Source organism: Mytilus edulis, chromosome 10 (genome assembly GCF_963676685.1).
Source record: "Mytilus edulis chromosome 10, xbMytEdul2.2, whole genome shotgun sequence".
Lineage (NCBI taxonomy): Eukaryota > Metazoa > Mollusca > Bivalvia > Mytilida > Mytilidae > Mytilus > Mytilus edulis.
This window is the reverse complement of record NC_092353.1, coordinates 3,884,947-3,957,035: the sequence shown is the minus strand read 5'-3', so window position 1 is coordinate 3,957,035 and position 72,089 is coordinate 3,884,947. Positions and strand designations below refer to the sequence as shown.

At 33.1% G+C, this 72,089-nt stretch overlaps 2 protein-coding genes and 2 long non-coding RNA genes across 5 annotated transcripts in view; 2 read left to right on the top strand and 2 right to left on the bottom strand.

Moving 5' to 3' along the window:
• The window catches only part of LOC139493167 (uncharacterized), a 7,640-nt gene extending 3,881 nt beyond the window's left edge, over nt 1–3,759 (top strand). Inside the window, exons 3-6 of the mRNA XM_071281349.1 lie at nt 620–1,000; nt 2,011–2,103; nt 2,457–2,547; nt 3,155–3,759. Coding sequence (XP_071137450.1) covers nt 620–1,000; nt 2,011–2,103; nt 2,457–2,547; nt 3,155–3,704 — 1,115 coding nt within the window. The 3' untranslated portion in view covers nt 3,705–3,759. The remainder of the gene's footprint in view (nt 1–619; nt 1,001–2,010; nt 2,104–2,456; nt 2,548–3,154) is intronic.
• Nucleotides 3,760–13,199: 9,440 nt separating this feature from the next.
• On the bottom strand, nt 13,200–14,358 carry LOC139492318 (uncharacterized). Its single transcript, XR_011656790.1, has 2 exons — nt 14,057–14,358; nt 13,200–13,688 (listed from the first exon to the last, which is right to left on the bottom strand). It is a non-coding gene; the product is annotated as an uncharacterized lncRNA (long non-coding RNA).
• An 11,933-nt stretch (nt 14,359–26,291) lies between these two features.
• Nucleotides 26,292–29,975, top strand: LOC139492317 (uncharacterized). Its single transcript, XR_011656789.1, has 3 exons — nt 26,292–26,523; nt 28,394–28,481; nt 28,907–29,975. It is a non-coding gene; the product is annotated as an uncharacterized lncRNA (long non-coding RNA).
• Nucleotides 29,976–33,189: 3,214 nt separating this feature from the next.
• LOC139493166 (calponin homology domain-containing protein DDB_G0272472-like) lies at nt 33,190–60,934 on the bottom strand. Of its 2 annotated transcripts, XM_071281347.1 has the most exons (14): nt 58,402–60,934; nt 46,706–47,156; nt 45,807–46,002; nt 44,393–44,533; nt 43,742–43,924; nt 42,936–43,215; nt 42,370–42,505; nt 41,513–42,059; nt 40,497–40,554; nt 38,231–38,430; nt 36,097–36,205; nt 35,456–35,701; nt 35,040–35,073; nt 33,190–33,948 (listed from the first exon to the last, which is right to left on the bottom strand). In XM_071281347.1, the coding sequence occupies exons 1-14, from the start codon at nt 60,917–60,919 to the stop codon at nt 33,939–33,941; spliced, it is 5,109 nt and encodes a 1,702-aa protein (XP_071137448.1). In that variant the 5' UTR covers nt 60,920–60,934; the 3' UTR covers nt 33,190–33,938. The 2 variants fall into 2 exon arrangements, with proteins under 2 accessions (XP_071137448.1, XP_071137449.1); XM_071281348.1 differs by lacking the exon at nt 35,040–35,073.
• Between the last annotated feature and the right edge of the window lie 11,155 nt (nt 60,935–72,089).

The window sequence follows — 72,089 nt, the reverse complement described above, 5'->3', positions numbered from 1 at the left end:
TTGGCTATTTTACCTATTATGTCTGTTTTGTTCACGCATCATTGTAAATATAACGGAATTTGATGCGACTGTCATAAAAGTGAGGGGTTTAACGCTATAATCCAACATTTTCTACATTTGAAAATGCCTGTACCAAGTCAGGAATATGACAGCCCATTCGTTTGATTTGTTTTATCATTTAATTTTGGCATTTGGTTAGAGACTTTCCGTTTTGAATTTTCCTCGGGAATTCAGTATTTTTGTGATTTTACTTTTTAGCAATTAACAGCTTTCAACAATGTGACAAACCCATACTGTACCATACAGAGATAAACATGACCATATTCAGTTTATATAAACATTTTAATCTTTGCTTGGCAAATAAATATTTACACCGTTTTGGTTTGTTTTTTTTTTGGTTTCTTTGGGGTCTTTTGTTGTTGTTGTTCATGTTGGTTTTTTTTTTGGGGGGGGGGGAATTTGGGGGGGGGGGGGTCGTCAAAAATTATTGTATTTGAATATTTCAGTTATATATGGCATTTTCCTGCCTTAAAAATAGATTGTTCATTAGAAAATACAGTTTATTAATCTATATAAATAGTATGTTGTTTAACTAATGACTTATTATTGTCTGCAACAGCAAACATGTGTCAGAGTGGCGTAGGAGAGGAAGACTACAAGACCGGACATGTCGAAGTAGATAGTGTAGCATTACGTATCACAACTCCAGAAGATAACTGTTTGTGTCAGGTTTATCTACTTAACCAGACTGATCAATATAACGTATTTATGAAGTATTATACAAAGAGTATATCAGGACCGGATCATATTAATTGTTGGTTAGCAATAGATATTAGCATATCTGTCGAACTTAATAAAGATGAATCACTTGAAACAATTCAATGCACAAACAGAACTTCAGCTAGACCTATTTTCTTGAAACAAAATGAAATGCTTAACTTTAAATCAACCTTAATTGATGGGACACTCACCAGCGAATACTGCTTCCTTATCTTCAGACGTAAGAACTCATACATAATTATATACATTCAATTATCACCCAAAAAAAAAACAAAAACAAACAAACAGAGAACTGTTCCAGTTGAAAAAATTGACCAATACAAAAAAATTAACTTTATACATATACAATAAAGTAACAAAAATCCGAAGACACTAGTAACTAAAATACATTTTGACCATTTATTTGGCCGTTTCCTCTTTTTTTACAGTCACAGGAATGTAATCAATGTTTGGTACATTTGTACACTTTTTATATATAGAACATGTTTCAATTGTTTTGACAAGCGCGTTTTTGCATTAGTCTAAGAGTCTCGGATATAAAAGGAACTATTTGCAATGCTTAAAGATAAATAAACAAAGTATGATTCCACTTTTTCCAATATATTTATTCTGCATTATTATGTGAGACTCATCCAGTTAGGAATAGACATTTGAATCTGTCTGAATGAATTTATAATTTTATTGAAGAAAGACATAACTACTACAAATGTATTATGTAGTATATAGTTGTCAGAAAATTGCATCTGTTTTGGTGACGTCAATTTGATTATTTAAAGTTTTAAAATCTTCACTAAAGTGATATTTTTTTATGTTTACTGCATTGAAATTTAATACAAGGAAATTAAATTTATTGTTGGCTGCTAAACGGCCAGCGGCAAATATAACATGCATGTGTAACTCAATTGCATTTCAACGAGAAAACAAAAAGCGTTATCTATAACAATACAATTTACGAAAACTAAGTATCACAGACATGAAGTTTACCTTGTGAATAATTGCACAAGTTCTAGCCTTTTTACATAATTCGAAAATGACAGAAGTACATTGAGCCTTCTTCAGTATCACATGACTATTGGTGGGTGTTTTGTGTTCCGTTTTGTTGTTGTTCAATTGAAATACACATATTACATCTCCTTTATGTCACAGAAAAAAACACTGCATTTAGCGACGAATTTAATTTAGGAGATTCACCGACGCAGACACACATATAGATATATTTTACTGTTGTAGAAAGCAATGGTATGACAACGTATCCTTCACTTCATATAAAATGCAGTCAAGTGACGACAAACAAAACAAGTTACAGTCCAATTATAAAAGAAGGTAAGCCAATTGATCAGATTTAACATTTGCACGAAATAATGACTATATGCAGCTGCAATAGCTATCTGAATACATACCAAATCAATATTGCGAAGGCAAAAACATATCTTTTACTTAACTTATTATAAATGAAAGTCTAGCAAGCAATAAAGCAACACGCATGCAATACAATAAAATAATGATATTTAAAAGAAATGAGCATTTTTACCAATCACATTAATTATATATTTCCACTAAATTACTTCGTACCTACATGTACAACATGTACAATTAAGAAAATATTTTAAAGATGGCTTATTATTTAAATTTAAACCTATTAAAAATATACACACGTCATATTTCCTCTTTTCCAGATGCTAATTGGACTCTGTATGTTATCATTGGTGCTAGCGCTGGGGGATTTACTTCTGTTATAGCCATAGCAGTAGTTACTATATATACATGGTAAGAGTACTTTGTTCTAGTAGTTATCTTATGTGGGGTTTTGATATTGAGTTTTGTACCTTTGGAAATTTATTTAGGGCGCAAGTGGTACATCTTGAAAATAGAAATTAGCACAAATCATTCATCTTGAAAATAGTAAATGGCACAAATCATTCATCTTGAAAATAGTATTGCTCAAAAGAACTGCTGCCGGTCAAATAAAAGAGTGAACGCAATCCATACCTTCATTTCAATTCGCCTTTTAAAAAATGGAAATTTACACATTGGAACAAAAAAAAAAACGATTCTGATTCATTGAATGCTCTGGGTAATACTAATGTGTTTCAAATCAAACACCAAGGCTTACGGTCAAATGAATATGCGGCATTGCCATCGTCTTGCATACACGATGTATTGGTTATAATTGATAGTTTTATTTAACTTAAAGTTATCTAAATCTGTAAAATGCTTTATTTCGTAAAGTGTCAATGAAATAAAATAATAAGGTAGTATAAGAAATAGTATAAAGAAAAGAGATACAGTGGTCGTTTTTGAACATTATTAATGTGATGTTAAAATGCCTTTACAATGTAAATAAAATGATAGTAACATACAAACTTTACTGTAGGAGAAAACGTAATAATTCCGGAAATGATTGCAATGATGAAGAACAGAGTCAAATGGAGTCTGTCAGGGATCCGGATTACGATTCTGAAGGACTGAAGCGTAACATTCTGTACCAATCAAGTGAACAATATGATATTACGGATGGTAATTATCACACAGTAGAATTAGAAGAGATACAGGAAGTAGATAATACGCAGAAAATTGATGGCGATTACATTTCAATTGATGAAAACTTTAGTTCTAATAGCAAATACAAATCGAAACCAGGATTTCAACTGAAATGTAAAACGCATGTAAAAAAGGAAGAATTAGAATACAAGGTAGAACACGTAACACCGGGTACAGGGAACGATGTAGAGTATACTGTGGTGAACAAGAGAGATAGACTTGGTGAAAATACAGAACCGACAACTTCCATGAATAACGAGTATGCAGTTGTAGACAAGAGTAGGAGACTAGATAAAAACATAAAACCTATAACTCCCGAAAACGGAAGCAATGTAGAATATGCTGTGGTAGAAAAAATACACAAATCTAGCAATACACACTAAGATTGTTTAGAAGCTTTAAAAAATAATATCGTAATGAATATATATATATATACTTTTGCTATATATATATATATATAGCAAAAGTATATATATATATATAAGTACGTCTGAGTCAGTGACAACTCTACAACAGATGTATCCATCGGATCGCCATCAATGATAGTGATACATGGCTGTGTACATAATGTATACACAACTCGTCTAAACATCAACCCAACAATGTTAGATCTGTAAATTTGCTTTCGCAATAACATCTTCTTGCCTTATATATCATGTACTGTAGTACACCGCTAGATTAAAACTGACGGGGAAAGGTAACACACGGCCAGCGAAAGCTCTATTATTGTAGAGCCCAGGTGGTCGTGTGGTCTAGCGGGACGGATGCAGTGCAGGCGATTTGGTGTCACGATATCACAGCAGCATGGGTTTGAATCCCGGCGAGGGAAGAACCAAAAATTTGCGAAAGCAAATTTACAGATCTTACATTGTTGGGTTGATGTTTAGCGGAGTTGTTTATAGCTCTTGTCGAAACAATAACGTTTACAAAAACACTATAACAAGAAGACATCTGAAATTTTTTTATGTGTTTCGTCATCATAAGAAAGTAAGATCATTGGATAACACCTTCTGTATATCTATAAGATGAACAGTTTCAAAGCACAACATATCTATCTTTAGATCATTGGAACTATCAAAAGGGCTTTGATGTATTATCACCCGAGCCTTACTTGTATTGCTGTCATGCAACATCCAAGCTTTTCAGACAACTTGCATGGAAACACTCTTAGTAAACAAAATTAATGTGAATGTTGTTTTGTTTTTAAATACGTATCATGTCTGATGTGCCTTGGATGGGGAATTTTCTCATTGTCACTCATATAAAATCTTCTTATTGTATTATCAATTAAATGTTGCTCAACTATAACTCATTACAACATAAACCCGTTTCATTTTAAATTCGATAATTTTCTATGGTATTCGTTTGCATGAACCCCACCATAAACCATTGGTATTTTACCTAATTGAATTAAAAGATTATCGACACACACTTTCATTATACATGTTTTATAATCATGAGGTGAAAATTGCTATTGAACTTATTGATGGTTTAAAGAATGAAAATAATAAATTTGTTCGTTTGAAAACTATCTCGAAGAAACAAAATCATTGTTCCTAGTTTTCTCGTTTGAATTGTTTACATCTGTGATTTCGGAGCCTTTTAGAGCTGACTTGTGGTATGGGCTTTGCTTAATAATAAAGGCCACACGGTAACCTATAGCTGTACATTTCTCTGACATTTGGTCCCTTTGGAAGGGTTGACTCATTGACAATCATACCACATCTTCTTTTTATGTAAACATATTTTTGGGAACAAGATAATATGATTTTCTACATTTTGCCTACTGAAGGTATACTACCAAGGTACACATCATGTACCACTGTATGCGTTAAATTAACAAACTATCATTCAAAGCTTGTGTTTAATTAAACAAAAGCCAACCAGACAACGCCTGTATTAAGTGTATGTATGACAAATCCACTTGTACATTCCCCTTCTCCTACTGATTGAGAATTGGTCCAAACTAAACCATGGACCATGGTATTAATCACTCATTCTATTCCTATGGAAATATCGTTACCATTAGCGCATGTTGTCTACTAGGTGAATGCGTATGTTCCAGATATAGGAGCAGTATTTATTCCCGTTAAAATGCTGTAGGAATTTCCGACGTTTCACTCGGTTTTATCATAAACCAGTTCCCGTTGTTCTCCAAAAGTTCTCACGTTAAATGAAGAAGATTTGTATGCTGAAAATGCAACACCAGCGTCTGGATTGGTGGTTGGGAGGAAGAGTCTTTTATCAGGATTCTGTGTTTCTTAAATTCAATACAAGATAACATTATGCTTGAGAATTGGATTTAACATTCTTGTATATTTAACGTAAAAAATGCTTATTTTTACAGTGGTGTTGTTTATCGAGCCCCTTTATTTAGATATCAATCTTTGAATATTGTTTTACGGTATAGATATTGATTTGATAATGAAGAAATTGAAGCATAACTAAATAACAATATTAAATAACTAATTTTCAGCTTTGAAAATTAACCGTCCTACATTCTGTCGATACAAATACTTTGCATAGCACAAAATTATGTTTTTTTCTGAATGTTCATGACATCTTTTCAATAAATCATTATGTGGTGAGCCGATCGATAATTTTGCCCTGGATACATTAGTTGTTATTTGAATTGAACTAGTTTTCAGAACCTGCAAGGACTCTCAAATTCGTACATTGTGTCTTAAGTGCAAAAACCTATAGTCGTGTTTGTGCATTGTATCGATCTGATGAGATTAGTTTTTTTTTTCATCTGATTTTTATAATTAAGACTGTGTTTATGCTATGCTGTTAATAAATAAACTCATCATAGATTCCAGGACTAAATTTTATACATACACCAGACGCGCGTTTCGTCTACAAAAGACTCATCAGTGACGCTCGAATCCAAAAAGTTGAAAAATGCAAAAACTACTGTTCCGGGTAAATAACCCATCCTCATCCTTTGTGTACCTGTCCCAAGAAATTGACCAGTAATTCAGTGGTCGTCGTATTTTTTTCATTTATTGCGTTAACGTTTTACATAAAATATGCCTTTTTTGTCGTTTGAATTGTTTAACATTTATTATGTCGGGGCCACACTGGAAGACTTTATTCATTATATTTTATATCAATTGATAAAGCCATTAGTTTGTCAAACTGTGCTAAATCATTGTTAAATTAAACCCATTGGCAGCTGGTTTAAAAGGCTGTTTTGAGAAAAAATAAATTGTTTGTCGTTGAATTAGGATGAAATCATCATTATCATCTTCTAAACACAATGAAATGAGGCCTTGATAATTAGGACATTTATTCTAAACCCTTAACATTATAAGTACAGCCATTTTTAATGTGTAATTGTAATTAAATAAACTTTTAAAATAAATGTTAGACTGTGGGTTTTTTTTCTAATAAAACAAGGCAGTTTTATTTTCTCACTGCGTAAAATGAATAATTGGAATTATATTTACCGTTCAGAGCTAAAACCGTTCCTTTCCATAATTTTAAATTGTTAATTTCTAATATTTTGAGCGTCACTGATGAGTCTTATGTAGACGAAACGCGCGTCTGGCGTACTAACTTATAATCCTGATACCTTTGATAACTATTCTAACATCTGACTTTTTTCATTCAATCGTATTTCAGTAATTTCCTTGTTCAGTCTAGTTATCTCGCTCATCATCACTTTTTGGTTCGCTTCATACGATTCTGTTTTAGCCCAAAGGTTTCGAATATCAGACCCATGCACACACACATTAATTAAGGTAAAACCTAAGAGAAGACTTGCACAAGAAAGCATTTTGTGATAATCAACAACGAATCTAGTGTATGTATGTATGTACTGGTAAATGCCTCCGATATCCGAAGAACCCCTCGAAAGCTGCGAGGGTACAGTGGCATCCATGTACACTCCCTAACGGGATTAATGGAGATGTGTCACTAACGTATGTTTATACGACAATTATTTTTACAAGGACAATCAATCCCCACCCAACACAAAGGGAGTTCTAGGACACCGGGCAGTCTGTTATTATGGTGGAGGAAGCCGAAGTACTCGGAGAGAACCACCGAGCCACTCGGTGGAAACAGACAAACCAGAGAGATATCAGAAGATTGATCTCCAGGTCAAAGTAAGGGACAAATTTGACCAACCGAGGCCCCCAAAGTACCCATTCTAGTTTAAACTCCGGTCTGGGTACCAGAGATGTGTGTGAGAGGGTGAAAATTACCCTTCTGATGTGCTGATATGTTTAGCACCCCGAGTGAGATTCAGGTCAGGTCACTTCTAGATATAAACATGATAAAAGTATGGTGTCTAAAATGACGAGCATGCGATCAAAACCTATATAGAGGTCAACGTACTACAACAGTAACAAATGAGGAAAACCAATACCGTAGATTTGATTTTGAATGGCTCCGCTATCCCAAAAAGTAAAACATATTCAAACAAAAAAACTAATAGACTTATTTATGAGAAAAAAATCTTAATTCAAGTTGTTTATAATGATAATAGGCTCAGCTTTAATGCTTACGTTTTTCGTATTCCAGTTTTCTCTTATCAGTCGGGGTTAGAAAGATTGGATAATTTCAAAGCTACCGCTTCGTCATGATACAACAAATCACGACTGATTTTATCTCGAGGTGTAATTCAAAGACAAATGTACGGATTTCGTCAAAAATTGTTCCTGATCAGTCTATAAAATTTACATTATAACCAGTAAACGTATACTAATTTTAGTATCTGCAGTTTAAGTTGTTAATTTCTACTTTTACAGTGATTAACCGATATGATATATCATTTGCAATAGATATCCTTTATCTGGTTTTGTCTTCTGCATAACAATCGGTACAATTGAACACTTGATAATGCTTTGTAAAGCAGTACACCCATGTTCATTGTTTTAACTTGAATATGCCCCATCCCCCACCCACAAAAGTTATATTCACATATTTACACAACGTCCGCGGAGGAAATTCTGGTATATTCATCACTTTCTACTTTAGAAGTATTAGGAGTAACTGCTAAATGCAGTAGTGTTTGATTACTAGTTCCTCTGGGATCAAAGTCAACCAGTCGGAACACAAGATTGAAGACCTTTTCACGTTGGATTGAATCTGCTTTGAGACATTATTTCACGTGAATACAGTGTCACGTTCCATTATACACTCGTTCTGTTCAAGGTCTACTAAGTTTATTGATAACACTATCAGAAACCGTGTTCCGCATGTAAAGTGGTCAACAATTGCAATCAAATCTTTAAAGTCTAGCTAAAGAAAAAAAAAACAAAAAATGTAATACAAACCTTTCCTTTGTGTAACATGTGTAAGACAATAGAAAGTTCTGCATTTGCAAATCGCACAATGAGATGTTGCGGGGTCAAACATGTGTATTACGTGTAACATCTCAATATATGAACATAATGTGATATAACGTTTGAGATTTAAAAAACCGAGTATCACTCTGTAATATTTTCCGGTTTCTGGTCAATGTTGTCTTAAGTCATCATATGTCTTATTCTTTGTGATTTGTTTTAGAATCTGGCATTAAATAACTTCTACTACTTATTCAAATCCCCTTTTGGGGAAGGGTAACTAGATTTTGGCATACTTGCTTACTTGCATACGTGTTGGCCTTCGGCTGTTTTCTGCTCTATGGACAGTTTGTTGTCTCTTGACACAATCCCCTATTTTCATTCTCAATTGTATTACTTGCATTAATTGGACACCTGTCTATAAGGTAAAACCTGTTTGTTGTTGACCTCTCAATGACTTAAGCTTCTGGTTTATTATGAAGGAGGAGATGTGGTATGATTGCAAATGAGACAACTATCCAGAGTTCCAAGTTTAAATTAAGTGTATGTATTTCTTTGGTTGCTTTTTTGGTGAGGTTTACAAATTATCCCATTTTATTCATATAATATACTCGTCCGATGTTATACTGTTTTCAAATGCACGCTGCATTTCACGAATAACATAATCATATTACAGAATAGATAAAAATTCTGCCTGCTTGATCTTCTTTTTTGAACCTTTACATTTAAACATATTTCCAAAGATTTATTCGGAAATAACCTGTTGGTGAATATAGTTCTCCATGGTGCATAACTTCGGCAGATGTATTTTCATCAAACAAAGAACGAAATCGAAGAACACTGAGGACCAAACATTCCACGACATAAGCATAAAAATGTACCCTAGAAATTTGAAATATTAATTCACCCACGAAATTCATCAAATTAAAGTGTAATTAAGAGATACATTTTTATGTTGGAAGGCATCTTGATACAAATATAATTTTAATCATCAAGTTTTTATAAATTAGTTGTCTGGACGAATCCTGTCTCGCTCTGTTTGTAATTTGTGTCGATCTGGTCGTACGTTTTAGTGGTTAAATGAATTCTACCTGGTACGCTTAGTTTGCATGCTGTCATTGTTTTGATGAAGATTCAGCCCATGCAACGTTACGATCTATATTCGTAAATTAAAAATGGGTCGAATTCAACCATCTTTTATTTGTCTTGTTCCAAATCTTACTAGTCTAGTGTAATTAGGAGATACATGTTTATGTTGGAATGCATCTTGATACAAATAGAATTTTAATCGTCAAGCGTTTATAAATTAGTTGTCTGGACGAATCCTGTCTCACTCTGTTTGTAATTTGTGTCGATCTGGTCGTACGTTTTAGTGATAAATAAAGTTAACAGTAGTATACCGCTGTTCAAACTCATAAATTCAAGGACAAAAAAACAAATCGGGGTAACAAACTAAAACTGAGGGAAACGCATTAAATATTAGAGGAGAACAACGACACAACACTACAATGTAACACACACAGAAACGGACCAAGCATCAGACAAAATCCCACGAGAATAACAAATATAACATCAAAACCAAATACATGAATTTAGGATAGACAAGTACCGTGACACGTCTTATCGCAATGTGAATTTACACTCAAGTACAAGAGAAAACAAACGACGCAACGTTAAAATGTAACACACACAGAAACGAACTATAATATAACAATGGCCATATTCCTGAATTGGATTCTACCTGGTACGCTTAGTTTGCATGCTGTCATTGTTTCGATGAAAGTTCAGCCGAAGTTACGATCTATATTCGTAAATTAAAAATGGGTCGAATTCATCTTTTTTGTCTTGTTCCAAATCTTACTAGTCTAACGTTACGTGTGGGAGGTTTAGCTAGCTATAAAACCATATTTAATTCAACATTTTCTGCATAAGAAAATGCCAGTACCAAATAAAGGCATCAATAGTATGCCGCTGTTCAAAATTCATAAATCGATTGTGAGAAAACAAATCTGGAAACAAACTGAAACACAACAACTATGAAAGGAAAACAAAAGAATAACTGAAACACTGAAGTGCAACAAAAACAAACGCCAATATATAAAGAAACGAACTATTTAATAATAACTAAGAAATAAGTCAGGAATATGACTGTTGTTATCCATTTGTTTGATGTGTTTGAGTTTTTGACTTTGCTATTTGCTTAGGGACTTTTCGTTTTGAATTTTCCTCAGAGTTCGGTATTTTTGTACCCTACTTTTTATGTATGAAACCTTTTTTTGCTTCTTAATAAAACATATCAACACCAATGATTGAAGCATTTCTCCTCTAACTTACAAGCTATTGTATTGCCTCATTTCATACTCCAAATTATAATATCATTACAGTCTTGTCGTAGATTTTATCTACGATACACATGTTATTTAAATCGCAATAAAGTGGGAGGCGGAAGATATCATGGAATAGTCAAAATTCAAAGGTCGAATACGAACTAACAATGACATTGCAAAACACGAAAAACGAGCAAAATACAAACTACAAACTACAAAAATAAATATAACATATGTCGACTGTTAGGAAAAATTATTTCGCGTCAATTATAATTTTCCCTAACAGTATAATAAAATGATTATTGGCTATTTCGAATGATACAGACGTTACGCACGGTATTCGGTCTATGTTTCATTTGATCATTTCTTGGTGTAACAGTAGGACAAAAACAAATCATTTCTGCGTATTATTCAATAGTAACTTGTCTAGATTCATCATTTGAATCGAAATTAGATAAAACCTGATTTTAATAACTTTAATGTTATGTATTATTACATAATTAAGCAATGATTACGCGTTCATACTGCAATTTTTGCCGTATAAGACGTACATTGTAACAACAATAACTGACCACCCAAATATAATCGAAGAAAAAACCCAAACTACTGAATGGATTCCTATGAAATTTGTACTTGTGGGATATAATATGATCATGTTCAAGGTGTGAAAGGTCACAGTAAATATCATGTTAGTTCGCAATATGGCGGCCATTTTCGACATTTCATAAAGCTGTAAGATTTGAAATTTCGAGTATACGAAAATGAAAGCAAGCACTTCGATATATCAATATGTTCACATAAATGATAGAAAGTGTTCGCCACCTCTACATGAAAATGTAATTTGATTGAATTTTACGAACACGTTTTTTTTTTTCTAACACACTTTCTCTCGCTTTATTTTTTTCAGTATTTTCCGTGTCTCCCTTAAAAGTTACCATAGAGCCATTGTTCAAGGTTTTTCAGTACCATGCTAATTTAGGCTATTTTAAATTTGTGACAGACAAATGAACTATGTTACTACTGAAATGTTATTTGTTTGAAGATTTTGTTTAAGCCTTCAATGTTAAGAAAACGCTAAATGTTCATCAATTTCCGTCAATTTGTCCGTGTTTGTAAATGTTACCACGTCCAAATTGAACGCTTTTTGCACGGAACATATGAAATGTAACGTAATTTATATATAATTCTATTTTCTATTAACTGAAAGTTTAGCATTTCAAATTTGTGTCATTTGCTATATGGCATTTATTATGTTCTGTGTAATAATAAAAATTATATTTTTTGGAGATATTTTTTAATAATTTCTCTGAAAAGGTAATAAATCACGAAGAAAATTTGACTTTAATCATATAGTTGTAAACTATGTGCTGATCTTAAAGGCGTAGAAGTTTTTGATAAATAATATCTTTTCGACTTTGGAACCTAGAAACATGTATGTACCTGCTTAAACGAATGTTTGTTGTATACACTAACAGTCATTTCCACGCATCCACAAACATTATAATTTTTTTGAAAGACACATATTTGGGATGTTGATAGTACGGATAAAAAGACCATAAAATTATTCGCTATTTATAGTTCGAAAACTACAGTTAAAGGCGGTTGATAACATATATACTTATAAAGTACTTGATACTGGCTGTTTCCACACGATGTACATGCCTAGACTAAGATACTTGTGATGACGGAATCCTAAGCATCATATAGGCTATATGCATTTTGCAACAATTGACATGCATGGGCAGTGACAAATACTTGAAATATATATTTTCAATAAGATTATGAGGAAATAAAGTTTATTAGTCAAAAATATATAATCAGTCATGTATACATATAAAAAAGAAGATGTGGTATGATTGCCAATGAGACAATTGTCCACAAGAGACCAAAATGACACAGACATTAACAACTATATGTCACCGTACGGCCTTCAACAATGAGCAAAGCCCATACCGCATAGTCAACTATAAAAGGCCCGATAAGACAATGTAAAACAATTCAAACGAGAAAAATAACGGCCTTATTTATATAAAAATATTTAATAAAAAAAATTCAAAATAAGAAGTTAAACATCTTAATGACAACTGTATTTGTGCAAAGCTTTGGCGTTTTGTACAGAAGTCGGATGAAATAATTAAAAACTACGTCGAGTAACGTTGTGCGTAACGTCACAAGGGAACGTTACCACATTTCGCCGTCTAGGCTACATATCGTGAGCCATTATATATGACTTAGTGTAAACACTAACTAAGCAAACTAATTGTTTCATTTAATATTTATTAGAACAAAAGCCAACCAGAGAATGTTGTTCTCATATACGGATCACTTCGAATCGTACCTAAATGAGCAGCAGTGCTATTTTGTGATCTGGTGAAGACAACATCGTCCGTATTGAGAGTACGTATGATAAATCCGGTTGAGCATTCCTCGTCTCCTGGTGTTTGGGAATCGGTCCACAATAGGCCATGAACCATATTGTTAATGACTAATTCTATTCCGATCGCACCATTATCACTACCAGCACAAGTTGTCCAAGTGAATGCATATGTTCCTGAGATGGAAGCAGTAAAAGTTCCCGTAAATGTACTATAGCCATTACCAACATTGCATTCCGTTTTATCATAAACAAGTTCCCTATGTTTTCCAAACGATGCGGCATTAAATGAAGAAGATTTGTAAGCTGAAAATGCTACACCAGCGTCTGGATGAGAGTTTGGAAGCAAAAGTCTTTCAAATCGATTCTGTGGTTCTGAAAAGTGAAACAAGATAGTACGATGCTAAACTATTTCTTTATTTTTTCTTATTGACAGCCTACATCTACGTGTTTGTTATTATTTATTTGATGTGTTTGAGATTTCGATTTTGCCAAAAGAATACGGACTCTCCGTTTTGAATTTTCCTCGGAGTTCGGTAATTTTATTATTTCACTTTTTTGTATGACGAGGTCCGTGTGAATCGTTTATTCATGAACTATATTAGTCGGTATCTTTTTTAAAACCAAATCTTCTATTGTTATACTTCTAACAGCCAATTTCGACAATTAGACATGGTTTTTTAAGGATCTGAGCCATACATGTATTTTAAGAATTACAAAATCATTATTTGGAATATACTTACCGCTAAGTTTTTCAATTGTTCCTTTCCATAACTTCAAATTATTAACTTCTGTTCTCAGATGAGATATTTCTACCATCTGTCTTTTTTCATTCGATCGCAATCTAGTAACTTCCTGATTTAGTCTAGAAATCTCGTTCGTAGTAATTTTTTCGTTCGCTTCCATTTTATCCCAAAGAGTTTGAAGGTCATAACACCTCACCGCCATTACTAAAGTAAAACTCAAAAGAAGACTTACAAAAGACTGCATTTTAAAATAATCTACGTATTCAACACAATGTTCAATGTAAGGGTCAGTTTAGTTCTAGAGAACTGAGAGCAGAATAAAAAAGGAAAAAACCAATTTTCCTCTTTTTTCACTCTAATTTCTGACAAGTGCAATTAGAGGCTAAATTTGGACCAGAACGTAATAAATTTATTCTATAACCCATGTATTTGAGAAAAAATCATGAAAAACAAAGACAATTCTGTTATATTAGTATTTATTTGATACATTTCAAAATAAATTTATACTGAATTCTACACTTAGCTGTCCATTTTTAGTCAACTCTCTGTAAAGGATGCAACATAGAATTAATTTATTCTAAATGCATGGTGCTTACTGTATATGATCATGTATAAAATAAATTTATTATATAGAGCCATAATATCTATTATTAGTTCGAGAAAATCATTAAATAAATTTATTTTTTATTCAATGTCATTTATGATTATGATAATATTTATCTGTATGGTGAGGCTGAGACACAGAATACATTTATTCTACATTCAATGCGATTTCGGATTATAATAATATATAAAATAAATTTATTTTGAAGTAAAGTTATCTGTATGGTGAGGCTGTGACACAGAATAAATTTATTCTAGTTTCAATGCGATTTCGGATTATAATAAAATATAAAATAAATTTATTTTGAAGTAAAGTTATCTGTATGGTGAGGCTGAGACACAGAATAAATTTATTCTACATTCAATACGATTTCGGATTATAATAATATATAAAATAAATTTATTTTGAAGTAAAGTTATCTGTATGGTGAGGCTGTGACACAGAATAAATTTATTCTACTTTCAATGCGATTTCGGATTATAATAAAATATAAAATAAATTTATTTTGAAGTAAAGTTATCTGTATGGTGAGGCTGAGACACAGAATAAATTTATTCTACATTCAATACGATTTCGGATTATAATAATATATAAAATATATTTATTTTGAAGTAAAGTTATCTGTATGGTGAAGCTGTGACACAGAATAAATTTATTCTAGTTTCAATGCGATTTCGGATTATGATAAAATATAAAATAAATTTATTTTGAAGTAAAGTTATATATGTATGGCTGAAACACAGAATTAATTTATTCTACATTCAATATGAACTTTGTTCTATATAAAAATAATCTTAAAAATATCTCATGATAAAAAATTAAAATAATTTAAAAGAAAATTCCATCGGTCTTATTTATTACAGACAAAGTGAAACTGCTACAATAAATTATTTCGCCAAGCGCAGCTGGATACGACCGCAGAGGTCAAATCCTAAACATTTGGGACAAAATGGACACAATGTTCGTGCATGATACAGGTCTGAATTTGGATTGTAATTAAATATAGGTTTCTGACACAGAATAACGGCAGCCAAAAAACTTAGAATTGGTTATATCATTTGAATTTATATTTAATTTTTGGCTTTTGTGCAATACGCTATGCTGTTGCGAATTGCCCCCCCCCCCCCCCCCACAAAAAAAAAATATAAATAAATAAATAAATAAATTTACCTCTTTTTATGCTTTTGTGCAATACACTATGCTGTTGCTATTTGAACCCTCATCCCCCAAAAAATATACCCTTGCCCCTCTTTTTTTTTTGGCAACATGATATTTGAAATTTTTTTTTTCAATTTCTGAAATCTGTAATGAGTGAAAATTATCCCCCCTCCCCCACCACCAAATTTCTGTCAAGTTTATCTTATCACAAATATTCTAGCGGAACAGTTCAGAATGCATGTAAAACAATAGAATTGCTATATGGCAAAAAATCAATTTCCTTATCGTTTCGATTTGTCATGACTTTTTTGTGATGGCATACAAACAGTTTAAAAATACATCTAAGTCTTTTTTGTTTGCTTATATAATCCTGAAGATTTTGTTCAATGTTTTGTCACTGGTCATCTGTTAGAATAATTTTGGGGGTTTTTTTCACACAAGAGACAAGCTTCGTTATAATGCAACTGGTACTAATCGTTAAGTAATCTGATCTTTTAGTGACATCCAGATCTGTAGTTGGAATTATTCATCTTCAAACTCTTCTTAACTTTTCGAACAATTATCTTTGTAAATGTCAACATTTTATCTTCTAATATTCCCAAATACATGTTTCCATTATTCCGTTCAACCAAAGCTATCTGAAAGATCAAATAAAAAATACAGTGCATATAAAAAAAAATTGGAAAATGTGTCTATGGGCTACAAATGCCCCCGCTCGTAAACATATACGTGTCAACTTCAACATTCAGATACATGTACAGGATTAAAGTAGTTAAGACTGATTTGTGATTTTAACATTCGGTTGAGGCAAACTAAAGTTAGTGAACGGAAACGAAAAATTCAGCATTTTTTATGTTTATAAATGGCCTTAACTCAAGAACGGTAGAATTGATGCCACTCAATTTAAACCTTGATCTGTGTTTTATGGTAATATGCATTGTGTATACGATTTATTACATTTGCTTGAGGCAAACTAAAGTTAGAGAACAGAAGCGAAAAATCCAGCAATTTTTATCTTTATAAATGGGCATAACTCAAGATGGTAAAAGTTGTGTCACCCATGCAACATCTTACACTAACCTTGTCAAAAACGAACTGTAACTTGTAAAGTAAGCAAATGTTTCAGAGAGATGTACAAGGACTAAAGGAGCAGCCGGATCTGATCGCCGTATAAATAAGATATGCAAATGATTGTACAACTGCACATCACATATCAGGCCCTTGCTCTAAAATTCATAATATATTCCTTTTCATAGAGTAACCGATACATTGCACGCATTTCTAAAAATAATGACTTTCAATTCACTAATAACAATTCCGGCCGAACTACAACTGTCAAAATATGAATTATATTAGCACTTTCAAAACCTTTTGCGATGAGATAAGAAAGAAAACTTTTTATAAAACAACAATTATGATTCCTAATTTCAGCATGTTAAGATATTTCTTGCAAGCCAGTTAAAAGTTTCATCTTTTAAATTACCTCTGTAGATTTTTCTCAAAATGTATCCTTCACTAATGTTCTCTGTGGTTGTAGTAACTTCTGTCATTTTGTCTGCCTTCTAAATTTTTGTGTTTCTTTATAAATTCCTTTTGATAGAAGTGTCTGGTGACCTATAAAGAACAGCGTATTATATTTTGGCTGAAATGGTCATGTTATCCATGAAGATGGAGACTTTTTGTCAATTATTCTGTGTGCCAAACAGATTGCATAAGAGTGTGAGTACAGTTCTTTAGGTACTCATGAAAATGTTCAAAACTAGTTTTTTACATAAAATAGTCTTTTGGTCGTTTATTTGTTTTTCGCAATGGTGTTTTATTGTTTCATAGACTTATGAGTATAAATATCCTTTGGATTCAGTGGCGGAGCCAGTTAGGGTTCCGTGCTTTGAACTCCCCCTTTTTTGACGATCAATGGTTTTAAATTGGAACAAATGTTTAGAACCCTTTTTTAAAAAATGGCTGGTCCCGCCCTTGGGTATCTTTCACTTTTTTCTTAAATAATAGATACATGTTCCATCTTTCTATGCAACAATTTCATAGCTAGTGTGTCCTAACAGCTGTTCTAAGACTAAGCGTAAAGAAAGTGAACATTTAATTTTTTAAATGTTTAAAGATTACTTCAACTTTCACCCGTAGTAAATAATAATGAGATTACCAATTAGAAACATTATCAATAGTCTTCAGAGTCGGATCCAGGGATGTTTAAAAGGGGGGGGGGCGTAATTAACAATAAAACTGAGTCTCATCTAGCCCCAAGCATCATGTCAGGCATTGTCATTACTAACGTCTTCTAATCTGTGTAAATTAATTACTAAAAACTATCAAATGTCTTCTTATCTGAGAAACAATTTCGACATTTAAACGAAATCTTTTACTTATGATAATTATAGATTATCGTTGATCATCTCAACGAGATTGATTTTCTCGCTTGAGCTGGTACAGCGAAAGTGAGAAAAGCAATCGAGTTGAGATGACCAATGATAATCTGTTTATCGCTATTTTACCTATGACGACGTTGTCAATTTCATGTCAGTTTCGTTAGCAACGCCACGTGGCCTCCTTAGTTTCTAGCGATAATTTTTCCATCTCAAGCGAGAAGCATGATATGAAAATTATCACAAAAAAAGATTAAAGGAAAAATGCACAAAAAAAGCGATAATGTTGATTCTCCACAAAGTAATATAATTAGAACCATACAAATAGTAAGCAAATACATGTTTTCAGATACCATCTTCAATATAAAAAAAAATCACACCATGAAAAATTAACTTGTTATGTGTTCCTCTTCTACTAGAAATATATCCAAAATAAAGAATTTGGAACATACTCTATCTGACATAATCATTTGGTAATTGATGCAATTAGTGTCTCGAGCTCTTGTATGCCCGTCTTGAACATAAAAAAAAACTAAATATAAAATATACAACTCTCCTAATGCTCAGGTTGGTTGTCATATTATGCAACATAGTTAATAATATAGAACCCTATTGGAAAAACATAGAACTTCTTTTGTCTTACAAAACACTGTCAAACATCCAAACATACTATCCACACTGATCTGTGTCCACACTTGTAGTATATAAATTTATCTTAGTGATATAACAAATTGTCAGAGTAGTATAGTCAAATTTAGTTATAGAATGAACATTTAATTTAATTTGCTTCATGATATACCTCTTTCCTTAATGATATGATTATCGTTATCATAGGCAGTTGTGGCGTTCCATAAATGTTATATTACAAATTGTTCTTGTTTGTTTATTATGAAATGATCGATATTCTGATGTATATTTACCAACGTTTTTTTCAACTGATCGGGCGGAGCTTATGTTTTAATTCGCATAAGGACAGTCTATTCAAACTTTCAAACTTTATTAATCAAACTCAGACGCAGTAACTGCGCTACAGGAGCATCACATATGTATAGTATATTATAATTACAGATGACAGAATGAGTATAGAAATGATCTTACATGTATATATTAAACTATATGATTTCAAGTTATTTGAACTTATACAAATGTATTACATATACAAAGTAAATATAGGTAGTAGCATTACCGTATATATATATTATAATTATTAACACATATTTCAAAGGTAATACACAAGTTCGTGCTTCATCTTTGTTTTGAGTGTACTCGATTCGGTTACAGTACGTCACGCCACCACGTGTAAATAGAGTGTTGTGTTATGGAATGTAAATAAATATGTCATCCGAGTACTAGATCGTGAAGTAATGTGACTTTTCAGTTTGACTCTATAAGAGTTTTACAATCTTTTGGAGGAACCATGATAGGTGAGTAAGAACTTGTGTATTACCTATATTCAACATTTTATTCATTTTTGACTCACTGGGTACATTAACAAAGTAACCCGTTAGATATTCTGATGTATATTTACCAACGTTTTTTTTCAACTGATCGGGCGGAGCTTATGTTTTAATTCGCATAAGGACAGTCTATTTGAAGATGTGTGTGATAAGGATAATTGTCGTTATAATTATTATTGAATTCTAATCACTAATCAGTGTCACCAAACGCATATACAAAAGAACTGAGTGTATGAAATGAGACGAATAACTGGACACTTCATTGATGGTCTTATCCCAAAACTCCTGTTTATAGATGGACTGGTCTTAAATAAGCGAACTTCGTAAACTCCGCCCAGTCAAGTGAAATAAATCTAGTAATAGTAATATCGTAGAAAAATATGCAAATTGATATTCGCAGATGCAGATCGATCGAGGATTTGAAAAGGGGCATACGCAGAGACTTGTAAAACGTCTAGTATGCATTGAGCATATATGAGGGGATCCCAGTATCCTTGACCCCACCCATAATCCCACCTCTAGTATACTGAGCAAAACTAACCTCCAATTTCTTCAACTGTGATGAATGTTTCATAAACGAAACTGGAAAACTATCCCGTCTATGTTCAACTTGTCTTCCCTCCTTTTAATTTCCACTTGTCTGTCATCTTCATTGCACGTACATAGAGAGAAATACCAAGTGATCATATCATACAAAATTACAGATCAGTGTCCTACGTCTTGTCATTAATTATCTTGTGTTTCCATTTGAAGTCTTCTCGGCATGTGGTAACACTAGGGGCCTACAATCAACGTACGCGTGCATTACATAAAATGATAAGGCTGTTAAAGGAGCACTAGCTACGATATATATAAAAAAAATAAAGTATGATTTTTTTTAGATCAATCATTAATCAAATTGGAATAATCAAATAATAATTTGCTTTTAGCAATCAATTTCCTTTAATTTTGTTGAAATAAGCGATTAAACATAATTTTCGACTGATTCACTTGCAAGTGAAAACGTCATCATCATTCTAACCGGTATTCATGTGAACTTCAAATTAACCCCTAGCTAGAGATTGACAACGCATGAAATTGTACGTGTACTAGTTATTTAAAGAAAAATAATGTCAACAATGAAAGTGAAACTACGGTAAATCATTTGATTACTAATTCGATGCACATAAAATCATTCGTATATGGTTAAAAACAATGAGAAACATCTATTTTTAATCTATAAAATAAAATCAAACAGACCTATAAAAATCCAATTGCACGTGTTGGTTTGATCTATTCGTATCTTTATTTTTGTTTACATCGCTTATATGGTCATCTGAGGTCAAATCGATAGTTAATTAGATGGCGTCTGGACTAAAATACACACGAAACGAACCTATATATTATCTACCCCATGCTCTGTAAACTGTTTATTTTAGACTTTTGATAGTTTGGATAAATGTTTTACCTTGTTATAAACCAAATATGAGAATTTGAGTCAAATCGGTAACAATGAATTTGACAGCTAGTGCCCCTTTAAGCCGCGTTTGTTATAATTAGCAATAATTATTTTAACAACTTCAGATAGATATGCGGCACTTGTTTGCTAACATGAATTAAACAAATCGAAGATTGTAAATTATTTGAATCTGTGTCATTTCATAGAGGTTATTAATGTGTGGTGATTTTATATCATTCTAATAAAATAATATGTTAATCAGAAATGGACAACTATCAAACTGTAATGGTGGAGAAAGCCGGAATGCCAAGAGAGAATCTAAGATTTTTTGTCGTGAAAACTGATAATTATATTCAATCAATATACCAAACCGCTAACGGGAAGAATTTCACGTGAGGCACCCGTCGTATTGGTCATGTTATTACAAACTCGGTAACAATTCGGTGGGTCACATTCCTGAAAAGGGAACGGAATATACGACATAAAGAATCAATACTAAATAAATGATACTAAACCACTAACGGGAATGATTGTGCCTGATATTCATATGATGAAGACATAATCTTTCAATCAGTTTAATTGAAGTCTGGAGCTTGCATGCATGTCAGTTAACTGCTAGTAGTCTGTTGTTATTTATATATTATTGTCATTTTGTTTATTTTCTTTGTTTACATCTTCTGACATCAGACTCGGACTTCTGTTGAACTGAATTTTAATGTGCCTGTTGTTATGCGTTTACTTTTCTACATTGGCTAGAGGTATAAGGAGAGGGTTGAGATTCCATAAACATGTTTAACCCCGCCGCATTTTTGCACCTGTCCCAAGTCAGGTCTGATGAGCCTCTGTCCTTTGCTAGTCTTGTATTATTTTTAATTTTAGTTTCTTGTGTACAAATTGGAGTTTAGTGAGTCGAAGCAGGAAACGACATCAGTGCAGACAAAGATACTACGGCGGGGGGGGGGGGGGGGGGGGGGGGGGGGTGGCCTTGATTAATTATACAACGAAACCCTCGACTAAATGAGCTTTCATCGTTTTCAGATTAAAAAAAATTAAGGAGACGATTTTTAAGTTTGCTGAACGTGATGTGGCTAAAATTACGTGCATATTCAGGACTTGAACAAAATAACAATAAATCCAGAAGATAGGTTCGTAATGAAATCTCTTCATTGACTTTGTCTTGTGTAAAAAGCTTTCTTGAAATCCCCGCGGGTTTAATCAGCTTTGAAGTAAGTGCTTCGTTCTTTCATAGTTTATATATTTTTTTAGTTAATTCGCCATTTATTATTTTAAAATTTACATATGAAACAATAACCCGGATAAATCATTCCAGAACCATGATAGTGCTTGTATTTTATTTAAGAATTGAATGCTTCTTTTTGTAAATTCATTTGGGTGTAAAAGCGTTGACCGAAGTACATTTTGTATGAAGCGCGGAAGCGCTTCATTCTAAAAATGTGCGCACGGTCAACGCTTTTACAACCCTATGAAGTTACAAAAAGAAGCATTCAATACTTATAATTACATTTTTTTAGCTATGATCAAGAAAACACGAATTTTATATTGTTTTTATTTAATTCACCTGTGCACTTTATTGTGGGACCACGTGTTATCATGAATGAAAAGTTTTATTGAGTGATGCAATTGCTTATGCCCGCGTCACATTGTCCCGATTTTTACGCCGATGGCAACACGATTATGGAAATTTTCAAAATCGGGACTGATCGTATCCAGATCGGGCTATTCGTAGTGCCATCTTTAACCATCGTAGAACCATCGGCCACTTTTTCTAGCCTTCGGGGACAACTTTGGGAAGGGTTTTAAATTTTTTAACATGTTAAAAAATCCCCGAAGGTGCGTCCGATGTTTAGAGTTCGTATTGAGTTCGTATCACCATCCTCACCATCGTAATGTCACCGGGAATGCATCTTTGAACATCGTATTGCATTCGTGTTTCCATCGTTTCCATTGGGCAGTTTTGACATTACGATGTCTACACGAATGAATCACGAAGCTAACCGAAGGTCTTACGATGGCAACACGACTTCGTTAAGACCTCGTAATCCCGTCGTGATGCCATCGAATAAAAGTACGAAGGTGACAAGATGGAACTACGACGGCAATAAATCCAGCTAAATGTAAGTTAATTTTCGCGCTTAAATACATTTAAAGTGCCATACGCGATATGCACTGGTCAGTCTAATACGACAGTTAAGAAAGACGTTCACAAAACATGGACCTCATATCATATGATTCTATGAGAACAAAAAAGGCGACAGCGTTGTTTCTATTAATTCAAATGGAACAAGAAGAGCAGGTATTACAGGCTCAGGATTTACTTTTACAAATAAAATATTATTTTTTGTCAATTTTGCATTTCAAATAACATAATAAAAATCATAAACGCGCCTCGTATACCAACACTGCAGGTACATATAGGGAAACCAACTTTTCTTCATTATTCTGATTTTTTTATGTAACGTCTGAGTTGTTAACTAAAGGAAGGATGTGGGGAAAGCAACTAATGCGGTAAAATATGACATATAGAAAGAAAACAAAATGTTTAAGTCTATATTATTATGATATTCTCCTGGAAAGAGCTCTTTTTGAATAAAAGGGATCAACGAACCCATTACCTTACCTTTAAGATAGATCAGTAAACATGGGCATAATTATGGGTGATATTCAGACTAGTGCACACATTTTACAGTTCAAACAAGGCAATGCCGAGCGTGGCATCCCCTCGTATGTAACATATTGGGGACAAATATGGACACTATATTTGTATATGACACATGCAGAAAATGGTAAATTGAATACGCATATTTGATACATGAACTATTTTTTAGAAATCAACCAAATTATTCAGTAACTGGAAATACCCATGATCTTCCGTCTTATGATTAAACAAAAAATTAAATGTACAATATAATATATATTCAATATTGATCAAACAATTTAAAACACGTGATTCCTTCGGCATATAATTTAAATGCATCGTAAGCTGTACACGGACGTCATTTAGACATCGTATGGCCATCGCGCCATCATCGTAATCCATCGTGTAGCCTTCGTGATCCATCTTGTAGGCTTCGGCTGAGATATGAAGCTTAAATACCGTCTTCGGTTAACCTTCGTATGTCCATCTTTTGTTATCGTATATACTTACGGCACCCTCGTATAGACTTCGTTATTCATCGTACTTGTTTCGGTCACTTTTGGGTATTTTGACGAGATCGGGACCAACTTCGTACGAACTTACAATTTTCGCATTCGGGTGTCCATCGTATATAAAAATCGGGACAGTGTGACGCGGGCATTACGGAATAACACTTGATGTGCAGTTAGCCATTCAGAATAAAGTATTGTAATGAAACATACATCTAATGTAATTATAAGAGGATAACGAAATTAGAGAATTATATTTATTTAGATTAATAACCATGATGGAGCAAAGTTTTAACCACTTTTTTATGTCCCTTTTTACCATAAGATACTCCGGTCATTATTTATATAAAGAATGATGAGGATGACGATAATAACGATGTCTGATGTCCAGTGGTAGCTTTTACATACATACACCCAGAATGACAACATGCTTTATGTTATTTACACGTTTTGTACTAGACAAACTGCGTCAGATTTTTTGACACGTTTTTTCAGAAGATACAAATAACTTTGTAAGAAGACATGCCACTCTGCCAAGACACATTATTCTAACTTCAATCGTACCAGTCTTCAAATGCTTTCATTACATATAAACGAATGTTTTCTTAACCTTCATTATTTGTTTGGTAGGAGCAATGTTACATATAATATCATGGAAAAGCCATTCTTTTTTTACGGAAAGCAGGAACAATAAGCTAATATAAAAAAGAAGATGTGGTATGATTGCCAATGAGACAATTATCCACAAAAGACCAAAATGACACAGACATCAACAACTATAGGTCACCGTACGGCCTTCAACAATGAGCAAAGCCCACACCGCACAGTCAGCTATAATAGGCCCCGATAAGACAATGTAAAACAATTCAAACGAGAAAACTAACGGCTTTATTTATGTAAAAAAAAATGAACGAAAAACAAATATGTAACACATAAACAAACGACAACCACTGATTTACAGGCTCCTGACTTGGGACAGGCACATACATAAATAATGTGGCGGGGTTAAACATGTTTCTCTCATAAGCAAAAAACCCCTAACTGTAAGTCTACAGTGCAGTATTTCGGACGTCAACACAAAAGAAACATCATGCAAATATATAAATGGGGGATAAGTATACCATTATTTACACATCAGACTGTACTAATTATATTATAACTTTGGATACACCAAACTAGGTACTACATATCTGAGTAACAGGCAATATACGCCCTCAATTTTATAGAATTAATTCATAACTATATTTGTATCATTTGTATTCATTTGTCAAATGGGTATGTTCTACAAGGATCAGCAGTCCTTACCCTTTCATTTGATATCAATATAACTTACAAAAAATTATTCTGCATATAATAAAGTTTGATTTAAATACGGAGAAACTACTTTGTTTGAAATACGTACTTCTTTCCTTTTTGAACGTGCCCAAAATGGTGGTGTAACATCTTACGAAGTCTATTCAAATTGTTTTTGCAAACTATTTCGCTCTGGCTGTTGCTAGTGGTCGTCTTACATTTACAGTGTGGTGAGATCCTTTTTGTTGCATGGTGAAGGTTTAATGTGACTTTGAGCAATTAAAGCGCGTTCCTTTGCTTATTTTGTGTACGTGTTTTATAATGTGCTTATATTCATTTTGTGTCACGGATCGATACCCAATATTCTTTTGTTTTTCTATGGAATAAATGTTCCTATACAAACAAAAATATTGGTATATTCAAAACTTCGATTTTTTTTAATAACGTAAATGATTTTTAATTTTAAGAACTAAACGAAAAAGATAATTGTAATATAAAATCTTACGATTCTTTCTTCGAACACGATTTGTTATCATATGCTAATTACCCATATCATATTTTAATGACCACATACTGTGGCCATCGTGATCATATAAACCTAATAAATTATAAACATCCGAATGTAAAATTTCGCACGATAGATAATGACAAACAAACGACGGAAATTACATAATAAATTCACAGCGTGTGCATTTGACTCTATCTTAAAATATTTGTCAGTACATAGATAACCCGAATAATCCAGTATCTATATTACGATCACTTCGATCACTCCATGAACCATTTCCTCGAGAAAAGTAGTGGATAGGGGGCGCTGAATTATTCGAGTTAGTACATGGAGGAAAGGCCGTCTGTTTCAAATGTTATTCAAAGATTAGGAGCGACGATTCAATGTCCGTTTGTGTATTGTATTTGTCGTGGTTGAAATTGAAACGGCACCAGGAACATATCAGGATAGACAACAGAAGTCTGTAAGTATCTATTTTATGTATTTATATATTAACATAGATATTATAAGCCTTTCATGCCTTCTGTTGACAAATTGTCATAACTATGCACTGTTTTAGTAGACCACAGATGTCCTTTTCGAACTAAAAGAACCTCCCTGAAAAAAACCACCTCAGTCGAATCTTCTTCTCAAATGAATGCCCGAATGGTCATCAAATTAATACTTGTTATGGGCAGGCATTTTTGAATAATTTAAAAAAAAAAATGAATTAATTCTGACTGCAAGGAATTTTAAATGGTAAATAATATACATTGTATCTCGAGGGAAATGTACACACTTTAACAACAGTAAATTTTTCATAAATATTATATGAAATAGTAAAAGTGTAGCATATATATCATGTGTATTAACGATTAAACTCTGGAAGAAATATAGTCCAGCATGAATACAAATTAAAGGGTCCTTTCAGGGTTTTTTTTTTTTTTATATGAAACGTTAATGTCTGTTGTGCAGTGATTTGGTTTTTTTTCTCGCCTGTATGCGAGACATGGCATGGTAGGTATTTCAACCAAGCAACGGCGGCGACGATGGTGTACACTATTTGTTTGAAGCATTATATTTTATAAGTTAGACAATCTAAATGCTTCATACCTTATGTTACGAAATTTCCGTCTGTCATATGTCATTGTCCCGGCAACCTCATTTTCATGGTTCAGTAACTGCTTGATACATTTTGTTTTGTTAAATGAAAAACTCACTTATTATGAGTAATGTGATAACTTTGTTTGGTATATGGGTTCCTAGCAACATTTACATGTTCGTCAGCTAGGTCAGGAACATATATATTAGATATACTGTTCCCAGGCTAGGTACATGTAGGGTCAACCTGACCTCGACCTTATTCCATGGATCAGTTATCAAAAATAAAGTAACTTAAGCAAGACCGTATCTAGATACTATAACTAGTAAGTCATCTATATTTGGTGTATGGATTGTTGAAATGATTGTAAGGTGTACATATCCACCCGACAGGTTCCGTCTGACCATGGCCTCAATGTCATGGTTCATTGGCCAATGTATAGTGTTTGTGGTTTGGTCTATTTCTCAGATACTTTAAGCAGTAGGACCACTATATAGGGTGTATCATGTATGGAATCATTGTCAGCTGGAAATGTCCGTCTGACAGGTCTCAATTGACTTCGACTTCATTTTTATGGTTCATTGGACAATTTTTAGTTGTGTCATACATTGTAGTTAGTTGTGCATTGATAAAGTTAAGTATACCTGATAATTGTACTAAAGACTTTCAATATGATTTCAATGATAAGTAAGACAAAGGCGAGACATTTGCACTCATATTTTGGTAATAAAATGTGTAAAGTGTTGACTAAAGTACATGTACCTAAATTTCAATATATTTTTGTATCATAGTGCTGAACGCGCATCTTTAACGTTTTGAGAGGAAAATGAATATTTTGTTGAAGGGAGAATGTGTTGGGTACATTACTCACATTTTTACCTGAGGAAGCTGCTGTTCCTTTTGGAACATGTCTTACTTGTTTTCTGGTATGTTAATTGGGATAGGTAAAAGTATTGTTAACACCAGTCCTGTGTTTTGTTTAAGACTTAATGAAACCTGATTTTAATTGTTATTTGTGTATTCAGTTCGCTGTCTCCTAGGCATGAACCACTCATCTGTTTTAAGACTCTATGATTGATTGATTGATTGATTGATCATGACTGGCTGAATGTCCAATGGCAAATATTACATGCATATTCAGGAAGTTGGGAATGATACATGCCAATCCTGATAAAAATAAAGAAATATGCCTGAAGAAAAACAATAACAGAGTGAGTGTTCCTGCATTTTAAACTTCAAATATTTCTTGTAGAGTGACAAGCTGTTATGAAACACCAGTAAAAAAGACTAGATTGTTATTCAGTCCTGACTTGTTCAGTGTCTCTGAAGATGAAGATTAGGTATGTTATAATGAGGTTTTAATTTGATAGATTGTTGACTTTTAAATTGTAAAAGTTTAATTAGTTACTGTAAATTAATCAATTTATTGTATAAATTACTGTTCAAGTGCACAGCATAGCCACCTTTATCTTGCTGTATCCAGAGGCAATAGATATAAGATGTGGTATAGGTGCCAATGATACAACTCTCCATCCAAGTCACAATTTAAAAAAGTAAATCATTATAGGTCAAAGTACGGACTTCAACACAGAGGAAGACTATTATTAATTACAATAAAGAGAGTGAATAATATTATATAAGCAAAATGGACATCATAAGTAAGATTAAAAGAAAGACAGACAATTTCTTTATCAAAGATTATAAATTTTGGTATGGTTACTAAAAATATTTGAAATTGTTTTGAATTTGTCGTTATTTCTTTCAGATCATGACTATCCAGAAGCAAGAAAAAAGACAATTTTTAGCACGTGCATCTACAGAGAGAGACATTTCAATTAAAAAAAAACTGTTGAACTTTTACTATTTCTTATCTGTTTATTTTACATTTATATATTGATATTTTGTTTTTTTAAAATTGCTGCACAGTATTTCTATTCAGTCCCATATAACAAAATCAGCTGAAGAAATTGATGTTTTCATATTTCAAGGGAGTGTCCTTTTGCATTGTTGATAGTGCTCAGATATATGCATTGTCTTAAGTTGGGTTTATAAACAGTCACATCGCAACTTCAAATAATATACATGTTTATGAATCTTACATGTAAATAGACATGAAAGATAGAAAATTATATAGGAACACATTTTTTTCTGACCTAAATGTATTTTCAAGGTAAAATTATGTGAACATATCAAATATTATCAAAAACACCGCTGGTTTAAAATAAAATTATTCTATGTAGCCTAAACAAATCATACAGATCAGTGTATTTTTTCCTAAACAAATTTTATATATTTTTATAACCAGAATAAATTTATTCTGTGTCTCAACCTTAACATAATTACTGTGCTATCAAAATAAATTTATTTTATATATCATAATACTTTTAATCCACATTGAATGTAGAATAAGTTTATTCTGTGTCTCCACCTTAATATAATAACTTTACTTTCAGAATAAATTTATTTTATATATTATTATACAAGACAAAAATCACATTGAACATAGAATAATTTTATTCTGTGTTTCAACCTCACCATACAGATTACTTTACTTTCAAAATAAATTTATTTTATATTTTATTATAATCATAAATCACATTAAATGTAGAATAAATTTATTCTATGATTTTCTCGAACTAATAACAGATATTAAGGCTCTATATAATAAATTTATTTTATAAATGATCATATACATATTTTTGCACCATGCATTTAGAATAAATTTATTCTATGTTGCATCCTTTACAGAGAGTTGACTAAAAATGGACAGCTAAGTGCAGAATTCAGTATAAATTTATTTTGAAATGTAACAAATAAATACTAATATAACAGAATTGTCTTTGTTTTTCATGATTTTTTCTCAAATACATGGGTTATAGAATAAATTTATTACGTTCTGGCCCAAATTTAGCCTCTAATTGCACTTGTCAGAAATTAGAGTGAAAAAAGAGGAAAATTGGTTTTTTCCTTTTTTATTCTGCTCTCAGTTAGAGATAACAGTTTTGTCGTCTAGTTTAATAGATAGTGGTTTTGCTATCTCACAAAGCGGACAGCAGTTGAATGAATTAGTAATAGTATGACTAGAATTTATCATTTTTATATCATTTAAAAATATTTTAGCAGTAACAATTAAATGGACGACTTTTACTCACGTTTGTAAGAACAAGTAAAATTACAAAAATACGGAACTCCCTAAGAAAATTAAAATCTTGAAGTCCCGTAACTAATGGCAAATTCAAAAGCTCAAACACATTATCATATCACCTTATCTTTTGTCATCTACGACACAACCAATATTCCGTTACGGTCAAACAAATCATGATGCTAAAATAAATAGACAAGTTCAGAAATGGTCAAAAGATAACAATTATTTGCGTACTTCGAATAATGTTGCATGTGCTGTATCGCGACGTTAAACCGCACCCAATTAATTATTTTATTAGCTCATCACTTAAAATCTATAGAGTCCTTAGATTCATATGCATATAAGTCTATATCTCGAAGTATTTATTTTTTGTCGGGTGTATTTTTGCCTCTTTTTAGACGTACATGTAATTAAATGATAATTATTAAGTTGGACCTTCTCTAACGCAGCGTTGAAGAATACGATGCGAACCTTTAATTTGATTATGTCACGTTAATTTTCATTCGAAAAATAAAAAATCCCACTCCGCTTCAAGTTACATATTAAAGTATCTACAATTCGGTCTCAATGGTTTTTCACATATCATCTTCCGCATAAAAATCGGCACAAAACTTGATAGTGCTTTGTAAAGCAGTGTACCAATGTTCGTCTTTTGAGCTTGATTTTGTCTTTTATCATGCAGTGAATACAAAATATAAAATAGTTTTCAAAAATTTATTTTGACCTGTATGTAAAATTATTTCATATTTTTCTACACCTGATTCATTCCTCAGTTTGGGAAAATATGTTCAGTTGATACTTTGTATTTTTTCCAATCACACTGTTCAAATACATTGACTACAGAAAGCAAATACTACCGTGCCACCTTTATTGCCTGACGGTAAAATAGCCAAGTTATTCCAATTACTCCCCTTTGCACGTAAAAATATGTTTAAACAGTTTATAAAAAGCAGTACATGCTTATATAGTGTCGAATCCTAGGGGGAGAGTTTTTTTTTAGCTTTGTTAAGGGTCGAGTTGTTTCCTTTAAGACTCGATATATTGTTATCTAAAACAATCTGTTCATTGACGACGCGATTTAGAGCTTGTCTTATCGTATTGACTTTTAGTATAAATCTTCATTATAGTATAAATAAAACTAAATATTGTATGTTGACCTAAAGATGATTTTTGATGTTGTCTTGTCGCCGTTGTCGGTTTGCTGTAAGATATATAATACATCATATACCCTTTTAATGTTAAATAAAAGGTGTTTTTGTTTTAAGTTGTGAAGCAAAGGCGTATTACAAAGAAACAATCGGATAACGAATGTGGCTAATAATAGGATTGCTAATATAGATTGTACCCATGTTGATTTGTGTACATGTACCCAAAGAATTCACATTAAGGTACTATGTTGTTTTTGTGTACCGTTAAATAAAGTTCTAAATAAAAAAAAAATGCCTGTACCGAGTCAGGAATATGACAGTTGTTATCCATTCGTTTGATGTGTTTGGACTTTTGATTTTGCCATTTGATTTGGGACTTTCCTTTTTGAATTTTCCTCGGAGTTCAGTATTTTTGTGTTTTTACTTTTTTCTTCTACATGTACATGCATCAGACATATATCTGTAGATAATTTTAAGCAAGGATATTTAGATTCATGTTCGGAGTAAAAGGATATTGTTATCCATATTTAAAGACGGGAAGATACGATATCAATAAGAATCTTATTTCATGCAAAATCAACAAATGTAGCTGGATTTTTTTTACGAATAAAAACTACTTTGACGTTTATGTATCACCGTAACCATCTCTGGGCATACAAGTCTCTGTATTTATTACGCGCCGGTACCGCGTAATATGTTGAAAAGCAACAAAACTAAAATCACTCAATAATACACAAAACACATTTATTATATGTTCAATGGGAGAAAGAAAATAATGTAAACGATGAGTAAACTAAAATCAAGATTTTAAATACCAAATGCAAAAGTGATGCTTTTATTCTAGAGACATTCTACATGACTGTGTCTAATGCGATGACACTTGTTATTATGTAAAACATGAAGGATTTTGTAAGAGACATTCTACATGACTGTGTCTAATGCGATGACACTTGTTATTTTGTAAGAGACATTCTATATTACTGTGTCTAATGCGATGACACTTGTTATTATGTAAGAGACATTATATATGACTGTGTCTAATGCGATGACACTTGTTATTTTGTAAGAGACATTCTACACGACTGTGTCTAATGCGATGACACTTTTTATTATGTAAGAGACATTCTACACGACTGTGTCTAATGCGATAACACTTGTTATTATGTAAGAGACATTCTATATGACTGTGTCTAATGCGATGACACTTTTTTATTTTGTAAGAGACATTCTACACGACTGTGTCTAATGCGATGACACTTGTTATTATGTAAGAGACATTCTACACGACTGTGTCTAATGCGATAACACTTGTTATTATGTAAGAGACATTCTACATGACTGTGTCTAATGCGATAACACTTGTTATTATGTAAGAGACATTCTATATGACTGTGTCTAATGCGATAACACTTGTTATTATGTAAGAGACATTCTACACGACTGTGTCTAATGCGATAACACTTGTTATTATGTAAGAGACATTCTACATGACTGTGTCTAATGCGATGACACTTGTTATTTTGTAAGAGACATTCTACACGACTGTGTCTAATGCGATGACACTTGTTATTATGTAAGAGACATTCTACACGACTGTGTCTAATGCGATAACACTTGTTATTATGTAAGAGACATTCTACATGACTGTGTCTAATGCGATAACACTTGTTATTATGTAAGAGACATTCCACATGACTGTGTCTAATGCGATAACACTTGTTATTATGAATTTTAGTATGAACTAAAACTATCACGAAGCTTATTGCAACATTTTATTTTTCAATATCACAGTACGGTGCTTTCATAAGAATAAAACTATATAAATTCATAAATATTGCATGTAATAAGCATGTAAATTATATAGAAAACTAATATAGGATATATAAACTTCTATAAATATAAGTATTATAAAGTAAAAAACATTCATAAGCTATCGAATAAATGCATACAAAATGGCAAGCATTTAATAATTGAAACAAAATGCCATAACATGTGTATCTATGTGACACTGAACCCTCAACCAACTTAGATTTCATGAATATTCATGAAACTTCAATGTATTCAAAGGATTATTCATTGTTCTATAGCAAATAGGTAATATGAGATATTAAGCATCGATTATACATAACAAAAGTATGCTTATTTCTAATAACCAATTTCATTGAAAGGAAGCCATCAATGTATACAAATTGCTATAAAATGCTATCATATTAATGATATATTTAATCATATACATTTTTTTGTACATATACGTGTAGGAGTTCCTACAAATGTTTAGATGCACTGTCTGCATAAGAGTATATACATGTATCTATAAGAGCAAAGTTCTGAAGAGACAGAAATGGTAAGACTAGTTCTGGTATCACAGATGAACAGCATATCTAACTGTATCACAGATGAACAGCATATCTAACTGTATCACAGATAATCAGCAAATGTATCTCGGTATCACAGAAAATTTGTTCATCTAACTCTATGGTTCATAACATCCTCAACTTAATGTCTCAATTTCTCCTGTAATAAAAATTAATATACGCTTATATATGTATAAAAGTTATTTTGACGATTGTATAGATTGTATAATAACACGTGTACCCTTAGTACCATACAGACTTTCTAACGATGAGTAAATACATGGGAAGCAAAATGCAACACTAGTAAAATAGCCCAGCCCTCTCATATATCAACTTTGACTAACGCATGTATTAAAACTTAAAATGTGAAAAAAACTGCGAAATTCACGAATTAAAATGGTCATGAAAGGCATGAAATGAATATGTATTAGTGATAAGGACGGACTACTGGATGTTTGGTGGTTAAACAACAAGTCATAACGACTCCATCAGCTTAACAACGTGTACTAGTTCAGTATCATCAAATTGTAGATATAAGTGAACAGTAATCTCCTGTGTCTTAGAACTCATCTAGATTAACTCGGAACTCTCACTCAGACACAACAGCTTAATGCTTTATAGCTACATGTACGGATACATTAAATATGTCAGCACTAGTATTGATCAAAATGATTAAGTAGTCTTGCGTTTTTAATTAGTTATTGCTACAAAAGGTCAGCAAAAGATACCAAAGGAATTTGTTACAAACAAACAAATGCACTAAATTCATGCAACCAAAATCAGGCATGGCACAAACTATGCGAACAATTAGTGTTTGAACATGATTGAAGATGGTAAAGAGGTAAAATTATGCATTCAAAATCATGTAAATCGTTTCTCACTGGTGCAGATAAATCAGTTGTAATCATTGACCTGTTAAAATTGACACATTTGACCTAACATTTTTGAATTTATGAATTTAAGGGACAAAAAAATGGACTAATCCTCTCATCTATTAATATACTATAATGTTATAACTCAGGACAAATGCCTGCACCTGAAGCGTATAATACAAACAATATGATACCCAGCAAGTTAGATTAGTTAGGTTTTTCACTTATGTTTTTGAGCACAATCAAAAGAACATATTCTCCGTTTAAAGCATCAATGTGTTAATAACAACAGAAAGCCAAAAAGGTAGCCAGTCACCAGAATAGGAAGGGAGATCACTCGGGTCCATTTGATTTCTAAGAGAAAGAATTGAATACATACTCATCTTCTGGACTGCAACTTTCTTCTACTGAAACTAATTGGCGTCATGATTGTAAGTATAAATATTCTTATCAAACTGAGATATTTTTGTAACGATTTTGTCAAAACTTGTGTTATTAGTAACCGAAAATCAATTAATTCATAATCAATAATTTAATAATAAATATAATATATTAGGCAATCATTAATTTGTATCACTTTTTTCGTCAGTACCTATATACTCACACCAATATCATATTTTGTTTATAGTCGAATAACAAAAGATCATTTTTGAAATTTTGAAAACCTGAAATTTTTCAATAAAAAAGAATAAAACTAAAAAAAATCATTGGCATAAGTTCCCTGAATATGTCATTGGAAATCTATGAGAACTGTACTTTATTTCATGACGCGCCAGAATTGATGGTTAAACTTACGTGCTAGCTGCCGATATCGACATTTTCTAAGGCGATCTGTCAATTGATGGACGGAAGCTTGTTCCCCTACCACAGATTGCCATATCTGTAAACTATTGAAGCACTTTTCCTGCACTGACGGTTTACTTTGATCTATGGTTCTTAATTGGTCCTCAGTCACTCCTAAACGTCTGGCAATTATCATCCAATTCTTGACAGCATCCGGGTTCTGTGCCACTTTCACAAATGCCCGTTTTAAAAGTGTATCTTTAATAATATAAATAATTTGTATGATTTCTTTACAATACGCTTTGAATATATAACTGTTTTCATCTCACTTATTTAGAAACCAAAATCAAATCATGTGATTGTAAAGTTAACAAACAACTGCACGTCTACATTATATTTTTTTTACAACATTTATTAACATATTGTAATAAAGCTTTTTTTACCACTACTCTTTATTTTTGTAATGTATCTAGACTAAATTGCCCTTTCAATTACGGCCCTCCCCTCTTCCTGAATATCTCTGTGACATATATCCTACATTTTTATACCATTCATGCCATGCTTCATTGTCTACTTGTTAAACCAAATCGAAATTTGTACAGTTATTGCTCTCAGCATATTTCTTATGCCAAATGTGTATAACTTTTACATACTTTTATTTGCTTTAGCCATATTTCGTTTGTATTCCAGGTCTTTGTCCCTCAGTTCACTGGCTATATCACTTCGTCCACAAGATGTCAATGCTGTAGCTAAAATGTCAAGCTAAAACAGAAAAAAAACGATGTTGTGTACTTATAGTTTGATTTTCCACAAAGTCATGCATTTCTCCGAGTGTTTACAATTTATTAACACTAAATACATTGGATGTGTCCTGACTGATAGATGAGTCTGGAAAAGATTATTTATAAGTATATACTTTAAGTGGCTTTGAACTAGGTTTCAGTAATTATCAGTGCTCATAGATTGGTACTCAGTGTGTCTTCGATGTATTGTTTGCTTCCTGCTTATCTAATGAACCAAAGCGTTTCCTTCTTTGTTGTGTTACATCTAAGGTAATGGCATAGTTCTGACTATACGATATCGGGTTTGCTCATATCTAAAGACGTACGTTGATAAATAGCTGCTTACGTCATTAGTTGTACTCTGGTGGATAATTGTCTCATTTGGTAGTTACAACACATCACCTTATCTTTTTAATAAAGAAATATCAGAATATCGGATAAGAATATATGCCATTAACAATAGAAAAACTTGCCCGTACTGAAAAAACAACATAAAACAAAGAAAATAAATGAAACAAACCATCAAAAACCAACATGATATTAGACTCAAACGAGATAAGGAATACATGAAAACGTGCAGGATAAACTGAAATTTTACACTTTCACGTCATATCGTTTTGCTGTCTTCAGTTAACAGATGTATTAATTAATTAAAAACCAATTCTTCAGAGAACAATTGAAGGTCTTTCCACCTCGATAATAAGATTGAAATTTGAAAAACGATGTTAGAAAATGTCACTCCTTGCTGATGTAATTTGGTTCTTCAAATTGATATAAAAAAATAAGATTAATAAGTATATGCAAAAGACTCAATTGTTTTATTATGAACAGAAAATAATTTTGCGCAAAGGTCAAAATTTACCTTTGACCTTGACCTCAATTTCAAGGTCATAGGTCAGTGATCTCAAATCAAAAGACCCCAGGTCAATCATTTGTATGGTTGTGGAGAAATACTGATTTCACATACATCAGGGGAGAAAACTCCTATAAGGGTTAACCAAAACACTTCGACTGAAATAGGTTGAAGTTGCTTCTTTTTGTAAACAGTTATTTGGCAAACAAATCATATCATTAACTGTAAAAGTTTCTTTTGAATAACGATAACAAGCAAAATTCAAAATTTATAACATGACCTTGACCTTCGACCTTGGTCTCAATTTCAAGGTCATAGGTCAGTGAACTCAAAACAGAAGGCCGGAGGTCAATCACTTGTATGGTTGTGGAGAAATACTGATTTGAAATACATAAGGGGAGAAAACTCCTATAAGGGTTAACCAAAACATTTTGACTGAAATAGGTTGAAGTTGCGCCTTATTGTAAACAGTTATTTGGCAAACACATCATATCATTTACTGTCACAGTTTCTGTGGAATAACGATAACAAGCAAAATTCAAAATTAAGAACATGACTTTGATCTTTGACCTTGACCTGAATTTCCTTCAAATGGACCAAGGACTTCATATCAAATGACTGTAGGCCTCTACGACTTATAACGTATGAATTTATCCAACAAATCGCCTATCTTAAATTTTCAAAGGGAAAGAACTCCCATAAGATGTCTTCCGATCACTCAAGTCAAATAAACCAAATCATTCTCAAGAGTAGACGAACAATTTGGTGAAAACAGTTTGCTAAAATTGTTTACGGTTTTAGAGATATAGCGATAACAAGTAAAAGGGGACGTGGGGAGATAACTCCTATAAGAATAAGTGTTCGGTCACACCGGGTGAGTTTTGAAACCCCCCATTACTGTACAACATCATTGGTCAAAAATTCTATTCGATATGTTGTTAGACAAAAAAGCATCTCAGACGGCAGAAGAAAAAAAAAAAACAAACAAATAATAATCAGAAGAAGAAAAACAAAAGGTCTTTCCACGAAAAGTGGAAAGACCTAATTAACATGTTATTGTAAAATTTCCTGCACATCATACATGTACTGTTTTGCTGGCTTCGGTTATCAAAAGTGTCAGTACAAAGGACTGCCTCTCATGCTAATTCTCACCTTGTTGGCACTTCTTGGAATTCTCTTTGCCCAGGATACTAACATATCATACCGGATCTTCTTTGGGTCCGGATTAGCTGTATTCTGTCGGAGTATAGCTTGAATCCGGACGCTTTTAAGGTTCAATACCTGTGCTAACATCTTCCATTCATCACCAAGCTCGTTAGCAACAAACTCTAGGACATCCTTCGTGTTTGGGGCTATAATAATGATAACAAATAATGGTTATATTCAAAAAGATTCACATACAGAAGACTAAGATTACGTCATTGTTTCTTCATGAAGAATATGACTGTTGGGATTCGAAATCTTGTGTTTTCTGAGTTTGAAGTACATGTAGTCTATCGTTGTTTGAAATACATAACCTCCATTTACATTTACTCATAAGTTAAACGATGTAAGGTACGAACGCTGAGGAAAATTCAAAACGAAAAGTTCGTAATCAAATGGCAAAACCAAAAGCTCAAACACATCACAAATATCCTACGTTTACATATGTATATTTTTTATAAAAAATAAATAAGTTGTTTGAAACAAAAGAAGAACTTTTCATTGTTTATTAGTACATTTTGCACAGAAGTTTTTTTTTCCAAGTTCTCAGTTAAAAGTTTAAAGTTCGTAAACTGTGTACTATTCTCGCTAAAAGCCTCTTTCTTGTGTTTAAACAGAAACATAATATACAAAAATATTGTTATTATTTGCATTTAAATAAAACAACAATTTGTATTTCTACTATTTCTTAAACACAGTTGTTCAAATATTGTGTAACTATTGTAATTTTGAGACCCCACGACCTTTTAAATTATCTATTTATCACGACTTTCTGTTTAAATGGCAAAAGTTCGTCTGCACCAGGAACCTCACTCATAACAACGCATAGCAATGAATTTTAAAAAATAGTTTTACGGTTTTCAGTAAAAAAAATATTTAAAGAATTACACAGTACTAAAGTTGTATTGTAAAATGAGTTTAAATGAGAGGGTAATTAAGAATTGCCTAAGTATATTAATCAAAGTACTGAAGTACTGAAATTGGATGACCATCACCGCAAGTTCTTGTGGATGGTCACAAGCGCTTGTCTTAAAAATAAAAATCACAGCTCCATACATTGTACCTAACAATCAGGTTAATGTAGAGATAACAACAAATATTCTGAGACAAGTTCGTGCGTGGATGGTAAATAAATGACAGGGAATTCAACCTCATCGTAATAACTATTATATTGTAGTGATACAAATCAGTATATTCTGGTTTATTGTTATATATTATATGAATATTTGTAAATTACAGTTATATGTATAGTATATAATAAAATCAACGGTACCAATTTTGTTGCACCAGATGCATTTGTATATCATTCTATTTTACTATATTAATAATGGTACAGTACAAGTGCATGGTGGACACTCTTCTGTAATTATTTGATTTTTCTAATAGATTGGATTTGAGTAGGCATTCATATTGTCAATAACTGTGCATGGGAGATTGCAAACGTTCTTAAGATATTCCTAATAACGGTTAACACACTTTTTCTGTACGTGTGCATAGATATTCAAGATTTTTTACTTAAATATTTATATATATATATATAACGACAACACATTTTTATATTATTAAAATAGAGAAAGGAAATGGGGAATGTGTCAAAGCGACAACAACCCGACCATAGAGCAGACAACAGCCGAAGGCAACCAATGGATCTTCAATGTAGCGAGAAACTCCCGCATCCGTAGGCGTCCTTCAGCTGGCCCCTTAAAAATATGTATACTAATACAGTGATAATGGACGTCATACTAAACTCCGAATTATACACAAGAAACTAAAATTTAAAATCATACAAGACTAACATAGGCCAGAGGCTCCTGACTTGGGACAGGCGCAAAAATGCGGCGGGGTTAAACATGTTTATGAGATCTCAACCCTCCCCCTATACCTCTAGTCAATGTAGAAAAGTAAACGCATAATAATACGCACATTAAAATTCACTTCAAGAGAAGTCCGAGTCAGATGTCAGAAGATGTAACAAAAGAAAATAAATAAAATGACAATAATACATAAATAACAACGGACTACTAGCAGTTAACTGAAATGCCAGCTCCAGACCTCAATTAAACTGATTGAAAGATTAATCTACATGTATGTTCTAAAAAAATATATAGATCGGTTACAGTCCAAACACGAAAGTTAAGTAATGGAAATCTAGGCGACAGCAATACACCGTAATGCCCTCATGGTCATCCAATGTAAAAATGTCCCATTTTCTCACCTTCAACGTGTATTTTCACAGGAGCTGTATTCAAAGGCTGGGGTGGTTCTGGATCAGGCTGCAATTAAAAACAATATTGTTACTATACATATATTTTTGGTTGCCTTCTGATCAAAGTCTTAACTCGTATACCAAGTAGGATAATCTAACGGTTTATTTAGCTTCAGTAGTTTGTAGGTTATTCCCTGGTTTTCAGTAATGATCCTAATTTAAGATTTATTGCCGTGTGATTTGTATTACGTAACGTTAAGTAGACTTTGAATTCAACTAATAAATGTGCAAAGTAATACATGCATCTTCAAATCTTATTCAATTTAAATTAAATCGATGTAAGTATACGAGGTATGTAAATATTATAATCAGGATGATTTAAAGTAAGAAAGTTTAAAACCATGAAATTATAAAACCCGGGATAATCAAAATCGTTACATAAACATAAAGTTATATGGGCTTATAATACGTAGATAAAACGTTGATAAATGGCCTGATTTAACTAACATGTCATAAAATGAAAATTTGTTTTTAAATTACCCCAATTATTGATTAATTTACAACACCAATGTCAATATTTAAAAAACAAAACTTCGCTTAACAACACTCTGTTTTTTTAGTATTCAATTCAACTTTAAACATTCTTATAACACGTACCTAAGATCATCGCGTTGTTGTTTACATCGTCAAATGCATGTGTAAATACGAATGGCAACTATAATTTATGCTATATGGTAACTTTCATATTTTGACACCAAGGGTTTTGATCTTATTAAAACTTTTAAAGAGGTAAATCATTAAAATCAAGTCTTTGGGCTGCTGTCTTTTAGCATAAATCTCATATCTTCCTTAATCCACTCTTTTCTTAAAAACAAACCAATATAATCATAAGCTAGAAAAAAAACTTGCGTACTCCCCAATATAACTCTCTGTAGATACCTCAGTACTAATAGCAAATGATAATGAATGATCGGGCTGCTTTCATTGTGCAATATTATACCAAAAGAGAACACATTTTATATTACCTTGGGTATATTTATCAGTAGTTCAGTCAGTAAAAGTCTTTCCTTTGTAACTTCTATGTGTGGGGGTTTCTTTGGAGCACCAGGGGTTTGGTGTTCCATTATATGTAGTTTTTTATGAACAACATCGGAAGAAACTTGTGCAAATCCTCTGTACGTGTGGAAACTTTTCTGAGCAAACTTTTCAATTTCTTCAACACTAAAATCCAACCTGCTTCTAAAATGCGTGTTGAATATAAGTCTTAGTTTGTCAGCTTCCTTTGTACATTGAATGTTTCCTCTAAAACTGATGTCTAAAATTTGTCCTTCTTTCACTATAATATCTTTACTAGGATTTGGTCCTTCTTCGTAGCCTAATTCTCCAAACTTGCGTATAGCGCGCTCAGCTCTGTTTGATTGCTCGCAAGATACAATCACTTCGTTTGGATCGTCGTTCTTTTGGCGTAAAAAGATTTGAATAGTTCTATACATTATTGATATTTCCAACATAAAAGCTAGTCTCTCGACTTGTGCAACTGTCATTCCTTCCTTTGTTCTTAGGATTAGGTATCTGTAACGTATTAAAAAGTCATTATATAGACAATGCATGTGTTACCATTACTTCATTTATTATATTTACATAGGCACACAAAAAATAAAGAAAACAAATGCAAGGATAAAACATAAAATTGTTTTTTGGCTTTACTCATTAGACGATAGATATAAGAAGATGTGGTATGAGTGCCAAGAGACAACTCTCCATCCAAGTCACAATTTGTAAAAGTTAACCATTACAGGTCCAATACGGTATTCAACACGGAGCCTAGGCTCACACCAAAATGCAAGCTCTAGAGCACTTATATTATATTTGTTTACTATACCTGTCACTGGGTTCTTTGATTTCAAAGGAGACAATGTCTTTATTCCTGGCCTGGAATAGAGGTACATCCTGTAGTTTGGTCCATGTATCTTCTCTATTACTCCTAACCAAAAGATGGATGTCCTCCTCGGATTCATCTAAACCAGAAACACAATCAAATTAAGTTTGACAAATATTTTGATCAATATTGATTTATTTACATCTTTTATAAATGTTTTAAGCGAAATTCCTAATTCTTCAATTTGAATGACGTTGTACTGGAACAACTTATACTTATAGAGTATTGTATCATACTATATGGCTTTCCGTAACTACGATCCGGCATGACTATTCAGTGGTTGATATCTAGGTTAAACGTTTCTATAAAATTATGAGTATTGAAAAAACTAAAAGTAAAGGAACAAATGATCTAGAAGGCTTCTGTCACATTCTCTGAAATATTGACAGGTTTTAAATTATTCTTTTCAATTTCAGTTTATCATAAGCGTTATAATCTTGATGCTTTGGTAAATAACTAAGTCTTAAGAGAACTTTAATGTTTATACACAACATAGAATACATGTTCACCTTCATTTCTGGAAGACTGGAATGCTGTAGACGGCCGAGCTGTCAGTGGTCGGGCATCTTGACCACTGTCTGAGTCACTTCTATTCGTGGCCATTGCTGTCTGTGGTCGTTTGGTTCGAGTGGTATTAGGAGGGAGCGGTAAAGTCATCAATAAAGGTTTGGCAAACTTCCGGTTTGGTATTGAGAATTTAAGGATCGGGCTTGCAGCCAATAAGCTGTTACATTCTACCGGGCTTCGCTGCTTTAATTCTGTTACTGCTGATAATTCAACCGGCTGAACCTAAAATATACAAAAATAGGTATATCTTATAAATATTTCAAGAATTGAAAGCTGCCTAGTTAAAAAGAAAGACAACCAGTTAACCTATATATAAGAAGATTTGGTATGATTGCCAATGAGACAACTCTCCACAAGAGACCAAAATGTTCATTTTATTTCAATTTGTTGTTAATCACAGAAACTCGTTGCAATATTTAACGTTATACCTTCAAATTTGAAGCACCTTGTTTTGATTTTAAATAATAAAGTTTTATACAAATAACTTACAATGTACATGTAGCTTACTTTTAAATATTACAGAAATTCTCATTTTCGTCTTATGGATTGCTCTCCAGCATGTCTAGTACACTTAACTATTTTTTATATAAAGAGGATTGCCAACAGCCAGAGGCTAGTATAGGTCTCTTTAACACAAATAAATATACTTAAAAGTAAGTTGAAATATCGTATTTGTATAACTACGACTTATCAAATCTTAAAACAGGATCACTAAAGCCTATGTTACCACTTACCACATTACACTTACCTCTATATTAATGTTGGTGTTCATCTTAAACATGGATGGTTTACATGTAAATGAGACTCTGGCATCAACTGATGAGAATACTTTGTTTCCTTTTTTAGTAAACGTTAGTGTGTCTCGCTTTAGTCTTAGAACCACAACGTATGTTCCGAATTTTCTTGTTCTCGTTTCGACAAACCTCAATTCCTGAAACGTTAATTCATTAGTTAATTTATTTGTAGTATTTTAGGAACATTTTGCTGTAGAGTATTTTGTGGATACAAGAGATATTAATGCCGATTGTGATATTCAATATGGTAGACGTTGAAACTTTCGGTTAAATATTTACTAATTTGCTAAATCTGTTTCTATACAACTTTATCAACATTACAAGAGCGCTTACATAAATTCGTCAAGGACCATTTTGTCAAATAGGTCCGTTCTCCTGGAAGAAAAGATACAACCTAGTTTTCAAGTTTCACGTTTGTTATTTCTCAAAGATACTCACAGGCGTATGTGAATAGTACAAAAACCACATGCATATATCTAACGTACTTTTAGAATTACTTTATCCGATAGTAAAGGGGACAAGAAAGTAAATAATTCGCTATTTTTACAAAATATAAAACCAGTTTAGGGACATATAATTTCTTAGTCAAGTATTAAACTTCTTACTTTGATATCATTTAAGACCAGTTCTGTAGACGGAAGCTCCGCCCACTTCCCATTGGACTGTAGACATTTAACGACGGCTTCCTTCCCTGGTATACCACGTGGTGCACAGTGAGGAATGGCAATGGACATTGCTTGTTCGAACTGTAATAGATATAATAGACTATGTATAGAAAAGTACTCAATAAATTTTAATAGACATGTAAATTGTATGAAAAATAGACAATTTTACAGTAAAATGTTCACCTTGCCTTTTTTCTAAATATTATGTATATATGCTCTGGCTTTTTGATAAGCTCTATATTAAACAACTGTTCCCAGTTCTCAATTCTGTTGTGAAACTTGCATCTCCAAATGGACTTCTGCAATATTTGTTTGTTTCTTTTATATTCAGGCGATATTTTGATAGTTATTTGTGTACAAAAAATATATATTCGAAAAATTATAAAATATCATTTTCCCAATGGAAAGATAATCTAAAAAACAAACATAATTAACAATTTTGGGTAACATGTAGTTAATTTTCCCTTTTTGAGGACTTAAATGGTATGAGAGATCATGTAGAACTATTTCCTGACTGTTGATAAAGTCTATACACTAAATTACATTTGACGTGTACTGATATTTTAGTATCCATTAGTTCATTTAGGAAAAAGTTGCTTTCAGCATCGAAATCCCGATTGCATTATATTTCCAATCAAATAAAATTAAAAGCTTTATTTAAAGTCGGCATTTTAAAAATAACCGACAAATCTATCTAAGGTCAACCTTAAACCGATGAATTAATTGACTTAGACAATAGAAAAATAAACATCAACAATTGATCGTTGACATAAACACTATCTATAAACAGCATTAACTTCGATTAATCTAATAGTAGCATTGGAATTGTTCATATTTATTTTCCATCTCAAAAATGAATTAATGAAGATCAAATCAAATTATATGCTGCGGAAGTGAAATTCAAATATGAATTTAATTAATAATGTAAATGAAATAAGTTTTTATAAAAATCTATATCAAAACTGACATTTTAAATGAAGTACATATATGTATGTTTGACCGGTAGATAAGCGCAACTTTATATTAGAAGAGACCGATTGGTTTCTGAATGACCACGCAGCATATGCATAATTTGTGAGCATTAATTTTGTTTTGTGTATTTATACTTTCTAAACTTTTACGGATGAATACAATTTATTTTCACTTATGACCTTTTGTTACTTTGTCTTGCTAAACTAAAAGCCAAGGATCGAGACTGAAGGTTAACTAAATAAATGACAACGGGCTCTTAATCCGAATTTATAAATATAAAACGAAATATTTCTTTCTGATGAACTTGTTATATCTTTTACACAAATCTTTTCGATGTCGGTAGTCTGGATTTATAAGACAACTTATTTGATAGCAAACTTACACTGAATTTCTTCTCGTTTTCTGTCGGTTTGATCTCTATGATATTGCTCACGAGCTCTTCCGTCTCGGTCAGCTCTAGTACACCGGTATCTTGGTCAAGTCTGGTCACTTCGACATCTTCTCGATTCAGAGACCCTTTAATGGATCTGATGATTACTCCTACCCCGGGGTCATAATCACCCGGATCTACGCTGTATCTGTTAACAAAATAAATATATAAAATTTCAGTATTTAAATACATCATATTTAAACTGTTCTATTAAAAAAAATAATAACATGTTGTGTATTAGCTTTTTTAAATTACAAGCTGTTGCTAAAGCATCATTTTAGGATTTATGTTTTACTTTCAGGAACCATTTGAGATGTTTTAACTTTTATTTTTATGATCCAACTTGGTTGCTTGATCTTGCATATCTTTAAAAGATTTGTCTAAGAGCTTTTTTCTGATAAGGATGTTATAAGTGTTTCGTCTTTATATCTTTGTATCAACCGTGAGCTCAATATTGAACACTTTAAAATATTGACATGAACTCATCATATAATTGTACCATGATATAGGCACGAATTTCATTATTGGTTGGACTCTGAGATAAATGCATAAAATAGTTAAAAGAAAAGACACAATGGTTAGAGGAATGGTCAAATGAGCATACTTACACTTACACTAGCTAAGGAAATGACAGACTAACATAGGAAGTTACAGCAATAGCTCAAAACGGAACATCATTGCAATAGAAAAACTGATGTTACAATGGGTGAGCTGTATTGAGGGACCACACAAGCAATGGTCAGAAAAGAGAACAGATAAATGTCGGTATTGTAATTTGAATATGTTCAGCTATATTCAGTGTTAGATAATATCAATTACCTTTCATATATTTGTCGAATAAATATACCTACATGTATCTCGGCCAATTATTTGGATTTATTCTTTCTGCTTCTTTTCTGGCCTTTTCTTCGTCAGCACGTTTCCGTTCATCTTGAAAAGTTGTTCCTTTCTTCTTTGCCTCTTCCATTAACCCTTTGTCTTCTATTTCTCTTATTTTTCTCTCCTCCTCCGCCTTCTTTTCTGCCCTTTCTTGTGCTCGTTTCCTAGCTTCATCATCAGCTTTACGTTTCTCTATAGCCGCTTTCCTTGCCTCCTCAGCGGCCTTCAGAGCCACTTCTGCCGATTCCCATGCCTTCTTTGCCAGACTCTCTGCCTCTGCAGCCTCGATCTCGGTCTCATTAGCTAACTGAGTGGATTCTGCTACTGCAATGGTTGCCTTGGCAATTGATGCCCTCGCTTCTGAAGCTTTCGCCAATGCAGATCGTTCCACGGCAATACGCTCTTCGCGAATTTTGTGTTTCTCTAAAAAAATACAATTATGCTTGGAATTATTATTTGGTGCCACCACTTTTTAAAGTTTTATCAATGAAGATGTCATTTATTATATGATTTATAGAGATTTGGGTAACTGGACATGCAACTTAACGGTTTGTTACACGACCAAGGTTTATTTCATTAACACTGACCGCATGGATGTGTGTTACTTCAAACTAAGGTGTTTGTTCGGAGTTGGTTGACGATTTTAATGTTTGTTTGATCATTCCGTATATATCTTATACGTTTAGTATTCCTGTGTAAGCTTTCACAACTTCTTTATAACTCATGGTGATTTTATATTATACACCTTTGTTTATGTTCGAGGCGATTCAGAACCTGCAAGAAGACAATTTAAAATTGTCCATACTTACATACGGTGACTAATTGGTGATTTCTACGGTGATGATTTTGGCTGGTATGCATAAAACCACTTTAGTCAAGATATCTAATCGTAGTACTTATTTATCGTAGAACATGTAGAAACATCCGTTCATTCGGAATTTTTTTTAACTTAAGTAGTTTTTGCATATCAGCCTTGGTGTTTAACGTCCAGTTACAAATATAATAGAAATATCAGGACACGAAAATGTTAATTTTATATGAACAAGAACCTAGTGTTGTATTAGACCGAAAATTTGGGTCGTCTTTTACACGTGCTAGTTTGAAAAGTTAACAGTCCGCAAGTTTGACCCGATTATGGATGAGGTCTATGACAAATCACAATCGAGGCGGACAGCCTACAACTCTTTCGATGGTCCGTAGATTGCATGTTGTTAATTTGAAGCAAAAGGTCTTTCCCATTCTCCCTTTTCAATGTCATTCAAAATAACCACTTAATTGGATTAATTGAGAATCGAAATATACCAAAGGAATATTCAAACTTTCAGGTCAAAACAAACTGATATCGTTAGGGGAAAAAGAAAAACATCAAATGACGACCAACAGCACACAAAACACATCACTAAAAACTAAACATCATTAACCCCGCCAAAAGCCGTGGATCAAACGTCAACTTTTCGACCAGATGTGACTGCATGTATGCACAGTGTAAAAGCCATACTTCAGCAAAGGTTTTGATACTGACGGGACAAGTCAGAAGATGATCATATCTCTATACCCTAGTTACTCCTGGAGATGGATATATGTGTAATTTCAAATTTCAAATATGTTATAATTGCCCCATGTCTTTCAGAAGTCATATTGAATTATGGTAATCAATTTCATTTAATATATTGGTTGTAACGCAGAAAATTGAATTCTGTTAAAATTGAAGGTAAAGATAAACATTTCATACAAGTGATCAATTAGCTTTCATGTCGGTTTTTAAGCAGTGATATAATTTTGTGTAAAGTGTTTATTTTTCTGTTTCTGCATGGGAAAATAACTAAGATTGCTGTTGATTAATATTTTCATTACTTGGTGAAGGTCCAATTTAATTTCCTGTCCCAAATTGATTTTATAAAATGTCAACATCAAATACAATTATAAATCTTTTTCAGAAAGGAGTGATTTTAGTAGAATATTTGACAAAACACCTAATAGATATTCCCTACAGAGATATCTATGGATTGAAAATGGATTTATTTAAATGTGAATGTCATTTCAACTGAAGGTTTTTGTATTTGTAAAAAGTTTAGTTAATTCACACATCTTTTAATGACTTCTCATATATTATGTTGAACCTTGACTGAATAGGTAAAAATAAAATTAATGTACACAAATGTCTCTTATTAAATACTATAAAGTCTACATAGAATATTTGAACAACGGCTTACTGCTTGAACAGAAAGGTATCTTAACCCTACACTTCTTGCCTAGTAATTTTCATGCCTAAATTAATAATTATAGACGAACTAACGTGTTATTTATAGGACCAGAAGATGTTTCATTGAATTCTTATCTATGTATATTATTATGTGAAATACAAATTACAGATTGATAATGTTAAAACTGAGTTTATAAAAGTAAATAAGAGGTAAAACTGTGCTTCATTTAGATAATATGTAACAGAAACCATCTACGGTTAGTTTAGGCTTCATTTCCTTTTTGGTATATCCATTAAACATGTTAAACATTTTAAAAGAGTTTTACTTTGATGTTACAAATTTTGGATTTTAACTTTCTCAAAAGAATGATTAGATATGAACCTGTCTGTATCCATAATGATAAACAAGACAGCTAAATTGGATCACGAACTGATCAATTGTTAATGGTTCATGTTCAGCGGAAGACATTGACGTTAAGCACGATATTGCGTCTCAAATGGTAACGTCAAATTTTTACGTTTTACGGCGATTTCCGATTATTTGGGATAAGTTTTGTATTTCGCTTGCAGTTTTTGTTTTGCACATCAATATGGATACTTCTTATAATGTTTTGTTGTACTGAATATGCATTGAATATTTCTCAATGAAGGTAACGTAAGCAACAAACAACAAAATATATCGTATTTGGGTAATGCATATCTTTATGAAATGAGAAGATATATACGATATGATGAGTGCCAATGAGACAACTCTCTACCAGAGATCAATTGACATAAAACGTATTAAAGTGCAATGTTTTCCCATTTAGATCAGAAACGGAGGAGGATATATATTTTGCTTTAATATAAAAAGTTTGTCGAGAATAACAAGTTAAACGGGTCTTGCTTATAAAATTCACTATACTTAATAGCGGTACAATATTAGATTATGAAATGAAACGATTGTCAGAAAAAAAGGTTAATTATAATTCATATCATATGTTTACAAGCTTTGTATGATGTGGAGAGGTATATAGCCACGCTTTAGACCCAATTTTATTTTCACTTTCAATTCTATACACATGAATCTTATTGCAGAGAAATAAAAAAAAAAATCGCAGTCAGTTTACGCTTCCCAAATTTGAAAATTTGATAAAGATGATTTGTTATCCTCTTGTGATACAAAACTTTTTCACAACTAAAGAACCTCATCTAAACGAACAAACCCAGTCATCGGATTTTTTTTATGATGCTTTGTGGTCTTGTTGATAGTATTAGAGTATCAAGAAAATTCTATCTGAGGAACTATATACAGATGATCCACCATAAATAGCGTACCCCGAATCGACAACGTCGAAAACGTACGAAAATCGTCCAGTGGACAAACTTGCAAGACATTTCATTTCTTTGAAAACGAAGTCGTTTTGACTACGCAAGTTATCAAAAAGTATGTTGCTGTTTTGTAAAGTTAAAGCACAAATACGGAAAAGGACTATTTAGCATGCAACTTATCTAAATTTTTAATAAGTAACGTCGCAAATGACAATTTATTTGTAAAAAACGGCGAAATCCGACATTGGACATCTTGCAAGACATTTGCCAGAAGTCGTTGCATTTTGATATGTAGTGTGAGTGCTCCAAAAATTCGATTTTGATATGGTCTATGTATGCACATAGGTGAGCCGAATTTACACAAACGAAATATCATATTATCTTATATATTATCTTTAAAACCTATAAATTTTGATAACTTAACATCTTCCAAAATCTGACCAATATGAACACTATTTGTTTTTGCCAAAAAATAGCGTTGGTCGTAACAGAAACACTTATCCAGTAATATTGTTATACTTTATATATGAAGCATATCATTCATTCGAATTTTCGTGGATATAACACTATTTTGAAGAACACAAACACCCCTGCTAAAGTGATTATGCGTATAGTCTGTTACGTCTGACACGCATATTTTGACGTTTTGTCAATATGTTGTCCTTATTTTAGACTAAAGTAAAATATGATAAAACAATTTGTACTTTTTTTCGGAATAGTATTTACCTGTCTAGTCTATGGGTCCGTGTAACACTTATCAATTCAAAGTTTTAAAAAGTTTTGAAATTTTAGATTTTTGGAATTTTGATCAAAGTTTTAAAATATCAAAATTTCAAATTGTGTTAAAGTTTTGAAATTTTAACCAAATTATTAAAATATCAAAATTCTAAATATCGTTTATAAATTTTAGATTTTAGAAACTTGATCAAACTTTTAAAATACTAAACCTAATGTGCAATTTTGATTATTTCACTTTTTGAAAGTTTAATTTTTTAAATGTTTGCTTAAAATATCAAAAATATATAGGGGCGGCAAGAGGGGTACCTGTAATCACTGATGTAAACACGACTCTGATAAGAACTATTCTTAGTTATAAATAAATAGCATGAAATATATCAAATCATTCTTAATAACAAGATAAATAATGAAAAGAAGAAGTCGGGTTTTTTTTATGAAACATATTAGACATCACATGGGATAACAGTATCCTGAAATTTTAAGGTTATGCATCTATCAAAAAAATATATAATTAAACCTATTTAAACCGGAATCAAGTATCTCTTATATAAGGTTAGCGTTTGAGATAAATAATTCAAAGCTATTTTGTGTTCCCAGTGCCCAACATTTAGAAGTATCAGAGAAAAATGACCAACTCGCAGTAAACCATAAAGTATTATTCGCCTTTTTGACGTTCCTGATGAAGGTAGATCCAGAAAAAGCGCCTCAGTGGGCTGGCATACAACTTAAAACGTTTTCCTTTCTTGTTTATCGATTGCATGATGATAATATATTGCCTTTTATGATGTATTTCAGTTCCAAGAAATGATACGGAAGGAATACTTAAATATAGCGTCGCAATAAAAGTTGTGCTAGGCGTATTTAAGCTGGCCCCTAGACAAAAAAGTGTACTGGTTCAGCGATTATAGACGTAATACTAAACTCCGAAACATATGAAACGTCGCACGATACTGGTGTCACCTAACGTTACACACTCAAAGACGTAAGCCAAAATAAAAACGTTGGAATGCATGTTGTTCAGATGGCTTTTTACAATAAATTTTAAAGGATTGATTTTTTTTCCTAAGAAAGGATTAATTGTTTTTTCTTAGATAACAGATGTTAAGCTTAATTTTATTAACAAATTAAAAATAAAAAGTAACTTGAATTGAAACCATTTGTTTTATATACATTTTAATTATAAAGGCAATCGATTACTTTTTTTTATGGATAAACTATGCACTGCAAATGCACTCATCTTTGCACTCCAGAATGTCAAGGCGAAAGGACTACGGCATATCTAGCATGTTAGTTCTGCACAAATACATGCAAGGGAATTAGTGGGAACAATTATTATTGCTGGTTTTTTTTATTAATTTGTATTATAGCGGATCCGACTATTATAGTCCGGAAAACACTTCAGTTCCGCGAGAAAATCTCTCCCAACCCCTTCTTTATGAATCGGTAGAGCTTCCACATAAAACATTAATTTTAAAGTTTTCTTATTAAGCAACAAAATAAAATAGCCGTATTCCAAATCGTCTGTGAAAACCGCAATAATGACAATTAGACGGAATGTTAGAAGTATATTTTATGAAATAACGTCAAAATCGTATGTTGGGACATTGTATCGGACATTTTAGTTTTATCTGATATATCGTATATTATATTTAATTTATGGGAATTTAATATCAAAATAGAGCTAATTTTTTGTACTTTTATCCATTATAATTTGTTTTATGTAGCGAATGGCACTGTATTAAATAAACATCATGAAAAAAACAGAAAACGTAACCATACGTTTAATTTAGTTTGAAGGGGACAAAATGTCGGACATTGCTATTCAACTCGAATAATAAGAATTTATTTTGAAAAATCCTGATTATTGCATGAGGCGAAAGTGTGATCTTTGTACAAAATACTAGTATAAGAATTATTTACTTTCGACATGGGGATTACTCTGAAATCCCCCTTTTTGAGACAATTTAACAAAAATTACGGCAACCTTTCAGGCATGGGACAAATAATTTGTATCATCTTGATCCCTTTTTTTTATATTTCCGTCTTTTCGAGAGAAAAAAATCGACATTACATCATCGCCCAATTATGAATTGCTTGTTCTAGACAAATTTTTATATCGTTTGGTAATAAAATTCATATGTTTTTTACGGGATTCAGAATTTCACAAAACTAAAAGTGTAACGCGGGACAAGGAAATCATTTTGCAAATTAAAGGTTTTATTGAGTTTTAATTAATGAAAATGGTCTGTTACATATACAAAATTGCAATAATCTGAAAGAAGAGTTTAAAAGCTTTAAAATGATATACAACACTTTATAATATCAATTTTTATGTTTAAAAATTAATAAGATGAATGTGTCTTGTCCGTGATTTTACCAAAGTAACACCAGTAGCGTGCGACGTTTCTAACAATGAACTAAAATCAAAATCATACAAGACTTAGAAGGACAGAGGCTCCTGGATTGGGACAGGCGCACAAATGCGGCTGGGTTTAACATGTTTCGTGAGATCACAACCCTCCCCTATACCTCTAGCCAATAAAGAATGAAAAACACACAGTAATACGAACAGTAAAACGCACTTCAATAGGAAATACAAGTCCTATGTCAGAATAGGAAACAAACTAAGAAACTAATTAACATGCATGACAATGATAATAAAATGACAAAGGACTACTATACATAAGGCTAGCAGTTACTGTCATACGCCAGCTCCAGACCTCAATTAAACTAATTGAAAGGTTTCATATGTCCTCATTATGCACACTCTCTCCTGTTGCATTTATTGCTAATTTGTTCCAGAACATTCATGAAATATTTGTCACTGGCAACAACAAAAAATCGATAATTTAAAATAGGTTGTTTACATACAAATTACGAAGAAACGTAAGATTCAACTTCCGAGGACAAAGTTGCCCTTATAAATGGATTTAAATATGTTTTAACTTCACTTTGGTCAAACAACTCTTTAATTGTTTCGTTCTTATTTTGCTTGAATTTCAAATTTCAGTTTCAGCGTTCCGTATGTGAATTCTTTACTTCAAATTCTGCGTTTAACATTGTACTGGTTTTTCGAGAGTGACATTGGTGAACGGCCAAAAATGGAAAAAATCCATCATGCAGCTGACAGTGTGTCTTCTCTTTGCACGCCCCATTCTGACTGGGTGTACATGTGAACTTTTAGTTTGCTAAAAGTCGATTGTCGTACGATTACTTCAAATATAAATACCCAAATAACAAAATGCAAATACGGGACAGTAATATCCTTTAATACAAAAAAATCTATTCCTTTTGTTTACTATAATAAAACAGTGGTTGATTTAGAACCTATAATGGAGCTATGTGTATGATAACCAGTCCAAACGTTGTCTTTAAGGTAGCAACCATGTAACTTTAAAAGTGGGGTGAGGTTGTTTTGTCGAAGCGCTAACAATTTTATTAAGTTTTTCATCGCCATTAATCAACTTGTCTGGTTCAAAATTTAACACTAAAAGGCATGGATAATTTTACTTTTGTCCTCTTCTGGCACAGAATATTATATCATCAAATTAGGGATCAGAATATTTTAATGTACCATTATCGAAGCCCCTAGTGGTAGTATCCAGTAAAAAACAGGGACTATCTAAATATTGGTTCCCCAGACGATTACCATTTATCGCTGATAAAAACTTTTGAACACAATTCAGTTCAACTTTCAAAATGCCGACACCTACAACTGGGTGCTTAATGTAGTACAGCGGCAACTATTACATAAACATGAATGCAAGTTAGGTGCTTAATGCAGTACAGCGGTAATTATTACATAAATATGAATGCTCGTGAAAATAATGATTATGGTATACGTTTATATATGATATGAAAGGTTTCAACTTTAATTTGGTTCGAGTGTCAATGATAAGTCTTTTGTAAACGAAACGCGCGTCTGGCGCAAAAACCGGCAAAATTTATATTCCGGTATCCATCTATGATGAGTTTTGGTAGATACCTTGTAACAGTATCTTGGCTCCAATTTGCTGATATTGGATCCTATTACCGTCTTAATTTCAGCGTAAAAAAGATTATATTAAAAACCTCCTTTACTGTGGACTAGCACAACCTTAAACCATGCATTCAGTATCATGAAGCGCTTTTCTTGATCGACCTCCTTACGGAACGCTTAAAGCTGAATATTTAGGGCAAACAACTTACAAAGAACAGATAAAAACGTTTGAGATGATCTTTCATTCTGTACATGAAATGATATATTCTTTAGCCAACATGATTGCAGAAAGTAAGAAGTCGTAAAGCAAAACAGGAAAAAAAATGAAATCAAAAGAGATAATACATCGTGTATTGGGCCTTTTTATGGCTTAGAGTTTAGTAGAAAATGTATATACATGCTCAACATAACCATACTATTTGACCTACTGAGAGTTGTTCAGTTTTTACTGTTACTCCTGTTTCTCCTAAAATATGGGTGCTAGAAAAACCAGCAGGTAAAATGGTCAATATCAGAGCCGTACGTCTGGTTTTTAAATGAATTATCTTCTTTTAAGAAATTTTAATTTTGTCATCCAATTTTTCACCGCTTTCAACTGTCCGTTTTATTTCATACATAAACTTTTAAGTATCAGTATGTTTTTAATTCATATTATTTCGTTTCGCTTTTTCAGGTATCCCTCTTGTTGCCCCTTTTCTATTTTGATATTTTAAGCAAACATTTAAAAAATCAAACTTTCAAAAAGTGAAATAATCAAAATTGCGCGTTAGGTTTAGTATTTTAAAAGTTTGGTCAAATTTCTAAACTATCAAATTTATAAACGATATTTAGAATTTTGACACAATATGAAATTTTGATATATTAAAACTTTGATCAAAATTCCAAAAATCTAAAATTTCAAAACTTTTTAAAACTTTGAATTGATAAGTGTTACACGGACCTCTATGGATATAAGTTTTTTATATAACTTAACTGTTATGATTTTATAGAAAAGCTGGTTTATTAGTGTGGTCTGGTTGATTACACGGTATTGACGCAATAACGTGCGTAACGTCATAATTACAATCAGAACGTAAAACAGTACGGAATGAGACACGGATAAGATTCGGAACCTTTTTCGCATTAAACTTTTTATAAGCAAAGTTTATATGCATAACAAATTTAATATTCAATGTTTTCTGTTACTTACACTGACTCAGAGATTAAAATTATTAATGAACTATTAATCTATTTAACCTTAACAATTATAATCCGCGAATTATATACTTTGGAGTGTTATTATGTCATCTTAATCAAATAAATTCTCATTCTAATACGCTTAAATTTCAACAATTAAAAATCATCGAAATAAACCATCTACAGTGAACTAATATAAAAAAATATTTTTAATATTGAAGTTTAGTAAATTCTTGAGGTGAGCCGAGATGACATATGATTTTTAAACTGTTATAATTACCCTTTTTGTAAAAATAAATAAACAAATAGACCTTTACTGGTGGGGGTTCCGACCCACGTAAACATTTACTATACAGAAGGTGAGATACCTTTAGTCGTTAAAATTGTTAAAGAACTGATTTAATCTAAATCGTAATGACTAATTGGAAATTTCATTCGACCTTCAACAGCCTGAGGTTCCTATTCCTGCACGATAGCTCTTTTTATGCCCCACATACGATAATAGAGGGGCATTATGTTTTCTGGTCTGTGGGTCCGTTCGTTCGTCTGTCTGTTCGTCCGTCCGTTCGTCCCGTTTCAGGTTAAAGTTTTTGGTCAAGGTAGTTTTTGATGAAGTTGAAGTCCAATCAACTTGAAACTTAGTACACATGTTCCCTATGATATGATTTTTCTAATTTCAATGCCAAATTAGAGTTTTTACTCCAATTTTACGGTCCACTGAACAAAGAAAATTATAGTGGGAGTGGGGCATCCGTGTACTTGGGACACGTTCTTGTTTAAATATCTGTTATGGCTCGATCTATCCCTCTTAGAACCTCCCATTACCCCCGGAAAAATGTATCTCTTTATTTTCATATCATCTTGTGCATATAATGTTCATTAATAAAATACAGTCACCGATTGTATAGACTAAGTGTAGAACAGAGTGATTGCTCAGATTTAGTACATTTCGCCTGCTTTCTGTTACTCTGATTGATTGATTGATTGCTGGTTACTTATCGTCCAGTGACCGATAGTTCATGCATGTCCCGTAATTCTAAGCAATCATTGTTACGGTATAATAGTTTATTACTGTTGTATAACCGGCATTGTTGTAATTACATGTGTAATGTTTACATCAGTTGTTTTTATTGTTGTGATGTTGATAGCAGAAACTGATAATATCTTATATTCCAAATATTTTCCAGTCTTAATTCAATTTAGAGATTTCAATATTGCATAGACATATGTCTTTTGCTGAGGATCGTTCATTGATCTCAATTTGTCTTTATTTGTTTGTGTCGTTAGGTTTCTGTTTCACTGACGTAGTATACCGACACCTCTATTTATTGACATACAATTTAACCCCGTCGACGAACCTCGCATTAAGATAGACTTTTCTTTTAATTACACACCGTGTTTTTAAAAGTCACGTTTTAAATAGGCTTAACGTTCTTTATTTTTCTCTATAACTAAAGAAAATATAATGTACCCGTGATACAAAAGAATGTTTAATATAAACTAAAGTTTGATGTATCGATCGTCATTTATATTATTGTCAAATGTTTTCATAGAACTTTTGAACTTTTAAAATTTAAAATTCAGAATTAACAAGTTATCAAGTTTTGTCACTTTGAGTTTAAAACGTCTGATATTGTTATGAAACAAAGCAATGTTTATAAGTGTCATAGAGGGGGGAAATAGCAACACTATCTCGGATTGATTTTTAAATCCGTTATTAAAAATTCTTTAAAAGTAAGACAGTATATTCTTGGTTGAATGTACTAAAGTTCAGTATACAATAGAAGACTTATTTTACCTTGCATACTCTTATCTCTGTATTTTTAAATTTAACAGAGAAGTTAAACTTATATAAATATATATATCTACATAGAGCTATCAATTATAACTATATGTAGCTTTTTGATCAAATATTTTTCTCCTTTGTAAGAAATATGTACATGTATATATTACCTGCTTCGAATTCGTGAAATGTAGAAAAACAAAACCCATCAAAGATACCATTTTTAGCAGTTTGTAGATTACCTCGAGTTTCGTCTACAAAAGACTCATCATTGCGATGGAATAAACAAATTAAAAGTCCTAATAAAATTCTTATTTTGAAAACATTGAGGACCCAACAATTCCGACAGGTTTTGACAAAAACAGCGAAAATTATTTCAAAACTCATATTTCTACATCTTTATGTTCTTTACATACTTATCCATACACCTCCGTTATAAGCACCTGAAGTAAAACCCGTTAACGTAAGGAACACTAACCTTCTTCAAACTTTTCTTGTGACTCCATCCATGTGGTCAAATCTTCTTCCCGGAAGCGCTTTGCTATCAAGTTGTTCACTTCATCACCAGAAGAGCGTAAATCTTTAAGACATTTATTTAAAAAGACAAATAAAGATTCATATTTCTTGTATGCATCTCTAAGTGATATAAAATCACCTTTAAATTTGTCTAAATCCATCACAAAATCTGACAATGGTTGATTATTTAACCGTGTCGTATACTCAGACATAAGATCCTTCATGTTTTCCATTAAATCTTGAACCTTAACCTCCAGTTCAGCCACAGTATCTACAGCATTGTCGATTTTTATATTCCGTCTGATTTGTTCAACAGATTCAACGCCAACGTCATCATTTTTATCGTTCTTGCTTGCGTCATCTATGTTTTGGTCAACCTCGCGTGCTTGTGTATGGTCTTGACCATTGTCCTGTATAGTATCATTTGTTGGAACTTCGGAATCAACTGGTTGATCCAGACTGTTATCCGTAGTTTTACTTTCATCCTTTTTGTTCTCAATTTTATCCTTATTATTTTCATCACCAGTTTCATGTTCCTTTTTAAAATCTTCATTTGTTCCCCAATCAGATACGTTTCTCTGTCGGGAATTAGATTCAGTTACATTAGTTAGTTCTTCATCGTCATCTCTATCAATATGTTCCTTCCCTTCAATGTCACTTTCTTCAGAAAATACCCCATCATCGCCGTTTGTAAGGTGCACTGGTTGTTCCTCTCTAGCCTTTGTGGTATTAGTGCCTTCCATTTTTTCAGTTTCAACGTCAGAATCAGAATTTTTAACAGCTTGTCTGACAAATTTCTGCCTTGCCATTGGCTTATTGTCTTTATTAATTGGTGTTTCACTATTTATTTTGTCAGTATCAATGGGCAATGGAGCATCTATATTTGAAATGGGTTCAATATCCTCTAAAGTGTCGTCAGGACTTGAATTTTTCCGTGTTTCTTTATTTTTCCTATTTTGTGACTCTTTTTGTGCGTTTGTTAGTGTATCTGATAATAACGTTTTTGCATCAATTGTAGGTTTTTGTTTAATTTCCTCACAGTTTTCAGATTTATGCAGCAAAGAAATGACAGAAACGTTATTTTTGGACTTATCAGACGCGGAATCCCCGATTGTACTGACCTTGATTTGCAATTCTTTATCTTCAGGAGTGTCACCACTGTTAATAACAACAGGATCTTCACTTCTATACGTTGGAAACGAGTTATCACTTAGTGTAGCATCATCGCTTTCTTCTTCCTGTTTCTTGTCAGAAATATCCTTATCTACACCAGCGCATTTATTTTTTGAATTTTCGGAAAATGAAACAGAAATTTGAGAATGATCTTTTACTGAGACTTCCTTTTGGTCTGATTTTTTATCAGAAAGACTATTGACACTATGATCACTAGATTTAATGTTTTGGTTTTTACTCTCCCCAACGTAAATATGCTCTTTAGAATCAGATCCTACCTCCTGTTTGTTTTTGTTTTCACAATATGACGGCCAACTTGACTCTGTTAATGTTGCGTCATCATCGTCATCTTTATCCTTGTTGATATCCGAGTTATCCTTTGTTTGCTTGTTGACATTTGTATTTTTCACGTTACCTGTTTTCCCAGCTCTGATGTTGCTCAATTCTGTTGCTGTTTTACTGTTCAATTTTGTTTCCTGGTTTTCAATGTCTTTGTTATCCTGACAATAAGATGGCCAGCTGGACTCACTCAACGTAGCGTCAGCGTTACCTTTTTGATTCCCGGGATCGCTTACTGTTTTTAACTTTTCCTTAGAGTTGGAATCATTTTCGAATGTGTTGGAATATGCATATGACTCACTATGATCTTGTTGATCTAAATCCTTTCTCGGAGTTGACGTTGAAGGTGGTTCTTCTTCACTTTTTTCTATTCCAGTTCTTTCGAACTTATTCTTATTTTCTTTATTTTCACTAGGAACTATTTTCTCGGACACTTGTTTCTTGTTTCCTTGTTGTACTGGTTTATTTTCTGGTGCACTCCACTTGTCCCCTTCACCATCAGAACTTTCGAATGAAGACGAGTACGAGTCGTGACTATATTCCTCCGACTGTTTCACACTGGTATCCACAACTTTGTTAACTATTGTATTATTGAACGAAATTTCTTGTTTATTAGTGACATTTAAAGTCTCGTCACCTTGAGTCAATACTTGGCGTTCTTTATTTGAATCTTTCCGATTTAAATCACTATTTTCATTACCACTATTATCAATACAATTTAAAACCTTCGATGGGGAAGCACTACTCCGTTGATTGGTCTGATCACTAACTGTATCATGATTTAAATTATTACCATTAAAGTTAAACGCCTGTTCTCCCTCTAATTCGATTTCATTAGTGGCTGTCATAAAATGAATGTCGTGATCTTTTGATTTTATCTTTCTTTTCTTTTTCCGAATTTCTTTTGAAGCCCGTCTTTGTTTAGTATTATTGTCCTTCACAAAAGATCCGTCATTTTCTTGAAGCATTTTAATTACAACTTTTGTTACAATGATTAAGTACTTTCTACAATTCAATGTGAATCTAATATTTATCCATTTTATTTACGCTGTATGTTATAGCCAATTTGGACACTTGGAACATGTCTTTACAATTAAAAAGACTTGGAAATAAAATTTACACATAAATCTGGTATCGATCAAATTAGCAAGTTTTAAATTTTAAGAGGCTTAAGAGTAGGAACAAAGAAACGGTTATATACCTTAAGTTTATAATAAAATCTGGTTCAACCACTTTGTTTCGAGAGAGTTGTTACGGCATACAAACAAACTCAAAGTACAAGTAATCATATATATTACAGTCATACTTATTTGTTGGTGTACGTTTGAAGTGCTGTCTCAAGATACGATTCGTAATAAATCCGTACAAGGCAATGGTATTAAAGGCTAGCATGTTAACTTGTTTGAAGAGAATTACAGACGAATCATGAGTGAATATTTCTTTTAAAAACGGTCATTGCGTTTTGCATGCTTAAATGTTTTTCAATTTTTGTTATTTTAAAAAGAGCCAGATTAAACCACGGGGATATTCAAAACTTGCTGCCGTTAAAATCTACGGATACAATATACAATTAGTATTGTTTACAATAGTCTCATATAACAAGGTAATTAGAATATGTTACCCCCGCAAGAAAAAGTGGTTTCACATAAAGTGTTTGTTTTGTAAATATTTCAATTTCTTTCAGTATCTTATTCAACTACCTTTAAAGAACATTTACAGATGAAATTCACGCATAAAGATAGCAACATGGGATATAAAAACAATGCATCTTGACTATGGAGCTTTGGCATTAAATGATCATTGTTAATGGTCCAAAAATCTCCATGCAATTTTAGCCTCATATTATGTCTGTCAAGTAATACCTGTCCTTTTTGTTTCTTTTGGGCACTTTTTGATTTGGTTCTTTTTATGTAAATCGCCGCTATTTTCTGTAGGTCGACGGACCCAATTAATGATTATATAAGTATATTTGTAAATAAAAAACAAGCCTCTTCATGTTTTGGAATAGCGACAGTTACATATGGATTATACACTTGCATCAAAGTGATCCATAGAGGATAAATAAAGAGCAGAAATACTCAACGTTAGTCAAGTTACATAAAGTGGGTCGTGTAATGAATTTCCTTATGTTTGTTTAAAGGTATACTGCTGGAAAACAGGAAAAACAAAATACATGTATAACTAAACGAGAAAAAAAATATTAGATTTTTTTTTTAAAGGAAGTCATAAATTTTTTTATTTTTTTTAAACATTTGAAATCAATTATGATTATTTACGTAGTTTTAGAAAAGTTAGACAACTAAATCAATGATGTCTGACGTATAATTAGGATATGTTATTATCATATCGAACTCAAGAGATAAGATCGTTTAAAATGTTTGAATTTCCACGTTACGTGATTGTTCACTTCAATATTATATTAAATCCAATGATAGCAACTGAATAAACATGTACAACAGCCGAGAATTATAACAGATCTTTAAATATTTGGTGTTTCATTTCTGTCATTGAGATTACCGTTTTTTAACTTCAATGATTGTTGTAGCGTTTTAAACTGTATTATTAAAATAGTTGGGATTGATTTCAATGATACAGTGACCCAACGATATAAAATCAAAAACAATATCAAGAGGTCAACTTAGGCCAACTTTCTTCCAAAACAAGACAAGTGTCGTATAAACACATCGCGCGCTTAATCGGCTTTGATCTAAAGAAATATTAGACGTAACATATATATATATGTCGTCTAACCCAAAGGTAGGAATTTGTCTACAGTCACAAATGACATGATTATAATGAATCAGATGTGTGTAACATAAAATTGAGAATGGAAATGGGGAATGTGTCAAAGAGCATGTATATGACTTCGCATGAGATATGGGCAGATTGTTTTCTATGTATGCGTGTGTTTTCATTATTTGTTCATCAAATGTACGCGAATATAAATGATATTTAAAACGTTAGTCACTGGGGTTCTGAATCACAAATTCATATAATACGAGGACAGTTAACAAAAAAGACACATACTTTACTGCTTAATTGTTGAATTGACAATATAAAAAAACCAGGAACTTAGCTACTTGCATGTAAGCAAGTCCGTAAGCCCCCCCCCCCCCCCCCCCCCCCCCCAAAAAAAATGAAGAAAGAAAGAACAGATATAATATATACCATGTTGTCGGGCAAAATGATACGGGTTTATTCTTGATTCTACACAACAATGCACATTCATCTCTAACAACGTTTTGATACGATCACTAGTTTTGTCTAAATGATTGATCATCATAGTTATGTAACGCTTTTTGTAGTCTTTTCACAATACTTCAATGTATGTTTTAAAACCTGTGTGAAAATAATAAATGGATAACTCATATTGCATAATATTGATAAGATTTGAAATATTAATGAAAACTGATGCACACACATACTGCCTTATTGCTCCTATCTCTATACATTAATAGAATATTGATAAATTGGAGGGTATAAAGAGACATCCCTTTTATAGACGTAGTACAAAAACAAACAAAAGTGAATTGTTTTAGTACACGTTGTAAGTAGTTAATGAAACTTGACTTGATTAAGTTTACATAGTCATTGTAAATGTAAAATAAAAGTAATCCACAATGGTTTATACCTCGGATACCATGTGATAAGGAAATCCAAGGGTTAAACTTTCTAACCTTATGTGTCAGGAAGATTTTGGGGACTTTTAGTACAGGTTTTATCTTGTGGTATTGATCTATTGGTTGAACAATAGGGTTACAGCGTCTTCAGTCCAGAAAAGAGCTAGATTCATACTCATATGAAATAGTTTAACTTACAAAATCAATATATAAATGTCATTATAAAATACAGTATAAAATACTTATTGGCACTCATATCACATCTTCCTATATATATATTTACACATAGCGTTTACATATTATATATACAGTTTTGGTTTTGGTTTGGAATACATACAGTATGCTTGTAGTACATTTTTTATGAATACTCAAATTGCCCCACACTGTCCAAATTTGGACTTTCTGCTATCTGTGATTAGACACAAACAAAAGTCATTAATGACACATACCATACACGGAGCTGTGATGCTGCTTATTTTGCTAAGGAATGAAATAAATTTTGAAAATTTGGTGCGAAATAAATTTGAAGAAAGAGTCTTTATTTTATCTTGAAGATTGTAGACTTGCGACACCCTTCATTTAATATTACTATAGTAACTTTTTTTGATGATTTGAAAACATTGATCGCTGGTGTAGTATGCAGTTTTCATGAAACACGTTATTTCTTTACGGTAGCATATCGTAACTAAGATTACAACATCGATTGAACTGTCAAATGGAATTTTAGAATCTAAGAGTGTTTTTTCTTCTCCCCCCCCCCTATTCATTTGTACTTATTTGAAAACTAATTCTCTACAAGCAGCCTCCATAGTGTTAGCACAATCGAAGCAAAGGTAGAGTCTTGTGTTTCAATTAAATGTATGCAGAACGATTTGTTTAATGTTTACCTAGTACCTAGCTCGATTATAACGCTTGAAAGGTCACCGTCATAAAAAAATCAAAATTCAGCAAAGGTCAATCTTTACTGGGTAAATTTTATTATTTGAATTTTTAAACAAATGAGTTCAGTAATTAATGCATGGGCCGAAAATGCTTACAATGGATGCATGATACCCAAGCTGCGTTGACTATACACGAGAAATAGTATTATTCGGCGGTGGGAGTGAGCTTTGATAATATTGTCTACAGCTATACCACTGTTTCAGTTTTTCAATGGATTTATTCCAATACATTGTTGGAAGAAAATATTGAAATCTTTTAATTTTATATTAAAGCTGTGAACTTTTTAAGAGGCGGGTTGTTTAGTTCAAAATTTGACATTATTGTTTATGTCATTTTGAGATCGATTTTAAGTTGAAATGTAGATATATATACATGTAAAGAGAGTAAAACAATAACTGTATATCAGCACCCTCCCTACTATGCGTCACCTTTTGATATACACGTAGTGAGCATGGTGAGGGCCCAGAAAGTTGATGAGGGAGTATGTCATTATATCGACCTAAATACATTCGTGTAGTCTAGTCAGCTGCTCTTTTAGTTTTAGCATAATAAAACATTCCTTACTCACACGAGACCACTTTTACTGAGTTGTGTTTGTTTAATGTACCATCATTACTCGAAGAAAAAGTATATCTGTTAATGTAGACAGCTCCTTGAAAAAACACTAATACACAGCCCCATTGGTTCTTATGTTAAATTCTGCAATTTAAAGCATTAATGGCTACTTTGTCTTAAGTTCAAATAAAGTGGCATGTCAAAACTATGTACCTTATCCTGACGTGTGCAGAAAAAAATCAACATACATTTAATTGCACAATAGAGCGTCCTTGTTCCTGGTTTATAACTGGAAAAGACTTTGCCTGACTTTTATCTAAATATCAATGAACGTATCTCAAATAAAGCATTCCTGGCATTCTGCATTTTTTTTAATTTAAAAAAGAAGTACAGTATTCAAGCAAATATGTACCAACAATTATAAGATATAGAAAAAGCTGATATCTGATAGATTTCAAAGGATGCTAGATCTATCGGATTGACATATGCTACACTTTGTTTTTCGAGGAATTCATTGCTAGACAAATCGTCTTATACCCTTTTCTTCGATTTTTTGCAAATAAAGAAAACCCAAACAAAACTATTGAGCAACTAACCTAAATGTTGTTCAATAAACAATCAGTATTCCCATCGAACTCAATTGAAATAAGGATACCACAAATACATAGTTAATTCTGCTAGATAATTTTACAACGAACTCTTGATGAGAACAAAATTTACAAAAAAAGGGATTATTTCAGCTTTTCTATTGTGAACTTTCCATTTCTATGTAGTAACATTTCGTGCAGCGCCTGCATATATAGTATGTATATCCAAGTTGAAACGATATCAGCGAGCTTGTTTTTCTTGATGATTTGCTTAAAAGAAGATTGCTGAAAAAATATCTCAAGCGATAAAATTTTACGGACGACATCACAGGTTGTTTGATAGGTGTAAATTATCTGCTACTAAATCTAGGGTTTTAAGTGGCATAGTAGAAGTTATAGCTTTTATTTTTTTACGGACCACCGCACTAGGTGATTGATCATAATGAAATACATGTTTCATAGAGTTCCATTCGACGTATCCAGATCGAATTAAACTATGTTAGCTTGATACCTTGAACAGACATTTGCTTCTTTTTCTGCTGATGTTAACAAATCCCGAATATGTAGAGTAGTCGTATATGTATGCATTATACAAAGCAAGAAGGACAACCTAAATACATTTGCAAGTCTTTAATTTTTAAATACAAATGTATTTGCTTTTGAGATGTTAATATATTCTTTTTTAAAATACTATTGACTTTAAAGGTTCGTTGAATCTTTTAATACCTCTTCATCCTGGTGATTTTTAGGATTATAGCCTAATTTCCAATAAACATGTCATTCACATAACAGACACGATATAACGACATGTTATTTGAAAATAATTTTAACGTTTTACTACGAGAGTACATATGATATAAATAATAATCTCTTAAGATTATTGAAAATTCCTACAAGTCACAATCGAGGATGGAGGAGGGATCGGGATTGCGGTTACGAGAATTTGAACATATATATTTTGTTCATCTCTGAAACAGAGACTCCATAATGGTCATAACCAACTCTGAATGCGTCCTCAGCAGTTTTCCCTTGTAAGCAAAAACCATCTATCAAGGAAAATAATAATGATAGAATACACCAGCTCTAGAATAATGTATCAACTGGGAGATATAAGCAACAAAGACAATCACAAAATAAACAGTATATGAGAACGAAAGATACCAACGGGACATTCATACTGATCAAACGGAAATAACAATGACGACGCCATGGCAAAACAAAAGATAAATCCAAGAAGACAAACAACATTACCGAAAATACCGATAAATATATGAAACTTAAGACTGAGCAACATGGACGATATCGGTAGCTCTGGAAGGGAAAGCAGATCCTGTTCCACATTTGACACATGCGTGTTGCTTTTTGTAAGTACGGACACGGAGTGGACATTTATGAGATACTATCAAAGCAGAACAAAGAAACCAACACTACATTAATTAAATAGAAAATGATTTATTTAAATGAAATATACTAGCATAGATTTATTTCGTCTTCAAGCCATTGTTCAACTACTAAATTGTCGATTCTTCTTACCAGCACACTTGGTACAATTAAAAACCTGATAATAAATTGTTCAAATAAGGCCTTCGAAAATAGTGGAATAAATTACTTTTGGAGTGTCAAGAACTCGTTGGAAGTACTTGATAAATTGAATGCTTATATTGGTGATTTTGAATCTGTTCAAAGTTATTTTTCTACCCTGTATACCACATTGCCTCACATTCTCATTAAGAAAAAATTAACGCACCTAATTAAATGGGCATTCAAAAAATCAGAATGTGAATATATATGTTCAAACTCTTTTAGGTCATTTTTTAGTAGCAATAAACAAAAAAACTATGTTAATTGGACATGCTTTGATACTATATATGCCCTTGAATTTTTACTAGATAACATTTTTGTTCGCTTTGGGGATTCCGTATATCGTCAGATTATCGGAATTCCAATGGGGACTAACTGTGCACCACTTATTGCGGACCTGTTTTTGTATTGTTATGAGTTACAATTTATGACAAAAATAAGCAAAGACCCATCGAAACAACATCTGATAAACAAATTTAATAATACTTTTAGATATTTGGATGATATTTTACCAGACTCAAGCTGGCAGCCACTTTCATCGGCCAATCAAGATAGCAGCCACTTTTTTCCAGCAGCCAATTTTGACGATATGTCTAAAAACCAAAAAACTGCGTGAGGCTCAAACGTTCCAAAAATCGTTAAATCTTAGTTAAATGCAATCTAACAGCGGAAATCGACAATTTCACGGTTTCTGCTAATTTCTAAAGCATTTCATTCCGTTTTAAATATGTATGTAAGCGGTCTGTCCTTTATTTGACATTCGATAATTGATATTCAATATCCAACCGACTGCTTGCCGTCGGTTCAATATTTAAATTTAGTTGAAAATCACTATAAAGCCTGAGGGAAAAGATACCATTTTATGACCCCTTCAAGCTGTCCTGATACAAGTTGTATATTTGTCTTTATGTTATATAGATTTTTATCAATAAAACATAACAGAGGATTCACCAAAGATGTAATTTAATATATAAAATATGAAACAAAATCCAATTACTCCTGAAACATATAGAAATATACATAGAAATACTTATGGAAAGCCAAAAAAGAAAAGAAATTAATAGTGAACAGCTACCAGAGACTGCTTAAATGAAGGTGACCACCCTAAGATGACTTTGGACCTCTGTGGTGGCCAGACGGGCCCGGATCCCAGAAAAATATTTAAGTGGGGAATAGCTTGGGTCAATACCTTTAAAATGAGCTAGGTCCGGTCCGGAACTTTGCCGTCGGGATATGTCGAGGAGTACCGAATGTGTGGTTGATATAGAAAATACGTAAATGGGCAACTTTGAACCTCTGTGGTGGCCAGACGGGCCCGGATCCCAGAAAAATATTTAAGTGGCAAATAGCTTGGATCAATACCTTTGAAATGAGCTAGGTCCTGTTCGGAACTTTGCCGTCGGGATATGTCGAGGAGTACCGAATGTGTGGTTGATATAGAAAATACGTAAATGGGCAACTTTGAACCTCTGTGGTGGCCAGACGGGCCCGGATCCCAGAAAAATATTTAAGTGGCAAATAGCTTGGATCAATACCTTTGAAATGAGCTAGGTCCGGTTCGGAACTTTGCCGTAGGGATATGTCGAGGAATACAGAATGTGTGGTTGGTATGGAAAATACGTAAATGGGCAACTTTGAACCTCTGTGGTGGCCAGACGGGCCAGGATCCCAGAAAAATATTTCAGTGGGGAATAGCTTGGGTCAATACCTTTAAAATGAGCTAGGTCCGGTTCGGAACTTTGCCGTCGGGATATGTCGAGGAGTACCGAATGTGTGGTTGATATAGAAAATACGTAAATGGGCAACTTTGAACCTCTGTGGTGGCCAGACGGGCCCGGATCCCAGAAAAATATTTAAGTGGGGAATAGCTTGGGTCAATACCTTTAAAATGAGCTAGGTCCGGTTCGCAACTTTGCCGTAGGGATATGTCGAGGAGTACCGAATGTGTGGTTGGTATGGAAAATACGTAAATGGGCAACTTTGAACCTCTGTGGTGGCCAGACGGGCCCGGATCCCAGAAAAATATTTTAGTGGGGAATAGCTTGGGTCAATACCTTTAAAATGAGCTAGGTCCGGTTCGGAACTTTGCCGTCGGGATATGTCGAGGAGTACCGAATGTGTGGTTGATATAGAAAATACGTAAATGGGCAACTTTGAACCTCTGTGGTGGCCAGACGGGCCCGGATCCCAGAAAAATATTTAAGTGGCAAATAGCTTGGATCAATACCTTTGAAATGAGCTAGGTCCGGTTCGGAACTTTGCCGTCGGGATATGTCGAGGAGTACCGAATGTGTGGTTGATATAGAAAATACGTAAATGGGCAACTTTGAACCTCTGTGGTGGCCAGACGGGCCCGGATCCCAGAAAAATATTTAAGTGGCAAATAGCTTGGATCAATACCTTTGAAATGAGCTAGGTCCGGTTCGGAACTTTGCCGTCGGGATATGTCGAGGAGTACCGAATGTGTGGTTGATATAGAAAATACGTAAATGGGCAACTTTGAACCTCTGTGGTGGCCAGACGGGCCCGGATCCCAGAAAAATATTTAAGTGGCAAATAGTTTGGATCAATACCTTTGAAATGAGCTAGGTCCGGTTCGGAACTTTGCCGTAGGGATATGTCGAGGAGTACCGAATGTGTGGTTGGTATGGAAAATACGTAAATGGGCAACTTTGAACCTCTGTGGTGGCCAGACGGGCCCGGATCCCAGAAAAATATTAAAGTGGGGAATAGCTTGGGTCAATACTTTTAAAATGAGCTACGTCCGGTTCGGAACTTTGCCGTCGGGATATGTCGAGGAGTACCGAATGTGTGGTTGATAAAGAAAATACGTAAATGGGCAACTTTGAACCTCTGTGGTGGCCAGACGGGCCCGGATCCCAGAAAAATATTTAAGTGGCAAATAGCTTGGATCAATACCTTTGAAATGAGCTAGGTCCGGTTCGGAACTTTGCCGTAGGGATATGTCGAGGAGTACCGAATGTGTGGTTGGTATGGAAAATACGTAAATGGGCAACTTTGAACCTCTGTGGTGGCCAGACGGGCCCGGATCCCAAAAAAATATTTAAGTGGGGAATAGCTTGGGTCAATACCTTTAAAATGAGCTAGGTCCGATTCGGAACTTTGCCGTCGGGATATGTCGAGGAGTACCGAATGTGTGGTTGATATAGAAAATACGTAAATGGGCAACTTTGAACCTCTGTGGTGGCAAGACGGGCCCGGATCCCCGAAAAATATTTAAGTGGCAAATAGCTTGGATCAATACCTTTGAAATGAGCTAGGTCCGGTTCCGAACTTTGCCGTAGGGATATGTCGAGGAGTACCGAATGTGTGGTTGGTATGGAAAATACGTAAATGGGCAACTTTGAACCTCTGTGGTGGCCAGACGGGCCCGGATCCCAGAAAAATATTTAAGTGGGGAATAGCTTGGGTCAATACTTTTCAAATGAGCTAGGTCCGGTTCGGAACTTTGCCGTCGGGATATGTCGAAGAGTACCGAATGTGTGGTTGATAAAGAAAATACGTAAATGGGCAATTTTGAACCTCTGTGGTGGCCAGACGGGCCCGGATCCCAGAAAAATATTTAAGTGGCAAATAGCTTGGATCAATACCTTTGAAATGAGCTAGGTCCGGTTCGGAACTTTGCCGTAGGGATATGTCGAGGAGTACCGAATGTGTGGTTGGTATGGAAAATACGTAAATGGGCAACTTTGAACCTCTGTGGTGGCCAGACGGGCCCGGATCCCAGAAAAATATTTAAGTGGCAAATAGCCTGGATCAATACCTTTGAAATGAGCTAGGTCCGGTTCGGAACTTTGCCGTCGGGATATGTCGAGGAGTACCGAATGTGTGGTTGATATAGAAAATACGTAAATGGGCAACTTTGAACCTCTGTGGTGGCCAGACGGGCCCGGATCCCAGAAAAATATTTAAGTGGCAAATAGCTTGGATCAATACCTTTAAAATGAGCTATGTCCGGTTCGGAACTTTGCCGTCGGAATATGTCGAGGAGTACCGAATGTGTGGTTGATATAGAAAATACGTAAATGGGCAACTTTGAACCTCTGTGGTGGCCAGACGGGCCCGGATCCCAGAAAAATATTTAAGTGGCAAATAGCTTGGATCAATACCTTTGAAATGAGCTAGGTCCGGTTCGGAACTTTGCCGTAGGGATATGTCGAGGAGTACCGAATGTGTGGTTGGTATGGAAAATACGTAAATGGGCAACTTTGAACCTCTGTGGTGGCCAGACGGGCCCGGATCCCAGAAAAATATTTAAGTGGGGAATAGCTTGGGTCAATACCTTTAAAACGAGCTAGGTCCGGTTCGGAACTTCGCCGTCGGGATATGTCGAGGAGTACCGAATGTGTGGTTGATATAGAAAATACGTAAATGGGCAACTTTGAACCTATGTGGTGGCCAGACGGGCCCGGATCCCAGAAAAATATTTAAGTGGCAAATAGCTTGGATCAATACCTTTGAAATGAGCTAGGTCCGGTTCCGAACTTTGCCGTAGGGATATGTCGAGGAGTACCGAATGTGTGGTTGGTATGGAAAATACGTAAATGGGCAACTTTGAACCTCTGTGGTGGCCAGACGGGCCCGGATCCCAGAAAAATATTTAAGTGGGGAATAGCTTGGGTCAATACTTTTCAAATGAGCTAGGTCCGGTTCGGAACTTTGCCGTCGGGATATGTCGAAGAGTACCGAATGTGTGGTTGATAAAGAAAATACGTAAATGGGCAATTTTGAACCTCTGTGGTGGCCAGACGGGCCCGGATCCCAGAAAAATATTTAAGTGGCAAATAGCTTGGATCAATACCTTTGAAATGAGCTAGGTCCGGTTCGGAACT

Coding starts and splice junctions, on each gene's coding strand:
- LOC139493166 (XM_071281347.1), bottom strand. CDS start 60,919: ATGCTTCAAGAAAATGACGGATCTTTTGTGAAGGACAATAATACTAAA. Junction 38,431..40,496: donor TGTGAAAATACACGTTGAAG/GTGAGAAAATGG, acceptor TCATTATTATAG/CCCCAAACACGAAGGATGTC. Junction 36,206..38,230: donor TTCCAAGAAGTGCCAACAAG/GTGAGAATTAGC, acceptor TTTCTGTTTTAG/CTTGACATTTTAGCTACAGC.